This window comes from Hydra viridissima, unplaced genomic scaffold (assembly GCF_058129835.1).
Source record: "Hydra viridissima isolate aposymbiotic clone 2 unplaced genomic scaffold, HvirCarnegie_v1 scaffold_10, whole genome shotgun sequence".
In the NCBI taxonomy this organism is placed as follows: domain Eukaryota; kingdom Metazoa; phylum Cnidaria; class Hydrozoa; order Anthoathecata; family Hydridae; genus Hydra; species Hydra viridissima.
In genome coordinates this window covers 1,518,306-1,579,253 of record NW_028324309.1, presented here as the reverse complement: position 1 = coordinate 1,579,253, position 60,948 = coordinate 1,518,306, and the positions used below count along the sequence as shown (strand labels likewise).

The following is a 60,948-nucleotide window of genomic DNA, read 5'->3' as shown; positions in this document are numbered from 1 at the left end:
AATACAAACAAGAAACATTTTGCCCACAAACAAAAAAACAACAGCATAAAAAAGTAAATGAAACTGACACATTAAAAGATAATTTAAAAAATTTGATCAGTGCATCCAATTCTTTCTTCGTTAGTTCGAAGTTTATTTGTTTGCGTAAGAACTTTGTTATTGTAATTCGATTTCTTTTTTATTATTATTATTACCTTTAATTTTGATAAGATATCGAAATAAGCAGTTAAAAGAAATATTGTGAGTTAAAAAATTTGTTATTTTGCTTTTCCAGGGGGGGGGGGGAGCAACTGCCCCACCTTGCCCTTGCCTGCCGGCGCCCATGCTTATACACTTTTTAACTCGATTAAAGATAAAGCTTGTCGGACGTCCTTGAGCAACTCTATTATTTTTTGTATCGAAACCTTACTCTGATATTTTTTTTTTATCAAAAAAAAAATACTGCAAACTTTCTTCGCTAAAATCAAACAAAGAACCAGAAAAATTCAAAGTTATCTTGTCAGCATTTAACCAGTTTACCAATTCGAAAAAACCTTGTGCCCTGATAAAATCAACGTTTCGTGAGATTTTAGCTTCGTAAAACACAATAAACAAAGCAACAAATGAAGGAAATTGTATGTTTTAAAAATAACAACCAAATGTACACCGATAAACATAGGCATAGTTAATATACGAATTAAAAAATAAATTGAGAACATTTTTGAATTCAAAAATATCTTAACTTATATGGACCTTGTAATGACATTATTTGGCAAGTCTTTATTACACAAATGTCGCATTGGATAAACTATTATAATTCTCTATACATATCAAAGAGCTTTTTTTTTAAAAAAATTTTTTTTAAAACCCTAAATCTGAATATAACTCCATAAAATGTGGCCTTACTTCCTTTCAAAGATGGATATTCAACTTGTTTAAATAGGAACCTAGGAATGTAAATTGCATCAAACAAATTTTTTTTTACGATAAAAAAAAAAAACAACTGGAAATTCAACCCAGTGTATTTAGCACCTAAAGATGCAGGCTTATAGAGTTCGTTAATGTGAAGTTAAGATAGATTTATAGCCATCAAAACCTTTAAGGAATAAATAACTTTATTAATATATTATCAACAAATCCATTAAAATAATAAAACGAAAAAAAAATTTAATTTAAAAAAAGAATGCTTAAATACTTCATTTTAAATATTTTACTTTACTGATAAAAATTTAATCACTTGATGCGATAAAAAAAAAAAGGTTTCAGACTAAAAATAAGCCAATCTAATCATGATTCAAAACAAAAGACAAAAAATATTGCTAAAATAAATAAAAAACTATAACTTAACGCATTTAAATCTTAAAAAAAAAAATACAACAAATTTTCACCGCGATAAATTACTTATGAGTATTAGAGTAGGCTGGTTTGGGTGACCTTGAATATTTACCCAAACTTCCCGCATCTTCTGTTTTGTCGGCTGTAGTCAACGAGTCTTCTTTTAACTTTAGAAAATGTGTAAAGAGAAGTCCGTATTCGGGCTTTGCAGAACAAAATTCAGCGAAATTGTCTACAAATACAGAGAACATTATTTTTAAGCGAATAAAGAGAGCTCTTTTATTTAAAGATGCTAAAAAAAAAAAAGATTAGATTGGTGTGAAGAGATTGAGCTGACAGTAATCAAAGAGACATTTTCCTATACCAGCTGTAGCACAATCGAGATTTTTCAATTGAAGACCTCGATCGATAAAAATTTTAAGTTAAATAACCATTTAATAGCTTTTTTAAGAAGTTGAAGATTTTTTAAAAATACTTAAGCGATTTTTAGTTATTCAATATTTAAGTATAATTAGTACAATATTTAACCAATAGAAAAAAACTGGTAAAAGAACTTTGATGAAATGTGATTTGAAATTGAAGCTGGCAATCTTTAAAAAATCTCCCTAAAAAACTTTAAACTCAGTGTCCAACAATGCCTTAAACATTAAATAATTTAATTAAGTATTAAAACATTTTAAAATATGTAAAAACCCAAAACCTATCCTAGGATATTTCTTTGTCATTGAATCCAAAAATTCAGGTATCATGGATGACAAGACAAGACACAAGTGGTTACAAGACAAGATACAACTGGATTGTATTTCCAGAAAAATGGGAACACAAACCGCTTGTATATTGTCTAGTATCATTAGCCCTTAGAGAACATAATACCCATTAAATTAAGTCTCTTTTTATTATTATAGGTTTGTAAATACTTAAAAAATAATCAATAGCCAAAGAGTAATTCATGATTGAATTAAAAGATAGTACCTAGGGGAGGGAGAGGGTGGTGGTGGTAAAAAAACAAACTTTGTTTTTTTAAAAAAAATTCTTTTTTTCCTTTCTTGGACCTCAATAATTCATTTTCTAGATGTTAATTTTTTTACTTTAGAGGTCAGTACAGTTTGAAAAAAGATGTCATAAACTGAGTATATTTTTTCCCCCTTTTTCTATACCCCTTCTTTTAGGGTGTGTAATGCAGCTAATGAAACAAAATATTGAGTTTAAAAATATACAAAAACACTCACTGTAGTTAACGTAATCAGCATCAGAAGGATTCATATCTTTGAATATTTTGCTGATATATGAATCACCTAGTTGCAATGTATTTCTGAGAAACGCAGATAAACTACCATATGTTAAAAAACCCTCATCCTCACTGCCAATCATCTAAACAAAACGTTATGAGAATCTGTTGTAGAAAAATTGTTAACATAAAAAAAAGCCAATCGGTTTAATATACTTTATTCAAAACATTTACAAAATCTTTAGCAGAAATGGGAACTTTATGATATTCTTCAAGCTTGTTTTTTAAATGTCAATACAGTTTAATAACTCAAAAAAAGAGTATACTGTAAAATTATGAAAGTGGGGATATGTCATACACTAACTTGATAACTGTTAGAGGAAGGTCTTTGGAATGTTCTAGAACTCATTGAATTATTTGTTTTCTTAATATTCATAATAAATCTAATTTCCAATACACCATGGAAATCAGTCGCATTTTTAAAGTTTGTTAACAACACTTTTATCATTACTGTAATCTGTAGTGATTTGCTGCATTCTGTGGCATTAAAAGACCAAAAAACATTAAGTTTCAATACTAAGCATCTTAATGAGCAAATGTAATCATCATAAAATTAAGTTTTAATCTTTAAATTAACATTTACACTTTTTTTTTTTTTATAAGAAACCAAGCAAATGGACGAGTACTAGAAAGTTTCTTACTTTAAGGTCAAGTTTCTTAAGAGTCTCTTAAGTTTTAGATTATCAAAAGAGAAAAAGTGTGTAAAATGCAATTTGAAAACATGTTAAAATTATTTGAATTCCATCAACATCATTCAATGTAATACAATCCTCAGATTTGTCCCTGAACAGAACACAAATGAGGAAATGTTCCTCGAACTTTTACTAAAAAAAGTTTCTTTTTGAAAAGTAACTTTGTTACTATTAGTTTCTAATAATTTAAACGGATTCTTTTAGCACTTGGTAAGTAATACAGCAAAATAGTATTCAAAGCATGGGTATCAATACATACTTAAAACTTATTTCCTTGAGTTTAACGACAGATAATGCCAAAAAGCATTAGGGTAATTCAGACTGATTAGTTATGCAAAAACTAGCTTGTTTAAAAAGCCACCTCTCTTTACACAAAAAAGCACTTTGTAGACAAAAAACTTATGCCTGCAAGAAGTTTTTTTCTAATAAAAATTAAATTAATTCCTGTAAAATTCAAATACCATCAATTTCTGCAAAAGAGTAGAGCATTTACAAAAAGAAAAACAAACAAATTTTCTTGAATGGTATTGCAGCTCAAAAAGTTCTCAATGATGAAAATGTATTTTTCAATATTCAGAAACTTTCATGGCCAATTTAGAATGTTTTTAACTTTTGCTTTATTTTAAAAAAGTTACTAAATCTAATTCAGGTATATGAACAGTAGGGTGGTCACAAAAGATCAATGTTTTGAAATCTTAATGGGAGAACCTCCTAAATTGTGCCAGTTAACTAAAAGATGACATTTGTGAAGTTTTAGCTCAATTGAATAATGCTAACCCATCCTCATTGAGGTTGAAATCTTGAAAATTTGGGAAACACCATTTTTTGTTTATTTACCAAAAACTTAGTTTTTAAGATACTTACATTTTTACATGTATACATTAGAAAATGGTTGAATTCTCCTATTACACAAAAATGCATAACTTAAATACTTTTGAAGAGGTACCTTCAAAATAAAAGCAGTTGCAATCTTTGTAATTTATTGTTGACAAAGTAATTAATTAGTTAAACTTAAGCAATCTGATTGCTTAAAATTAATTAATTCAATTGAATAACTAAATTAATTAATTAATCTGTTTGAACTGTTTGTAATTATTGACTTGTTTAATCTATATTTATAAGACATTCAACCAATAAAGAATAATGAGAATAATTAATTAAATAATTTTTTTAAACTCTTTTTGTATTGTGACGTAGTTGGGGAAAAAATAATAAAACAATATACAATATTATTATTATTTATGAATGAACAGATTTTTTTAATCACACTATGCTACATAGTTTTTTTTATACATAAAACAATTGTCATAAAATTAATTTACACTTCATTGTTGAGAAGGCAGAGGCTTGGATAAAGAGGCTTTAGAGCAACCAGGAAAATTTTCCTAACATTCATTAACTTCTTGTAAAAGATACTGTTCCTGTTCTTCATCATTTGTTATGCATGAGTTGTAATCAGTTATTAATGTAGCACCTCTTTCAGTTGCATCATTTACAACTCTTGATCCATTCACAACTTTTTTATTACCTTTTAAATAGTCTTTGTTATTACTCCATAATTCTAGATTAATACACAAAAATTCCATACTAATTTTGAATCTCTTTAAAAAGAAAATTAATTGATTATGGTGAAATAAAATGGTCCACATTTTTTTCTAGTATTTTAGGTTGTTTAATTTGATCGATGGTTTTATATCACATTACTCATCAAGCTCTCCATCTTCGCCTTCTAAGATATTAATTTCATCACCATTCTCCTTTTTTTGATAATTTTTTTTGAAAGTGAAATATCTGAGATATGTTTATTGATTCTCTTGTATTACTAAAGATTTTATTTATTTTATTTATAAGTCCTGGTTTGGAGCAAGTGCTGGTTTCAGGGCATCCAACCACACTTTCACATAAATATTTACTATAAATAAACAAATATCTTGATTCCCTTTTTTCTCTAAATCTCTCAATTTAAATTGTTCCTTAAAAAAGCATATTTTCATTTAATGCATCATCTTTGCCATCCACGTTATGTGATGAAAAACATCAGGAGTTGCAAACACAATGTTCTCCAAAGGGATGTTTTAAAAAATACCAAACAAATTCTTTGTACTCATCCCTTGGATACTGAACTGTTAGTTGCTCCATACGATAATTAGAAAATTGATCCAGATTAATTAATTTTCTAACTGCAGCCTTATCTTCAATTCCTGGCTAAAACTTTTTATTAATATTGGGCCATTCAGTTTGTAACTTTTTGAAAATATCCAGTTGATAGCCTGTAGTCTTTACCATTACACCATTGAAAACTGATCCCAACACTACCTTTAAAATGTGGTGGCAACATGGAAGGTAAAATAACTTTTTTCTCCATCAATTTTGCCAACAAAACACAAGTACCCTAAATGTGGCCAGTGTTAACAGCAGATTTGTATTAAAAGCATATTGCTTGAATCTTATTCAATTTGCCCTACTGTTTAAGTATTGAATACACAGATTTCGCCAGAGTACTCCATGTACAATTTTCTAATTGGAGAACTCCAATTAACTGCTCTTGTTCTCCACAGCTAATTTAAACTTCTCTCTTGATAATTTCTTTATTTAAAATGTCTGGAAGTAATTTCCCATCCCAGTGTAAAACATCTCTCTCTAAATCTGAATTTATAAATCTTTGTTGAATGAGTTTTGCTATTTCTTTTCGAAATTCTTGCTGGTATAAGCAAATGATACTCTTACTCTAAACTCTTGCTTCATAAGTGAATGATACTTTTACAATAAATTGTTGAGAGTCATGTCCTAGAGATTCTATTGTAGCTGGTATTACTCGAGCTACGCCTCTGTCTGAGATAGCATACCTATCCAATAATAAGGATAACTTTTCATTACTAATTTCTTCAGTTCCTCAAGTGTATTTTTTCCTTCTTTTTATCAGGCTCAGTATCCAGTGTCACCATATCTACAATTGATTTTATCTTAAAGGTACTTCTTCAATAGTATTTAAGTTATAATGCATTTTTGCATAGTAGGAGAATTCAACCTTTTTCTAATGTATACATGTAAAAATATAAATATCTCAGAAACTATAGTTTGTAGATAAATAATAGAGGAAATAAAATTTGAAGAGAATGACCTAGTGAACAAAATGAGAAGCAAATAATCTATCATGAAAAAAATAACTTACCAAGAAGGCACGCTTCATTTTTTCTTCTGTATTTAAAGGTTTTATTATCATCAACAAGCCAATTAAATATTCACGAAAGCTAATCACCTCATTTTTATCCTTAAAAAAAAAAAAAAAAAAAATGAAAATTAATGAAATCTTATAGTTCTAATAGGTACACATATAAAAATATACATACTTGTTTTAATGACTTTTGTAAATAAATATGAATATGTAAGTTATGTAAGTATATAAGTAGAAAAAGTATACTCGTTTCTAAAAGATTTTTTTGTAACAAGCAAAAAAAACTACTTGTTTAAAAAACCCTAAATCACATAAGCATAGAAAAAACTTTGCACTAAACGTATTACAAGAATATATCAAACAAGAGCATATGGTTAAATTTTCATTTCTAAAAGATAAAATAAACATACAGCATTAAAAATTCGAAATATTGTTTTGACTTCATCATTGATTGGTAGATGTAGGTAACTAGAAAACTCTACTAAGTCTATGAAGCCATCACGGTTCTTGTCAATGGATGCAAATTTGTGCAAATATTCAATCATGCATTCACAGTTGATGCTAAAAAAAAAAATCTTTGAAATTTTAAAGAAAGAACAACTTTATGTTAACTAATTAAGATAATGACTATTATGATGACTACTGTGATCAATCAAGAAGCTCATTTTATTGTAACACTTTACAGCAACAATCACAATGAAAATTGAACTACACGAAAAAATATATGTAACAGCAGTCAAGCTAACTCCGAAAAATCACTTTAGTAATGACTTGATAAAATTGAAAACCAATCATGATTTACTTTAACATATTCTTTAAAAAAGAAAAAGGGAATCAAACATAGAATTAGACAAATAAAAAATGACAGTTGTTTTGATGTTGTTTAGAGTCCTGAAATTAATGCGCATTTGTATAAAGATTGAAGAAATTGCTTAAAACACTGCTCAATGATTGCACCATAGGTTTTCCATTCAAAAAGGTATTTTTGGATTATGACAAAAAAAGAGAACCATGGTCATTGCATTTAATTGCTCCATTAACAAGAGATTATATTGGTTTTAGTAAATTATTCATGTTTTAAAATAATATCAATTAAGTAGCCTTTATGATGTTAAAATCTTAAAGCATTTGTGTTTCAATAAACTAGGAAAATGAAAATTAATTTGAGATATTTCACTTAATGTTTTTCTTTTTTTTTTTTCAGTTAGGAATAAAAGTTTCTCTTTCCAGATATTCCTTCAAAACATGTTTTTTTATCACTATAGTTCAAAAAATCAAATATTTCCAATTTGCAGGAGTCATTAACAAAATCTCAAAAATAATAAGAATATTGGTTGTATCTTTGTTATTTGTGAAAATTTTTGTGTTGTTTTATAATATAAAATATAATATGTAACATGTAAGACAAAAACTACTCATTTTGCAATCCATATTGATATCACACTACTTATAAGCTTCTATTATGATACTTTAATAGAATTCTTATAGTTTAACTTGTCACCAAAAACAAATCCTATATATATCTATAATACACATATCCACCTATATTAAAAGCAGCTGTTACGTATGTTCAGACTAAAAGTAGGTTTTATTGTGTAATTCTCTAGAAGTGTTTTATAACGGTTGCATTCAGATCTTTAGCGCTACCCGTTGAAATATTCTCTATGCTGTAGATTTTTATTAACAATTTCTGTCAAGTATATACAAATAATTTCCTTTTCTATCGCCTTAGAACTTTTGCTATCATCTGATAGATTTGAGTAATTCCAAGCATTACAACAAAATAAACCTCTTTCAGAATGAATAATTTACAGCTGCTAAAATTTGGGCATTAAATATAATTTCAAGTGTTTTTATTTTGTAATAAAGCTTTTACAACAACAGAATCTTAAATTGACAAAAATAATATTTAGGAATAAATAATCTTTTAAATTTTCTTAATTTGTTGTTATAAGTTTCATTTTCAAATTCAAACATACAGCGACTTAAAGATGCATTTTTCCCCAGCCAGGCTTAATTTTATTTAACATAATTACTGCACTTATAGGAACGTTATAACTTTACTTTGCGTATGAACTCTGAAATCTAAAACTAGTCATGTAATAAAAATACAAGTTATCAACTACCAAAGAAATCTGCACTCAAAAAGGCTGTTTTGAACAAACCGTTTGTGCCAAAAAATTATTAAAAACATTTTGAAATTTTAATAACACCAAAAGTGTGCAACCAACAACCAGGATAAACTTTTCATTAACTATATGCTTTAAATGACTAACTTTATGACTTAATTTAATGACTTAATGATAGCTTAATGACTAAATAATAACTTAATTAATGACATAATATCAACTTAATAACTTAACTTAAAAACTAAAATTAGTTTCTAAATAAACATGCTCACCCAACTAATGGACTAATTTTGTAATACTCAACAAGTGCAGCATCCATCGGTATTCCAAGCTTTTTTGCTTCCATCATCAACCGACAATCTTCAAAAGAATGATCAGAAACTGGAAGGTTAGCCATTCTAAAAATAGAGCTGAAATTTAAGTAAAAGAGAACTATAATCAGAATATTCCGTCTTGTGGGAAGTGAAATAGATCTTGTTCCAAAGCACTTTAGTTTAAGATCTTTGAATTTGAAAATGAGTTTCTTTGAAAGTGAGGTTTTTTAATGAGTAATTGTTACTTACTTTGCCATGTATTCCCTGACATTTCTTGCATATAAAAATGAATCATTTTTTTCCTAAAATTTAAAACATACTGCTACAAGTATCAGTGCTGTTTCCTTTTAGGCATAGAATATATTTGCATAAATTTTCATTTGCGTAACTTTTTTTTTTTTTTTTTTTTTTTTTTACAAAGAAACATTTAATATGTATATTATATCTTTAATTGCAGAACTTTAATAAAGATTTTTTTAACAGACTTTTTATCTTTATGAATATATAACAAAAAATCTAAATAATGTCTGTTATGAGTAATTTACATCTAAATACTTTCTGTTTTTAGTTTTTCTTTTTTTTTCTCCAACTTATCAAAGTAATGTTGAATATTGCAATAGTTTCACAAAACAAACAACATTTTAATGGAAATCTTCAAAACAGAAAATTGAATTTAAAAACTGACCTTTTCAGAAGGTGTGTATACTGGGAGAATCTAAAAAAATTAAAATAATGATTGTAATAGCTCATTACCATTGTAATAAAAATGCTCTAACTATAATTAACTAAATAATCTAATTATTTTAAGGGTTTTCTATTTAATTGTATCTTCTTTGAGCCAGCTGAGAACTGTTTAGAAAAACTTATTTGATATTTATTAAAGTAAAAAATCAATTTAAAAGTCAGGTGTTTTTGTGTTTTTTTGTTTTTTTGTCTTTGAAGGTTTGAATTGTTAAATAAGTTATAAAACTTTAAATATTCTTATTTTAGTGAGAAACAGTTGTTTTTTTTTGTTTTTTTAGTAACTTCACTCTGATATAAACTAATGTCAAGTATTTTGTAAATTTTCAGAGTGAAATTTGAAATCTTGATACCTTATCTCAAGTTGAAAAATTAACCAAAAAAATAAAACTGTAAGAATTTTAAATTTTTCATAATTGTAAAAGTTTATTATCAATAACAGAAAATACTAATTATTTAATAAATAAATCTCACTTCTATCCATTGACGATTGTGCAAGCGAGACATCATGATGCAAAGAAGAGAAATTCTACAGTAGAAAAAAAAAAGTTATTTTGTAATTGTCATAAAGAGCATACATATTGGTGGAGTATAAAAAAATTTTTAATAGCCAAAATTATCTAATACTTTCTTTTTTCAACAATTGGAAAAAGAAAAATAAGCAAAGACAAAAGATATCTCACACTCCTGGTCCCATCCAAGTCCATGATAAATAATCCTTTAAAAAGAAAATACCATAAATGTAAAAAAAAAGCAGTTTTTTTAAAAAAACTGGACTTTAAAAGTTCAAAGAAAAAATAAAAAGAGGAAGACATGTGTAAATGAACAGAACTTGTTGATCCGGAAAATGAAGTAAAACAGGTTGTACGGGTAATCCAGGATAAAATGCACCTATAAAGATTATTTTAAAAAAATACTAAAATGGAACATCATCTATTCTTACTATTACTTTTAATAATTAAAATTTTTATAACTTAAATTTCATACTAGATTCATTACAGATTTCAGAAATAACCAAAGGAAACATAAAAAAAACTTTTCTTCTAACAGAAACTACAGTGTCTTTAAGAAGGTAAATTAAAAAGCATTTGATTCAAAAGTTTGGACTTTTGAATCAAATTAAAGGAAAATAAGAATAGTACCTGGCTTAAATGTAATGAGGCATTGATGGTTTGTTGTAGTACCTAAGTTTTATTAAAAAACAGATACTAAACTTTAGAACAGAAACTAATTTGAAATTGCATAGAAAAACAATTGAATGGTTTTTGAGGTTGTAGCTTTTTTTTCAAAGATAAAAACAACTTGCTTATTATCTTTAAAATTGTATATTTAAACAATTAGAGAATTAAATTTTCATAAACAAATGTTTGGTATACATTTGTAAAATACAAATATTTTGTGTATATTTGAACAAAAAGGTGACTCTTAGCCTTTTTGTTATTTTGCTTTTTGTCACAGACATCAATCTTTTACTACCAGTACTTCTCTGTTAGTACTTTTTGCCACTTCTTGCTATTTGACATTATTAAACACTATAATTATTTGCTTTTCATATTATTGACCACAAATATCTTCACCACCTTAGATTTTTTAAACTTAATACAGCATAAGTTATCAGTGGTAAATGCTATCAGTGACAAATACTAAAACCAGAAAAAACTTAACACACATTTTCTTTCCAAAAGAATATTTTAAGTAATATTTGAAAAATGGTTTTGTCTTGAGGAATGGATTTTTCAAATTTAATTTTTAAAATTTAAGCATTTAGTTTTGAAATCCAATCAAGCCAAATTATTTTAGTTAATGAAGTTTGTTAAAATAATATTTTTGAGCACTAAATTTATAGAAAAAACTTTACAAACAACATACCTTCAGGGAAAAGAACTATAGGAGGCCAAACACCAGCCGTTGAACGTCTTCTGATTTCATCAGCAACACGCTGCTTTGAATCTCTATCAGCCCGAGAAACAACAATAGGCTGAAGTATTCGAATATAGTCTAAACACAAACTAGGAGATTTAATAATCTGCATAAACATTTCAAATATTAAAAATGAACATCAAATAACTATAAAGAAATATGGAAAGACAGAATCTCTTAACTTGTCTAGTTCTCTTTCAAAGTACATAATGTTCCATTTTTACTTATACAGAGTGCATTCATCACAATATAAGAAAGATGGCAAATTAAAAATGTAGTTTTAACCAAGTGTCAATTGTTTCTTTCTATTGTTGCTTTTTTTCACTATTGTTACATATCTATTTTAACACCCATATAAAGTCTCAGTTTTTTTATTTCAAATATTCTTTTGGAAACAAATACAACTACTGCAAATTGTAAACAAACTTTCAGGAAAAACCAGGATAAAATATCTTAGAGCCTCAAATTTTTGTTTTTAAGTTCAGCCTAGTTGTTACTAAAAAAAAAATGTATTGTAACAGAATGGAAAAGCAGGTTTTTAACATAGACTATTTTGACACTAACAACATACCAAATGCTGGTACCTGGAAAATGATTTCTCTGTCATTTTCATCACCAGCAAAATGATGGCAGTGGTAGGGAAAATCTATCCCTGATTTTTAAAATGCAATCGAAAAAAAAGGAAGTTGTATTCTACAGATTCAGATAAGAATTAATTCATCATTTATACAAACACTTCAAATAAATATACTAATATACCATGGTAGTTCTAATATATACAAAAATATTGACTAGCCAAAAGTACTGAAAAATCTTCAATAGAAATGTTTTAAAAAAGTGGGCACAAAAATTTACAATTTAGAACTTTAGAAATAAAGCTCACAACTAATTTTTCGGCGAATTTATGCATTTTTTGTAAAATAAAAGATGTACAATTTATTAATCTTTTTATTAAATACAAACAAACTTGATGTCTAAAAAGGTTCAAGATGCCTCTCTAAAATTAATTTTTTTTTTTTTAAATGTTCCTGAATTTTTGGGTAAAAAAAAGAATGTTGAGGACAACTAAAACAAATGGAAGAAATCTTTTTTCAAACTGTAGAAGCCATTTGTTAATGTTTTCAAAATTTATATGAGCTTGAACCTTCTTTTTACTTTTGTGCCAACCAATAAAAACAACTGCTTGATAATGCGAAATGTGTTTAGGAGCAAATAATAATTGATTTTTTTTTCATCACACTTAATCACTAAGTCTGCAGAACACTTCCTGTAACAAGCCCTGATTTTTTATTATCATTCACTAAGCCCAACATTCACATAAAGCCCTATATTAGTTAAAGTTTAATCTAACATACATACATTGAAATCAAAAAATTTTCAACTTTATCAGAACACTATAAAATTACTGACGCTTTAATCATTCAAGTTGAGCTTTAATCAGATTTTAAGAGTCTGAGCTTAAAAGAGTCTGAGCTGAAAAGAGTCTGAGCTTAAAAGAGTCTGAGCTTAAAAGAGTCTGAGCTTAAAAGAGTCTGAGCTTAAAAGAGTCTGAGCTGAAAAGAGTCTGAGCTTAAAAAAGTCTGAGCTTAAAAGAGTCTGGGTTTAAAAAGTAGGCTTGAGCTAATAATGTTTTTTCAAAGTCAATCTATTAAGATTGACTTTGATTAAGGTTTATGTAATAGAAGTTCAAATAAGCTTGTGTTAAAAAAAACAATCAAGTTTTAGCAAGCTTTTTTTTGCTCAGCTTGGCTAGTTTCAAAACTCTAGTCTTTAGAAATTATATTTTAACAAATCAGCTCTATTGTTCTAGATCAAAAAAGATACAACAAAAAAAAGCTGCAGAATGTGCTTATGCAAAGTTACTTTATTTTGAAAAAAAATATATTTTATTGAAAAGTACAGATATTCTTTATGACTAAACACAAAAGCAGACATTTTCAACTTACTTCCCATTAATAGAACTTCCAAATTCTCACTTGCTGACACCACTGACAAATATCCAAGTGACCAAAAGCTTAAACCATCCACAAATGATGTGTGAGGTGCAACAACAACAATTGGAGCTTCATTTGCCCCAGCTAGCTTACCTTTTACAGGGACATAATGAAAACCACAGCAAATAGATGCCATACGGCCCAAAACCCAAACAATATGCTGACCAAACCTGAACAAAATATTTTTAAACTATTTGTGCTCATTGTTCCTCTTTTCTATACTAATCTTGTGTGTGTGTGTGCATGCGCGCTTGTGTGTGTGCACGCATAGGTTATAGCCAACACTTTTACACAGCTGTAGCATGCAAAAGGAAAAAAAAACTGTGGACAAATCCTGTTTTCTTACTTGAATATCTAAAACCTTACTTGAATGTCTAAAAAGGAGATTTTTTAAACAACACTACTTTACCTATGTGTTTTAAGAAGCTGATTTATTGCGTTGTTGAGTTCAAACTAGACATTAGTACTATTTTTCAAATCATGCTATCTTCATATATTTTCCTTCATTCATTTGAGTTATTTTCTCAATATATACAAGCTATACAACTATATAACAACTAAGTCAAAGAGCTCATAAAAGTCATATATTCAAAATATATGAGTTACATCAACTCTTTGACTTGAAAATAAATATGCTCCAGAAATGATTAGTAGAACTTTTAAATGAAACCTTTTTACACTTGCTTATATGAGTTCTATAAGCTATCTTGCATATATGTACTTACAAAGTTGTTAACATGATCGATAATGATTTTTTTAGGATTGACTTAACATTGTATTAATCTTCACCAAAAAATTTTCTTTTTTCTTATTGAACAAGTTTAAGTAAAACCTCAGCCAATTTATTAAGGTTGTATTTAAGAAAGCTAACAACTCAACTGATCTTACCATGAGCTTTGTAAGCTTCGTGATGTTGTTTGTTTGGAGGAGTGAACTTTTTGTTTAAATCCTGTACATCATTTTGATTTTAATTTTCAGTATGGCAAGTATTACAAAATATTGACAGAATGGTAATACCACAACTATTTGTGACAACAACAATTAAATCTTTCAGAAAAAAAAAATCTAATGGAACTTATGATGGAACTGTGATGCCTTGGGTAGTTTACAAATGATTTAATCAATAAAATGTTTGCTAAACTTTGCCAAGGGTCTGGAGTCACTTAATTCATAAACACGGAACAGGTTTTTCAAAAAATCACTATTAAAAAAAACCAAGCTTTGTTTGGGATTTGAACAGATAAAGTGCTGTTACCCAAGTAAAAAATGTGATTTTTAGATAAACAAAGATTAAGTATTTTTCAAAATTTCCCTACTAAAGAAAGCTACTTACTGATGATAAAGTAAAATTAGTTAAGATTCCTCATCATGTTGTCCAAAGAGACTCTTAGAACAGTTGAAGATACAAGACTCTATGTTGAACAGTATTAGTAAATACAATGAGAAATTATGTTAAGGAGGATTAAAATTAACTGGAGATGACATGTCAAAGGGTTTTTTTCTTTCTTATGCCCTGTTCCATCACAATATAGTTGATTGCAGAGCTAGTTTATGTAATGCCCTTATGAAGCAAAAGGATTTTGTTTAAATTAAGTTCAAATGAATTAAAATTCACAAAGTGCAACACATAATAGGGCATTTATTATTACTAATATTTTACACTTTGTATAGTACAACTTTAATGAGCTTACATAATTTCAAAGTCTGAATTTGTGTTCCATTCTGGTTCACTTTGACACCCCAGTCTTTGTTTTTATGGGGCTTCGTAGGAAAGAACTAATGCCATATTTTATCTATTTCAGCTACATATTTAAAACAACCAAAAATATATTCCTGAAGTATTTTATGATTAAACATTTTGCATTATATTAAATTAAAATTTCATAAAATAAATATTAATTTATTTACTTGCTGTAAATAAGTGCAATTATTCTTGACCTTTTTTTTAATGCATATAACCTTGAGGTTATTTACATTAAAAAAAAGGGTCAAACTTTAGCTAGCAAAAAATTGACTGAATAAAGCATAAAAGGAAAGAAGTGTTTTCAATAATATAAAAAAAAAAAAAAAAAACAATTGCTGGTTTTTTTTCTAAAATGAAAACTACAGGTTTTAATTAGCTAATTTAAATTTATTAGATAAGGTAACTTATAGTGAAAACTACTCAAATTATGTTTAATATTTATGTTATAGCATACAGTGTGTCCAGAAAGTTTATACAAGGGCAAATTTTTTATGATACTGGTCTAGATTTTTAATGTTAAAACTATCAAAGCAAAAGATTTTTTTTTTTAAATCTTTTTTTTTTTTAATTAGAGTAAAAAACTCCTCTATTTATGGGCACCTTTTTTTGTGCATGTGCAGCACTTTCCTCTCTTCTATTGATAATTAATCAATTAATTACCAATTTTTTACCCGGGAATTAATGCCCATTAAGTTTAAACGAATTGTGTTATTTGTAATTTATATAATCTATCCGACTTCCATTTCCTCTGAAAATGATATTTGTTATTTATCAATTATATAGTACCCTACCAAAAAAAATTTAATGAAGTGTTAAATAGCTTTTGAAGTAATCAATGCCAAATCTGATTTAATAAAATTTTGATCAAATGGGCAAGAAAAGTAACCCTGAGAGAATTAAATGGCAAATTGTTGGTTTATATAAACAAAGGAACTAATCTAATGTTGCTATAGCAAAATCAGTTGGTGTTTTAGAGGACTGCGTTCGAAATACATTACAAAAGTTTAAAGAAACTGAGACTGCCAAATATTTTCCAAAGTCTGTTAGGGCTTCAAAGTTAACTGAAAGAGACAAAAATGTCATTTTTCAAAGGGTTCAATCAAGTCCTAGGATAAGCATTTGTAATTCAACCAGAGTATTCAATGCTTTCTTAAAGAATGTTACAATTGGCAAAGAAAAACAACAGTTATCAGAGAGTTGGGCAGAATCGCCAAAGGATTATTGCATAAGATTGATTGAATCCATGCCTCATTACATCCAATTATGCATAAAAGCAAAAGGAGGCTAATATAAATATTATCTTATTGTTGTTTTAAAAAAATTTTTTGAGTATATTCAATTCGTTTAATTTTAATCGCCAGCTTTCATAAAACCAATTTAATAATTATATATTGTTCTTGTATTTATACAACCTTAATGATATATCTCATTAATTACATACCTCATTTATATAAATTTATCAAATTCCATTGCAAAATTTTTTTATTTTGTTAATTAAAGCTTGTTAAATAGTACTTAACAAAAAATTTTAAAAAATCTTTTGTTTTGACAAATTTTTTATCAAAAAACTAGACCAATATCATAAAAAATTTATCCTTGCATAAACTTTCCAGATCCACAGTACTTGTTTAAAGCAAATTAGTTATATTATAGTAAATTATTTATATCAATTAGTGAATTAGAATTTATTTTTTAACTTCACTTAAGATTTGACCTCTTTTGAAAATGAAATTTAAAGTTTTAAATCTTACTTAAAATTAAGAGCAAGAAATAAAAACACATTTTAAAAACAGAATTCTTGTAATCTTACCTACGAAATTTATGCATAGGCACAGCTGGATCTGACTCTTTAAAACCAAGTAAAAACAACTTTGCAACAATCCCTGCTGTTAAGAGAGTTACTCCTAGCAAAAAAAGACGTATTGGCACCAAGAAAAGCAAAAGTGCCATCTAAAAATAAAAGTAAATTAAATAATAAACTTGATTAAAAATTTTATGGAATCAATATTTATTAAAAAATTACAATATAAATCCAAGAGGTTTTAATTTAATTTTTATATTTTAAATTATAAAATAACTGTACATTAGAAAATTTTTTTTTAATTACTAATGAGCAGTGTATTAAGAGTTCATTTAAAAAAGCAACCTAATATTTAAGAGTGGAAGTTTATAACCATTTTTAGTTTACAACAAAAAATATATAAATATATAATCATTATACTTATTTGGTTTAGAAATATGGAATCTGAAAAATATAATCTGAGCTGATTTCAAGTGTAATGCATAATGATATTTTTAAAGATGCATAAGTGATTAATGGTGCTGGTGAACAAAATACAGCTACACATAAAACAACAATAAAAATGCATATAGCTTTTAACTACCTTAAACTTATCAAATGTAGATAGCTTGATATTTGAGATGAATGGATTTTGAACAGCAGGCTTCTCTTTTGCTTTCTTTAAATCTGGAAATAACTTTAATAATTTTTCTTCAAGCTCATAAAGAGTGAATGCACGATTCAGTTTGGAAGTTTTATTCTTCATCTTGGTACCTATTTATTCTTGCACTTCCTGTATATGTAATGCACTGTTCCAATAGAAGCACTGGTAAATTGGTCTTCAGTAACTTTTTTCCTGAACTAATATATATACACATACATATATATACATATATATATATATATATATATATATATATATATATATATATATATATATATATATATATATATATATATATATATATATATATATATATATATATATATATATATATATATATATATATATATATATATTGTGTGTGTGTGTGTGTAAATAGTAAACTGATACCAGGCTTTTTATAAACATAACGAACTAAGCCATGGATTACACACCTCCGCACCACTCAAATGTTCGCATTTTAATTATTGATTTATGTAATTTTTATATATATTTTAAAAGAGAAAAATTAAAAAGTTACAAGACTACATAAATCCCTATTTAGAAAAACATCACCTAAATTATATCAAAAGAGAGATCCATTTTTATTATGAACAATATTTGTGAGGTGAATAAACAAAAAGAAGCTCCAAGACTCTAACGGCTGTTGGCTTGACAACTTTAACGGGAACTGTCACAACATGAGCCGCAGTTTTATATCCCGTAAATACCGTGGCGTGACCTAATGAAGTCCTATGCTGTAAGAAAGTCCTAATTTAACAAATGATAATTTTTATATTGTAAAATAAATATTTAGTGAAAATATTTTTTTTCATTTTAATATGATATCTAGTTTTAATTTAAAAATTATAAAATATAAGTAAATATTCATTTTATAATATACAAAAATTATCAATTGTTACATTAAGACTTTCTTGCACCACAGTATGTATTAAAAATTTTTTCAGCTCATGTCAAGACTGTATCTCTTTCGTACATTGTTGTCATCTTGCGTTTAATAAATATACTTTTATTTTATTCTTTTATACATTTCTCCTTCTTCCATATTCAACAAGGATGACTCCATGAGTTAACTTCATCATACGCAATCACTTGTGTTTTTTCGAAATTGTCAATTTTGATAGAAGATATGGATATAGATAAAATAACCCAAAGCTAAAAAATGTAAGCATTTGTTTTGACCAGTAATTTATTTTTACGTAAAAAAGAAAAGTTTTAATTAAATAATTCTAAACTGGGTTTCTTCGACCAACACAAAGACATTTTCCATAAAAAGCCACAACTCAAAGGTTTTCCTTCACGAAAAACACCTTTATGGGATGGAGTCGCAGTTTAAGAAATTTGAAAAACTTCAATACCAGATCTCAGGTCAAATATACAAATGAAGACCCCCAAGGCAAAAAGTTGTTAACATTCTAGATCAGATTCACTCAGAGCAATAACTCGACCATCGCAGCGAAAATGTTAAATAAAAACAAAACTCGAGTTTGATTTTTTTTAGTAAAAGCCCAAATCAGAAGCAAAAATAAATCTAAAAAAACGTTTTCCAAATTGAAGCAAAGCCTGAATCTTTTTTTTTCTTTTTAAATATGAATTATATATTTTTAAATATACGTTTGTAAAAGAAACTTAACCCAAACATAACCATTTTATGTAAAAACCTAAATCAAAAAAACTAAAAAAAAAAATGCATTTTAGCTGACAGTTATCAGAATACTTTTTTCAAGTAAATTTCATCAGAGTATCACATTGAGGTATCGCATATGTCGTAGTGGTTAAGACAGTAATTTTAAGCTACATTTGAACAAAACATTTAGAACTTAATAAATCAATGGGAAAAATGAACTCCTGTGGTTTTTTAAAAAGTAAATCGCAAAAATATTTCTAAGGTTCTTACATATTGATAATTATTTTTCTATAATTTTAGCCTTCGTTTTTTGGAATTCATGCATATAGGGATTTAGAATTCATGCATACAGGTTTTAGTATCTATCGTCGGAAGCGTCTTAATTATGAAATACGAAATGAATGGGTCTTTTAAATTAAATAAAGTAGATTTCTGGAAATTAGATAAAGTGACTTTTATTGATACAAAATAGGGATGTTATAAGTTTTTATAATTTACTTTTTCGCACAAACATAAAAAAAAACATTTGTTAACTCCTAAGGTTGACGTTATAAAACAAATATGTTCATATTTACGCCAACTTTCTCATATTTATAATCACAATCGTTATTTACAATCACAGTGATATTTCTTGATTTTTCACATCGCGAAGATAATTTCGTATTACGAAAACTTTAACGTTTTCACGATATTCGTAGTGTTACAAAAACGTACCGTATATACTCGCGTATAAGTCGAGAAATTTTGGACGAAATATTTACTCTAAAACAGCAATTCGACTTATATGCGGGTCAGAAAAAAAAACAAATTTATTCCTAAAATTTTTTTTTTTCGTATTTCTTATTTTTTGATTAAAAAATGTTTCATTTAATATTGATTTTGTATTGATTTTCGGATCGACTTATACGCGAGTATATACGGTAATCTTTATAAAATTGACCTCTGATCTCTAAAGAAGCCCCCAAAGGTCATTTAAAAGATGATTATTCAGAGTTGCTACATTCAACCAGGTGGCAGTTAAAAATTCTTACCGCTCAACCACACGACTTATTCTAAATTAGCATCTATATTTTTTTCATTATATTATATTTTAATTATATTGTAATAAAAAAAAAAAAAAGGTTGCGAGTAATTTTATACATGCTTTAAAATCATGTTTTTTTGTTTTCCGTGAATTTACAATTTTGTACTTATGGACCCTATTGAACTAGGTGTGCGACATGATAATTTATAAGCGATAACTTGAATATAAAAATCTATGTGTAATAGTTAATGTTCAAAAAGGTTTTTTTTTTTCTTTCTTTTCATCTAATTTGGATATATTTAGGTTTTTATGAAATGTTACTCCATTTGTTTTATCCATTCAGCATTCGTCTTGCTATTTCTTATCTTCGACAGATTCTCGTAATTGCATTAGCTTATAATACAATTTTTCATTCAATTATTTATAATAATATAATTTAGGGCCTGTTTATATGGACAAGGGCTAGCCCGTTTGCTGAGCTAGCCCGGAAAACGAGCCAGTTTTAAAACTACGTTTATATGAATTTTTGACAAAAAAATAAAAAATGATATCGAGGTCAACCTGGCTTTTTCTAGCAGGGCTGGCCTCTTTATAGGTAAAATAATAACTTTAAAGATGGCGGCTAGTGACAAAAAAAAACATTGCGTTTTAACAATATGTTTAACTGGTATTATAACACAAATAATGCTTCTTAAAAGCCTAATTGTACTATATAAGCTTTACAAATTTAAATTTGATTATTTTTTAAATACTATTCTTTTACGAAAACGATCACAATCACTTCAAAAGATGAAACAAGCAAGAGAGAAAAAATCGTAGTTGCTGGTTTAAAACTGGCAGAACTGATTTATGGTGGCATAATATAATAACTGGTGTTGCTCCCATTGATGTATGGAAAACAAATTTTAGCTTTTCACGGTTTCTTTTCATGAATTTGGTTTCAGAGTTCAGCCCTTATTTATCTCCTGACCCTTTTTCGCCTAACTCTAGAGCTCTATCAGCAGATAAAAAAGTAGCTATTACTTTATATTACCTAAAAGATGCTAGATCTTTGGTAAATTATAAAAGCAAAACAACAAAAATTTTAAGTACACGGAAGTTGGCAGTTTTATTATTAAATTTATTATTTTATGCGGAAGCTTTCAAATTTAAAAAATGTAAGAGTTTATACGCATGCGTACAAATTTATATGAGATTAACCAGCCCGTTTGCCGAGATCTCGGCAAAAAACAGTGAGATCTCGCTATCCGGGCTAGCTCGTTTATTCATATAAACGCAAAATAAAATTAAGTTAAAATATTGATGACATCGATATCTCGGTAAACGGGCTGGCTCGGCAAACGAGTTAGCCCGCTTTCTATGTAAACAGGCCCTTAATTATGTAATGAAAAAAATTAAGGTTGCAAATAATTATTTACGAGCTTTAAAATGTTGCTCCTTTATTTTCTGTGATTTTACTTTTTTTTGCTCTTATGACCCTATTGAACTAGGTGTGCGATATGTAACATAGAACGTGACTAATTTCATTTTTTCTTTCCACCAAATGACGTCACTTTTCATTTCACATTTTAATCAGGGAAAAAAATAATAACGGTGAGTTGGCGTGCAAGGTTTAATTCAAAGGTGAAGATAACAGTAAGGGTTGCGTATCGTTATTATTTTGAAACAATACATAACGATATAACAATAAATATCGATAACTATAACGATACGATAATGATCTTTAGAAATGCAAACGATAGCATAAAGATAAAATATCGTTATAAACCGATAATAACGTATGATTTTCAACTTAAAAAAGCATATCGTTAATAACTTTCTCAAACGAGAGTAACCGATAAATACCGATATGAAACGATACATTTCATAATTTATTAAAATTAAGTAAATATAAATTCATAGGAGATTTTCTGAATTTTTGCTTGTCTAAAATTTTTTGACAAGATCTAGTTTCATTCGACTCCCAAGTCCTTCATTCACCAGTCTTAATTTTGTATTTTTTCCAACACGTCGCCATTTTTTGCCTCGACTACTCTATCATCTCTATAATATATATTCCACTCTGCATTCTTTTTAGTTGGTGTAATTTCTAATGGGCTTTTTTTAAATTCATTTGATAAAGCAAAACCTTTTAAAAAGTTATTCAAATTTATAATTATCTTGCAAAATACGGTCAGATATTTCATGTTTTCGTTTTTCGAATTTCATATATTATTTCATTTGTCATAAAAATCACATAATAACCCATTAGTTTTTGTCAAATAAAATTTATTTTATATATAGCTGGTAAATCATATTATGGTAATATTAAATACTTAGTCATTCTTGCGGTTTGCCATAAATTGACTTTTGCTTGCTTGCTAAATTCTTTAAAACTGTGACAAGTTATTTTTTTCTTTATTGTATTTACATTCATTTTAAGTATGTTATTTATCCTTAACTGTATATATTTCTGTTGTTAAACATAAAAATTGAAAGTTCTATAATACTTATAAACTGGAAGTCAACAACAATATAGTAGATGAAGTAGTTCCCATGACAGGAAATCATTGTGCTCTAGGAAGCCAAATAACCGATATTATTGTTTCAACCGACAAGTTTTCACCCAATTAACGTTTCAAACGATAAGTTTTCGTTTCATAGACAAACTCATTCGTTTGATATCGTTATCGTTTCAAAATATCTGTTCATACCGATAACGATAAGCAGACGCTTAGATGACAGCCATATTTTTTAAAATTTGCTTAAGAATTTAAACATTCTTTAAAATACAGTAACTGTCATAAACTCAATTTTCCAAAGAAAAGTTGTGAACAATATAATCCAATGAAAAATAAATATTAATTTTTATAATAAGTGCATTTTATTATTTCAAAAACATTAGAAAATTAGCCGACACGATTAGAATAACTTTGAAGAATTCATAATTCTAACTCTTATGACCATTATAGTCGTAAATGTGGCTTAATCGTGAAATTTGGAACAAAACCGTTCCCCTATACTTAAATAAAATAGTGCAAGCATGGCCATTCTTATTGGTGTTACAAGTGAAAATCATATCATTCACATATTCTCATTAAAGTCATTTTGTAATAATTGCTAACATTGGAATTAAAAAAATAACAAAAAAAAAAAAAAACACTTACTTTGCTTTTATGGAATTTTGGAAGCATTATGTAGATTAGTAAAACAATATTGTTGCCTTGTTAGTTTTCAGTAAAAAAAAAATGACTTTGAGAGCAATTTTTTGGGGAATTTAAGAATTGACCAATGAGAATATGTTGCTATTATCAAAAATAAGTAACCACTGTTTACTAGAATTAAAAGTTTTAAAGTTTTATGTCTCCTGAAAATTTTCAATAAACAGACATGGTTTGCAAGTAAACCAACGAAATATGCGAGCATTTTCAGTGCAAACACAAATAAGCATCCAATCTTTTCACTTTTACTTTTAAAAAAACATACAACAATGTTACCATTACAACATTCACTATAACAGTGAATAATTCGAAAAGAAAATGAGAGTTTACAACTTTAAAAAGTGCCTTTTTAAACTTTAACCGCAAAAAACTGTAAAAACTTTAACCACAAATAGTAACTCTGTTAATATACTCTATCTTTTTCAAAGTCTTCAATATTCCTCGTTTTCTTAATAGGCACATTGATTTTGTACTTTCGGAATTTATATTTATTATGTGCTGCGTGAGGACTTTCCAGTGGCGGAATATTATGCTCTTTAATGATATTGTTATAACTATTAATGTCAGCAGCCAAAAGTTTTTTTAAACGCTTCTTACGCTGATCAATTGCCCAAATTAAGAAAACCTTTCCAGCCTTATCTCGTGGGTTAGCCTTTAGTTTTTCTGTCATCATACGAATATGGTACGTATTGTTGACTATGGAGCTTTCCAGTTTAGTAGGATACTTTTTATTGTTAAACGTCCTGACACAATATCTTACAGCAGAATAACTGGCATATTCTAAGCTGAACAACTTTTGTACTACCTCTGGAGCAGAATTTAATTCTGGAATTTCATTAAAACCATCTCTATACTTTGGAAGCTCTATATTCTGTAACCAGGTTGATGTGAAGCATGCTCTAGGAACCAATCTTGCAACTGTCTGTTTTAAAATCTGTCTCTGATGATTAGCAGTTAATTTAAATAGATAACCCAACATTGTTTTTAAAGAAGTATTTAATTTTCATAAACTAAAAACAATTATCAACATAATTGTCTCTATCATACTAATGTATGTATGTATATATGTATGTATGTATGTATGTATGTATGTATGTATGTATGTATGTATGTATGTATGTATGTATGTATGTATGTATGTATGTATGTATGTGTGTATGTATGTATGTATGTATGTATGTGTGTGTATGTATGTATGTATGTATGTATGTATGTATGTATGTATGTATGTATGTATGTATGTATGTATGTATGTATGTATGTATGTATGTATGTATGTATGTATGTATGTATGTATGTATGTAGGTATGTATGTAGGTGTGTATGTATGTGTGTATGTATGTGTGTATGTATGTGTGTATGTATGTATGTATGTATGTATGTATGTATGTATGTATGTATGTATGTATGTATGTATGTATGTATGTATGTATGTATGTATGTATGTATGTATGTAGGTATGTATGTAGGTGTGTATGTATGTGTGTATGTATGTGTGTATGTATGTGTGTATGTATGTATGTATGTATGTATGTATGTATGTATGTATGTATGTATGTATGTATGTATGTATGTATGTATGTATGTATGTATGTATGTATGTGTGTATGTATGTATGTATGTATGTGTGTATGTATGTATGTATGTATGTATGTATGTATGTATGTATGTATGTATGTATGTATGTATGTATGTATGTATGTATGTATGTATGTATGTATGTATGTAAAAATTCAAAGGCTTTTGTTTTTTTGTGTTCCTTTCAACCAAAAAAAAAATTAAATTAAATAATTATGATAGTAGCTCTATGAATTAATGCTGTTGACTATTTTTAGGGAAATCCATATATTTTAAAAAGTTTTGTCATTCTCTAAAGAATTTCAAGTATTTTATTATAGTATTATTAGAGTATTCTATTATAGAAATCCCTCAATGACAATGTTTCAACTTTTTTTGAAATTAAATTTCAAATATTTGAGTTATTTAAAACTAAATACTGATGTAATTACTAGATAACATATACCAGAGGTTAGCATACTATTTAGCTAATATGCTAAGTGTTCTTTTCTTTTAAATTAGAGGTTCTTAAAACAATAATAAGTCTAACAAATGACCAAAAGTAGGTCTTACATGATGCTTTTACAATAATAGGATGCGTTGTTTTATTTGAATAAGGAAACTATCACTGATGTTGTAGGGGATCTACCATCCCCTACAACATCAGTGATAAGTTGAATGTAATGGGTAAAACCATCTTTGCTGCTGAAAGTTTAAGCTGCTACAGTCAGTATGAATGCCTCTTTCTGGTCACTGATATTGGGAATACACTACAGCAAGCTCTGTAGTCCATTTACAATATCAGTGACCATATTTTTATCAAGCTCATACTTTCATAAGTGATATAGAAAGGAACATAAGAAAGAAAAAGCACTTGATGAAAAAGGAATTTCATTTTTTGTGTGTGCGCTATATTAACATGTGTGTATACCAATGAAATAAAACTTTATTTGCATATACAGATATAAAATAGCATTTTTATTTGATTGGTATACACACCAATAAACAAAACAAACTTTTGTCATTGAGAAAACAAAACACTAATTAACATAAACTCATTAATAAAATTTTCAAAAGAATCTTAGTTTTGTTAAACATATATTTTGAAAATATATTTTACATATATTAAACATATATTTTAATGATTCATTAAAAACAAATTTAATCAAAGGGAGTGTTATATGGTAGATGAGAATTGAAAAAAATGTTGAACAAAAAAAAAAAAGATTTTTTACAGCTGTCTTTTAAAGTACCTTACTTTTACATAAAACTGTAATTTTTGACTTTTTCAGTAGAATGAAAAAAAAAAAAAAAAGCTGTTGTTCTACGCATTTAAGAGCCATTTTATTTCGTTTCTAATATCTTTTTTTACTTGTCAACAACCTCGACAACGTTACAAAAAAATTGTTCGCTATATATAGCATTTAAACATACAACTTGTGACTCTTGTCAACAATTAATAATCGTTATAAAAACCGTTATAATATTAAAATTATGCAACGTGTGAATCTTGTCAATAATTAGCAAAGCTAATTATTGGCACATTATTGACACATTAAAATCACAACATCTCCCCCAGCTCACTAAGAGCTCATACATAATCTTGATACTTTCGGTTAGGAAACACTCTTCTCCCATATCGAGTGAATCGAACAGGGTGTGTCTCTATCTCACAATTTGTTGGATAGTTTTGACCAGTGTGGTCCGCACTATTGTCAGCTTCACCATCGTCCAGGGGGTTTGTTTGGGAACTTGGATCTTCGATTATAACGCGTTCTAAGTTAGTTTTGGGAGGTTTAACCAGCGTCAGGTCGTAATCGTCATCAGTTGTTATGTCTCCTTTCTCGTCCCCACAACGATGCTGCAGATGAGAAAAGTGTCGTGGCAACGTATGTCCATTAACTTTAACTTCAGCTGTCAAACCATTACGCAGTGCCACGATACTTCCTTTTAACCATCGCCGTGTACACGGCGTCATATGCTTGGGCTTCACCCACACTTTGTCGCCAACTTTCCATCCTTGAAACTTAGTTAGGGGTTTTTGTGTTGATTCAACTTTATCGATTCCAGGAATTCGGACGCGTTTGTATTGTTGGCATAAGATTTCAAAAGGTGTGCCGTGTTTTGATGGAACGTTGTTGATTAAGAATACAGACATGGGTATACCACACTTTGCTCTCGCGTTTGTTCTTTTTACAGTTCGATGAACTCTTTCAACAATTCCATTTCCAGATGGTTTTTCAACAGCTCGATAAATAAGTCTTATTCCCCACTTCGACGCCATAGCTTGCATAGTCTGAGATCTAAACGACTTACAATTATCTAGGAGAACTTCGGAAGGAGGTCCAAGCAATGACCATATTGTTTCTAACGATTGAACAACCATTGCTGCACTTTCATCGCTTAATGGTGACCATAACGTGTATCTGCTTGGGCCACAATCGATACAGGTGAGATATAGCAATGAATCAACGTGAGCAATATCGCAGGCTACTCTTTCCCACACTTTACTGACAGCAAGATTTCCTTTATCCCATGAAACCACGTGAGGATCAATTGAATTGCATTCATCACATTCAGCGACAACTTGTCTCACTGTTTCTCTGTTAACGTGGATACCAGCACGCGAGCATAACTTCATACTCTTGGAAACTCCCATGTGTGCTATTGAATGAACTTTTTTAACCTGCTGATCATCGTGTTTATAAATGATATTACATTCTTGTGTTGCAACTCTGTGTTTTAACCATTTTGCTGGCACTCGTGTGAGTTCATCTGCGACATTTTTTGTTGTTGGTATCCATGTAACATTTACATTTATGGCATAATCTTCGACCAATTTTCCAAATATCTGAAGCCTTCGTCGGATTAGCATTTCACATTGTCCAGCACATTTTACAGGTTTGTCACGAGTCAATTCGGAATTCAACCAGCTGAATACACTATGAGAATCAGTTTTGATAGAGACATCACTTGGATTCCATTTCAATGCCATATTGAGACCTTCAATACATGCATCCAATTCAGCTACGTTGATATGCATTGCATCAGACTTTGATCGGAGCCATGTCGCATCTTCTATTTTTTTGTCACCTTGCATTATCACAACTCCTTTTGCCAGCGAACTTGCATCACACCATACATTAAGGGATGCATTTGGTTTGACATTCCATACGCCTTTGGCTGGATCGCATTTGATGACTTTCTCCACGACCTCCTTTATCATTTCATTAACGTGCTTATCCGTAATAGTTTCATCCCAACCTGCCTCGTTAGTACATCTTTTTATAAAGCTGCATGCGAGTCTCAACCATCCAGCAACTGGTAGATTAGCAACCAGATTACCACACAATGAGAATATCTCTCTCTTGGTGAGCACATTTTTTATAATGGGAATCTCGCGACCTCTCTTCCAAAACATTTCCTTTGTAGACGGATTGACTGTTACTTCCAATCCTAATGCACGAACTGGGTTTTTGCCAAAATATTCAGGTGTTTTTGCGTGAAGACCCCATTTCTTCAAATGTGCCACCAGCATTCTTCCGTTTCCATTGGTTGCCAGAGTGTCATCAATGTATCCTCTTGTTGACTTTGCGAGTGCAGAATTTTGTTGGAGCACATATCGTAATATTGAGCTCATCATCACAGGTGCTAGGTTCAGACCGAAGCCCAAACGTGTAAGCGCATACCGTTGATTTTTGTAAATGACAGTTTGGTAAGGCCAATGTCGGGTATGCACATGAATTTGTAAGTATGCTCTTTTTAGATCCACCACAGAATCGTTGCTATTTGTACTCATGAGTCTCCAATCTCTCATTGCATCGTTGATAACATCCGCATCCCTTGTAGAGGCTTTTACATAGGCGTTGAGTTCGCGATAGTCAAGCACCGGTCTTATCTTCTTTTTGTTATCTTGCATGACGCACATCAATGGTAGTAATCCTTTAGCTTTGCCCATACTTTTTTCGTCATATTTGACAAGTATACCTTCTTTGATCCATTCGTTAATTTCGTTGTCGAACGCTTCACGATGTTGATTAGATACGTTATACTGACTTGTTCTGTTCTTCATTTTAGGTTCGTTCTCCCACTCCCAACTAACAATCCATTTTTTGCCATCAAAATAAGCTTTGCTTGTTCCAATTTCAACAGTCGCAACGCGGGGTGTCGATGAAAACTTAATTAGAGAATTACAGAATTTTAATTTCCCAGTGCCAATTTTCAGCTCATCACACGACTTTATTAGATCCATGCCCATAATCATGTCGTATTTGTTTATTACTTCATCCACGCATAACACCAATGCATTAAGCAGGCACCCATTCGTTGGGTGGTGTATTTTAGCAACAACCTCCTCACATCGAATCATTCCGCCCATTGTTGCAACATCCACTACACGAATCACTTTGTAGTTAGATGGCATTAGCTTCTTGATGATGATTGATTGCGAGCAACCAGTATCTACAAGCGCTGTAGCTTTTCTTCCGTTTATCACCAAGTCGATAGTAGGTAGTACTGTTTCGGGACGAGTTCTTGTAGAAATACCTAATGCGAACTCGTCCCTTTTAAGTTTTCCTGGTTTTGTTGACGTTTGTAACAGTCCTTCGCAGCATGTTTATGCGAGCATTTCTTGCATAAAGAGGTACATTCACGTGCAAAGTGATTTAATGATTCGCAATTGAAACATCGCATTTCTTTCTTTCTCCGAATATGACTTGTCATTACTGTCCCAGTTGTTCGGTAACTTGCATTTACCTCTTCATTCACAGATAAACATGCCGCATCCAATCTGGTTTGTACAATTACGGATGCAGTCTTGACGCAATCGTCAAAGCTCAACGCATCCTCTCCCCGAAGAATGGCACGCAGAACAGCACCATCATTAACCCCAATGATGAATTGATCACGAAGTCGACCGTCTCTCTCTGAAGGCAAGAACTTGCATTCTTGAGCTGCTCGAATCACTCGATGCGCAAACGTCTGTATCGATTCTTCATTGCCACGATAAGTTTTCCCAAATTCATACCGTGAGATTAACGATGATTTTCTTATCTCCAACGTTTCAAGTTTCACCACCAACTCTTTGTACGAAACGTCCTCTGGCAGTTCAGGTGCTGTTAATTCTTCCATGGTATTGTAGATTTTCGACGGCAGAGCAGCAAGCAAATATGCTACGTGTCGATCTGCAGTAATGTTGTTTATCACGAAGAAAGAAGTCATCTGCCGAATAAATCGCTTTGGCTGTCCATCTTCATATTGCGGAGATAATAGACACGCCCGGTTAGCTTGTTGTTCTACGCATTTAAGAGCCATTTTATTTCGTTTCTAATATCTTTTTTTACTTGTCAACAACCTCGACAACGTTACAAAAAAATTGTTCGCTATATATAGCATTTAAACATACAACTTGTGACTCTTGTCAACAATTAATAATCGTTATAAAAACCGTTATAATATTAAAATTATGCAACGTGTGAATCTTGTCAATAATTAGCAAAGCTAATTATTGGCACATTATTGACACATTAAAATCACAACAAAAGCAATAACTAAAAACAAGCATACATAACCATGAACATAATATTATATATATATATATATATATATATATATATATATATATATATATATATATATATATATATATATATATATATATATATATATATATATATATATATATATATATATATATATATATATGGTAGTATGTGTGTGTACGTGTGTATGAAATATTAAGAAATCTTTGAATAAAAAAGAAAGGTGAGAATTAAATATAAAGAACCTGGTTTTGCGCTAATAAAAAATATTTCCAACTAGACCGAGGCTTCCTTTAAATGTTTTTCTTTTTAATGGTTAATGGTGGATAAACAATTACTCTCACATAAAGTTTGTTGAGTTACAAAACCAATGTTTTTTTGCACAAAGCTGGACCATATTAGTCACGCTAGAAATTTTAGATTTAATTTTTGTTGCAGTGTGGCAGGGTTCCGAACAAAATGTTATTAATGTGACCACTAAAAATCTACCAGTGCAGGACATGCGCCTCTTTTGGAAGCACCACACATAAAGTACTAGGCGGTTTCATTATGTTGAAATCAGTATGTTGCAAATAGTATGGGCTTATTAAGGGAAGGTTTGTAGGCCGATGAAGTTTTGGTCTTTATAGAACAACTGTTCAAAAATTATTTTCTTAACTAAATATGTTTACCGTAAATGACCTGAGTTAACCTCATTTGACAGTTTCAGTTTTTAAGTGAGAAGTAGGAGCTATTATAGAGGAAAGGAAGAAGGGGAGGGGGAAGGAGGGGGAGAGGACGGGAAGGAGTGGGAGGGTGTAAGAAAAGTGAAAGAAATCTCGATCAAAAAGAAAAATTTGGGAAGAAGAAGTATAGGAAATCTCATTTTACACGATTTACTCAAATAACAACCTTGTTTTGTCTTTTCTTTTTTTTTCAACATTATTCTGCGAAAGAGTTTCTACCAACATTCTGCTAAAAAGTTGCATTCCTAATATATTAATATATTAATTTGTTATATATTATATACCATGTTAATATTCATTTTAATATATAAACATGCACAGAAATGAATAAAAGAATCGTTGGAAATCAATAAAAATCAATGATTTGGTCAGTAACATTTAGTCATAAGATTTTAGATTCAGTGTGTATAATCATTAAATGCGTTATTTTTGTAAGAAAAGAAAAATTGATTTACTGACATCAAACATCTCTAACTACAAACGCAAATGACAAACCCAGTGGTGGATGGAGGGGCGACAAATTTTATGAACGGCACTCTGCAGCGAGGGTCCAGTAGGTGAACAAAATGAGAAAAATTTTAGTTGTCTAATCTTCACAACTTACTTAATTTTAGTTTCTGTATATATATTAACCAATATTTATTGTTTGTTAATTTATATTAAATGACAATACTATATACTGTATAGCGTGTATATATATATGTGTGTGTGTGTGTGTGTGTGTGTGTGTGTGTGTGTGTGTGTGTGTGTGTGTGTGTGTGTGTGTGTGTGTGTGTGTGTGTGTGTGTGTGTGTGTGTGTGTGTGTGTGTGTGTGTGTACATAGTATTACATAAAAGTTCTTTGTTAAAATCATGTAATGTACATATAATCTACTTTCATGTAGTTGTGTTTGTCCTCTTTAAAGTTTGATTTAGCATTGGATCTTATTTGGTTAAGAAATATTTTTTGTTTCCTAATTTTATTGATTTTTTTACCTTTTATTTTTCAAAGATTTTAATGTTTTCCTGAATTCTATAAGGAGGGATTCAACCAATGAAGATTCCTTTTCAGTTAAAACTATACTAGAAATATTCATCCATTTAGGCAATTAAATGCAGAGAAACATTAACAAGTTTTATTATATAATAAAAAATGTATATTTAGTGAAGAAAAACTTGAGCACAAAAAACCTTCATTATTCGATTGGATATGAGGAGAGAAACATCACTAAAACCACTTTGTTCAAGTCACCGACAAAACAGAAAAAACCAACAACAAAAAAAAACTATCTGTTTTATATTTTCGAAGAACATCATAAAGGACTTAATGAATATTTATGAAATATTTATGAAATATTTATGAAATATTTTACCCTTTTGTTATATAGTAAACCTTAAAACAAGGATCAAAAAGTAAACTTAAGCTAAATTTACACAAATAATAAATTTACGCACCAAACCATTTGGTAATATTTAAAACAAATACTGTTATTTTTGTTATGGTGTCTCATGGTGCCAGTAAAATAACCTGTTTTGGTAACCTGAGAAACAAGAAGCAATTCTCTCGTCCCTACTTATGATATATGACCTACTTTAGTTGTAACAAATAATGAAATAAAAAAACAGTTGGTTGAATATAGACTAATTCGACATCAATTTAATCAGACCATGTCACTATGTGTTTCAGAATTTCTTTATTATTAGAGTTAAGAGAAATTAGCACAGCAAAAAAATCAAAAAATCTGAACATCCATTTTTAAGTTTTTTTTAGAGATATTGCTTGCTAAAGCTTACCAAACTGAAGTCTCAAACCCCCACTTCCCCCCCCCCCCCCCACAAAAAAAAATTTTTTTACTTTTATCAATAGCTTCATGAATAATATCTCTAAAAGTTGATATCAAAGTGAATTTGAGCCTGAAGAATCTATTGGAATTGCTTAAATTGTAAAGAAAGAAATGAAAAACAGCTTCATTAAGCTTTTATTTTAAAGTTAGTTCTTACCCAATCCCTGCGTTGATGCTTTAAAAGTCAATCATGGCTTGATAACAGACAAAAAGTACTTTAAAATTATCATTACATATGAACTCATCAATAAAAAGCCTAAGATATGTTTATAACAGTTTTATAAAGAAGGATAGCCGAAACTCTTGATCTAAAAATTAAGAAGTGTGATTTTTCTTCACATAAAGGTTTCCCCTTTATTAAGTAAACTATGAGCATCTTAAGTAAATTAAAAAAAGGTATTCTTTAAGGAATTGTTTTTTACAATAAATTTTTTCTTTTTTTTTTTCACAACTAAATTTTTTAAATTCATATATGAAATTAACTAATCTATAATTATTAAAGCCACTTAAAGCATAAACTATTTCATTTACGGTAGTTGGCACTTCAATTCAAAATATTGCTTCATGTTCTCGCAATGTTCTAAAACATTATTTAATAAGCTTTGCATTGTTAATGTTTTTCAACAACTAGTTTATGTACTAACTTGATAAAAAAAAAAAGACACCAAATTTGATAAAAATAGCGTATTCTTTGACATAAAAGATGTATTTTCCCTGGTTCAGATGTTTTACAAAGTATTTCTTGTCACACTACGCCTAGTATGGTTACGTTTGACTTATCTAAGTTTGTAATTTTAGTAGATTGACAGTTTACTTTTAGTTTTCGTTTCTTATCTCAGATGTTTTACAAATTAATTCTTGTCATACTACGCATAATATCAAAACACAGAAGTAGATTTTGAAAAAAAAAAAACGCAATAGTAGAAATTGAAGACTGGAAAAAGAGCAGTAGGAGGGGGCTTGGGGAAACTTTTAAATATAAATTAGCTGTGTACTTATTGAAGTCAGAGTATAACACAGTGGTTCTTAACCGGTGCTCCGCGGAGCAATGGTGCTCCGCGAGGTAGTTGCAAGTGCTCCGTGAAATTATGAAACTCAAAATTAAATGTTCACCCACTTATTATGAAAAAATAATAATATTACAAATTATGAAAAAATAATAGTATTAAATAAATAATGAAATATTTATTTAAATTAATAATAAAAAATTAGTTTGAAAACGCTGTTAAACGTTACACGTTTTAACAGCTGTAATATAAACCGAGCTATGTAATTAAAATAAAAGATTTGCTACAAACATCTTAAAAATTTGATCGGACATTGTCCGATCAAATTTAAATTTAATCTGACATTTTGTCCGGGACTTAATAAAAAATTAAAATAAGCCCTGTATTAGTTCCCAAATCAGTTTTGGTTTTTACAATAATAGCCCATAATGGACAAATTTCTTATCAAACGAAATGCGAATGATTCGGAAGAACAAAATACTAAAAATGGACCGAGTACAAGTGGAAGCGGTAGTAATGCTCTTGCTGCACATAATGTGTCTGATACAAACGATAGGATTAAAAGAAAAAAAATTAATCGACAGTATTATGAAGAATATTTAAGCTTTGGATTTACGTACGAATATCACATTCCACATTGTATTGTATGTGGAGAAAAATTATCCAACAGCGCAATGGTTCCTAACAAGTTGAAACGTCACTTTTCAACAAATCACGCCTACCTAGCTACAAAAACTAAAGATTATTTCAAATGATTGTTAGATACACAAGCTAAACAAGTAAAATATTTTGAAAAAACTGTGAAAATTTCCGATAAGGTACAGTTGGCGTCATATAAGGTTGCTGAAATGATTGCTGTTCAGTTAAAACCACATACTATAGCAGAGTCTTTAATTATACCTGCATGTTGTGAAATGGTTAAAATTATGTTTGGCGATGAAGCAACAAAGGAAATAATGAAAATTCCTCGTTCAAATGATACAAAAAAAAAATGGAGTTAAAAATATGTCGGATGATATCGAGAAAACAGTTGCCGATAAGCTTTCCAAACGGCATTTTGCTCTGCAAATTGACGAGTCCACTGACATAAGCGGAAAAGCTCATATACTAGGGTTCGTTCGTTACCTTGATGAATATAGTGAATCAATTTCTATGCTGTCTTGAGCTTACCGAGCGTTCGACAGGACAAGATGCCTTTGATTCTATTTCTTCCTATTTTGAACAATTCAAAATATCATGGGACTGGTGTGTGGGAATTTGTATGGACGGTGCTCCATCAATGGTAGGCTCATTAAAAGGGTTTGTGACTCGCGCCAAGAAAAGAAACGCCAATATTATATCTACTCTTTGTTTTTTGCATAGAGAATCTCTGGTGTCCAAAACATTACCAGTAGCATTAAAACCTGTGCTAGACAAAGTTGTAAATATGGTAAACTTCATAAAATCGAGACCTTTGAAAATACGCGTCTTTAAAAATCTTTGCATCTCTATGGAAGCCAAGTACGAATCTTTGGTTTTGCATACTGAATTGAGATGGTTATCCATAGGAAAAGTGTTACGTCGTTTCTTAGAACTGAAGGATGAATTAATGACCTTTTTCCAAAAGGAAAATATGGATGATTTTGTGGAATATCTTCAAAATGACATGGTGTGCTAATTTGGCATATTTAGCTGATACTTTTGATTATTTAATTTGTGTTAATTCCAGCCTTCAAGGAAGAAAAGAAAATTTTATAACATCGACCGACAAATTGACAGCCTTTCGGAAAAAAGTTATTTTTTGTAAAAATTGTGTGTTGGAGAAGAAGAAAGTAGATATCTTTCCTTCTCTTAATGATAACACTGGCGACGAAATTATTTCAGCAGTTACGGAGCATTTAACTTTATTAGAAGAAAAGATTGAATTTTATTTTCCATCAATAAACGTAGAAACATATGACTGGATACGTAATCCCTTTGCCAAGGTTGATACATCAAGTAGTAAGTTGTCATACCAAGAAGAAGAAGAATTAACCAACCTATCATCGGATCGCACACTTAAAATGAAATTTTCCAAAATGGTTCTTGAGGAATTTTGAATCTTCGTGCAAGAAGAATACTCAGCTATATCCATGAAGGCACTTAAAATCTTGTTGCAATTTTCAACATCATATTTGTGTGAACTCGGTTTCTCGATAGTCACCAACATAAAAACTAAAAAACGAGCAACACTTACTAATTTAAATAAAGAATTGAGGGTAGCTATTTCTAAAATTAGGCCTAATATCACTGAAATTTGTAAAAACCGTCAAGCTCAGGTTTCACATTAAATCTTTTTATTTTTCTGAATTAAATTTTGCTCAATGTTATTTTTTTACTTAATAAATTTATGTCTATTAACAATTTGTTTGTCATGTTATCATTTTAAACTGTTATGTTATAATCTTTTATTTTGAATATAAGTTGTACGTATGTGTGTTTTTTTTTTTTTTTACTCCTTGATTTCAGTGCTCCCCAAATTTTTGTCATGATCAAAAGTGCTCCCCGATTTCAAAGAGGTTAAGAACCACTGGTATAACATGTGAATGTATAACATGTGAGCGCCTGTAAAACTCCTCGCTACTTGCTACTCGTTACAGCTGATTATATAAAATATCTACAAGAAAGACCCTAATCATTTAAGCGTCAAAGTTACATAAGTTAAGTATGAGCATGGCCGCCGAGAGGGGGGTGGGGTGGACGGGGAAGATTCCCGGGGCCCCGCGTGTGTAAAAACAATTTTTTAAAGGAATTTTTAAAATATTTAAATAGTTTTGACTTTTAAAAGATTTAATTAACTTTTATTTTTCATTTACAATGACCAGAGCAAACTTTTTTTGGTCCTGAGTATGTAATTGATCATAATGAGGGGCCCTTAAGAAAACTTCCCCGGGGCCCGAAATTTCTCTCGGCGGCCATGAGTATGAGTGAACTAGATGCTTTCCACTAATTAAGCATAGCTATTATAATAATTTTTTTTTTGATTTACAAAGGATTTAGAGCTAATCAATTATAAAATACATTTATGAAGCGATTTTTTGTATTTAAGTTCATTTTCTTAAACACACATTGCAGGGGCAGCTAAATATGGATTTATCCTTATAAGCAGGTTTTTTTTATTGTTCATGGAGAGCTGAAACTGACTCATAAACAATAAACATCGCCTTTCGTCATACTTAAGTAGTTAGTCCAGACAGTGTCCGGCAAGAACTTATGTGGCACCTATGTAAACTTCTAATTTATCTAAGCTATAATGAAGGAGGGGAACCAGAGCTGTGCACTGTTTGAACAGGAGAGAATACACTTTTATAAAATATACTTTTAAGTGTGTTTTTGAATTTTTTTGATTAAAAAACGGAACCTTTAAAATATTAACATAAACTCTACGTTATATAAAAATGACAAATTATAACTCAAATGTTTCAAAAATCAGAACCCCCTCTGTCTCTCTCAACGGTTTTATCAAACTATGCTTTTCCACAATCCAACAACCTTTCAATTTCTTGATGAATAAAAAAATTCTTTTACTAATATAAAATAAATTTACTAAAATTGTTTTTAGTTTCTCAAGGTTACTTCATAATGACAGACCTCATTAAACATGGCCTAGTGGAAAAGGAAGAAAGGAAAAAATAGGCCAAGAATTTAAAGTGAAAAGAAAAAAAAGGGAGTGAAAAATGAAAATGAAATCTAACAATTTAAAGTATTTAGAAATATGTTATCAGCTAATTCACATTCCATTACTTGTTCATTAAGGACGCTTAAATTTAAGAACTTATTATTTTAACCTTGAGATTTCAATATAAAATGATACTTTTTTTAACATAATTCATTTATATAAAAGGTAATATAGTTAATTTTGTCTGTGATTTAAAACTAAATTACATAAATAATCTTGGAAACGAGGCTGGACTTCACTACATAATTGTTGATAAAAATGTTAGACTTCCTTATTAATGTCTGGGAATGCAGTTTATTTTCAAATTTAACAGCGTTCACACTATCCGTTATGAATTCGCAAGTGTGAATATGTGTATCAACATGGTAAAAATGCAGAGGTTAAATTGCAAACTTAAATGAAATTATTTCAAAACTAATTAGTTCTTTTTTTTCAAATGTACTAAAGTGGGCGTTGATCGAAGTCAGACGTGTTGTCATTATTATTTCCACGTCATTTTATTAGTGTCTATCGTTATAAAACCTGAAGAATGAAATTTGTCTAATGTGGAAAAAATTTTTTTGCTAGTCTATTGTGAAGAGCTTGTTTCAAAAGAAGAATATACTGAAGTTGCACGCAGTAAAGATTTTTATATCTACGTATGTTAAAGAGCTAAAAAAGAGTTTCATTAAGGAAATAAGCTATTCAAATGAATTTTTTTATTCTAATTGCTATAGTTTGTTTTCCAATTACATACACAGCATATGTAATATATAAAATTTATATAATGTAAACTCTCATATGATATAATATTTGTATGTTAGTAAGATACAAAACATATTTTAAAAAATATATAAAATTTATTAATATTTATTTGAAGCGTCAAGAAAAAAAATTAAATTTTTATTTATTGAAGTAGCGGTAAAAAAATAGTTTCTTACAAAATGAAGTCGTCGAAGTTTATGCTTGCGATCTTCGCTGGTATTTCAATAGCCATCTTGTACGCAGGAATGACCGTGTTGTTCGTTCAGCAACGAAACCTAGGATTCCAAGTTGACGACTTAGAGGCAAATCGTTTCAAAAATGCTGACCTACTAAGTGGTTTGGTCCCTGTAACATCATCTGCTAAAACTGTGTCTTTAACAACCAGCACAACCACAACCAGAATTACAACCCCAACCACAACAACAACCACAACAAGATCAGTTCCAAAAACCTACGGTATATAATTTTTTTATATAAACGATTTTTAGCATTTGTCAAGTAACACCAAGTAAGCTGCGTCATGATCAATAGAGCTTCCAAAAAAAGAAAAAAAAGTTAACAAAGCAACATATTGACAGCTGTTCTTCTGCAATGAACCTTTTCTATATTCTTGACAATGTTAGTTTTTAATCTGATCTAACTTAATATCCGCTTTTAAATCTAAGCCGTAAGTAACAAGCTAGCTTGAGTATCATTTGCATTAAAAAAATGACATTTTACAAAAGAATTATACAAGACCAGTTTATTAGGAACTCTCTGAACGTTGCATATGTAATTTTTGCCTTACGGGACGAGCGTTATTGAAACTTGCAACCAATAAGTTTTAATAACACTTCCACATTTTCACAAGAGAGCTCCTCCCCCCCTCCCCCCCCCTTCCCCAATCCTGTATATAAAACTCTGCTAAGCGCTAGAATAACTAAGTTTCTTTGTATTACAAATGTGAATAAAAATTTAAGATTTAAAATTTTACAATCCTCAATATTTACATATCATGCGTGTTTTTATCACTGTTTCACACTTTTATTATTCCTTTTCTTTTTTGATCACTTTAATGAAAAAACAATAACCATGTTGGACAAATATAAAAACTTAAAGAGTTTTCGTGTTTTTAGTATTTACCATAAAACTGCAAATAATATAGCACAAACATTTCCATAAGTTTTTTTTTTTAATAGAAAATGATAATTAATTTTTGTTTAGCAAAAGCAAAATTGAAAATAAACTGGCGCTTCTTTTGCTTATACTATTTTTCTATCATAAAGTAATTTTTATATATACTGATTTATGTTAGTTGATCATTTATGCTAATAAAATATAAAAATGTGAATAAAGAATTATATATATATATATACATATATATAGTAAATAATTTAATTTAGTTAATGCTACAAATTGTGATTCTTCACTATGCATACCACCAACTTGTCGATGTGCTGGAGCCAACACCCCAGGATCCTTGCCAAGCAGCAACACTCCGCAAATGATTTTATTTGCAATGGATGGTGGCATAAATGTGAATAATTATCAAATTTATAAAAGTATTACTGATGGAGCAAAAACTGTTAATGGTTGTCCTATCAAAATGACATTTTTTGTATCTGGTGAATATACTGATTACACTATGGTGCAAGAGCGATCAAAAGTTGGTATGGTACTTGTATATTAATAGTAAATTTATAAATTGATAAAAGAACAAATTGTTTAATAAATAAGTTCATCTTGTTATAAACATTAATCCAGAATTAAGATAAATCACAGTTAATTAGTCATAAAGTACTGTATAGGACATCTTTGTTATTTTCTGTTTTGATATGTAATAAGCTTGGTGAATGAAATTTTTTTTACTGCTTTTAAATTTAGCTTTATTCTTTTCTTAGGCCATGAGATCGGTGATTATTCAGTAACACATCAAAGTCCAAATACCTGGTGGAGAAATGTAAGTGGGCTCTGATAAGAAGCTTTAAAACTTTAATTTTTATAGCTACTTACTTAACCTCAAAATTTCCCATAGGCTAATCGACAACAGTTAGAACAAGAAATTCTTGGTCAGCAAGTTAATCTTAATTCAAAAGCTGGTGCTCCGGTTTATGGATGGCGTTCCCCGTTTCTTGAAGCAACTGAAACAACATATCAAATTCTGTATGAAAACAACTTTCTTTATGATAGTTCATTAGTGACACGTTTGACAGAAAGATGGTGGCCATACACTCTTGATTACTTGCCAAGTGCACCTTGTTACCTGACTAATTGTCCAAAGAGTATGATTTTACATTAAAATTTGAATAAAAAATTTTAAGTTTTGATTTTCATTTCAAGTTATTTGATATCTTTTTAAAAAAATTTAAAATAATGTATATAACAAGTACTTCAGCATATATAATGTCTGAAATATAGAATATGGTCAAACTTATTTGCAATACAAAAACATTTTAAAGCATTTTTAAAAAAATTGATTAGAGTCTTATCCTGGTCTTTGGGAGGTTCCTCTGCATGTGTGGTCAGATGGTTCAACAGGACAGACTTGTATCACCTTTGATCAGTGTCTCAGCAGTCTTATTGATGGAGATGAAAATAGTGTTTATAATTTGCTAATGCAAAATTTTAATATGAGTTATTATGGTGGTAAGCAACCTTTTATCATGTTTGGATCATCATTATGGTTTGATGAGCCTAAGGAAGACTACCGAAAAAAAGGTCAGTGGTTCTATTTCTGTTAAATATAATGGTTCTATTTTTATTCAACAGTATTATTCTGTTAGTGATTCTAAAACAAATACTTTGTTAGGTTTAATGAAGTTCATCAATGATATGATGAAACTTCCTGATGTTTATTTTGTAACTGCAAGTGAAGCAATTGAGTGGACAAGGAATCCGATTGGATTGGATAAAGGGGCATTTCCCTGCTCAAGTGTTCAAATTCTTCCAAATGTGCCAACATCAACAGGTATTTAAGATGTTTGGTTTTTAAAAGTGTTATAAAAACTCTTTCAGTTTTCTTGATTTTTTTCTAATATTACTTGTCTAAAATTTGTAAACTATTTTTGTTACAGCAATTCCTAAAGTTCGTAAAGTGTACAGTAAGTTGCTGAAAATCAATCATATTTTATTTTAGTAGTAATTATTTACAATAAAAATAAAAATTGTATTTACAAAAACTTTTTGAAAAAATGATTGAGTGTAATAAAACAAATTTGATCTTTAAAAAATGAAATTAATTTTTATGGTTTGTTAATAGAACCTGCTGAGCCATGTAACCCATCTCTATGCACACCACCTAATTGTCGTTGTACAAGTTCTGATACTCCTGGTGGTTTGATTCCCAGTAATACACCACAAATGTTGCTGTTTACAATGGATGATGGAATCAATGCAAATAATCATCAAATTTATAAAGATCTTTTTGATGGAGTTAAAAACTCAAATGGATGTCCAGTTAAGACAAGTTATTTTGTATCAGGAGACAATACTGACTACACCAGAGTAAAAGAAATTAAGGATAGAGGTAATGTTTATGAATTATATTTGTTTGTCGCTGTCTTGCTTTATCCATTTCTTTTTAGTAGCAGTTTATTTTCTTTCTTTTTTGCACCTCTATATGTTTTATTCCTTAATAGGACATGAAATTGCTGATCATTCAGTTACTCACAAGTATCCAATTTCATGGTGGTCAGATGGAGTAAGTAAAATAGTTACAATAGTTTGTTAAAAATTAACAACTATTTAGTTTAATAATATATTGTTTGCTAATGAGTTATCTATGATATGATGATATCATTTTTTTAATTTGTTACATTTTTTTTTTTTTATTCCCAGCCATCATATGAAGATTTAGAATTCGAAATTCTTACTCAAAAATCATCTTTAGAAACAAAATCCAGTGCTCAAATCTTTGGATGGCGAAATCCATTTTTAGCATCTACTGAAAATACTTTTAGAGTATTAGCAGATAATAATTTTTTTTACGACAGTTCCATTGCAACCCCAATCGGTGTCAGGTGGTGGCCCTATACTTTTGATTATTTACCAACATTACCTTGTCAGCTTAAAAACTGTCCCAACAGTAAGTTTTTAATTTAAGTCTGCTGATAAAAATTCTGGATTGGTTCTTAATTATATTATAAAAGCAATCTTGAAATTTAGACTCATACCCTGGTCTTTGGGAGATGCCTTTAAACACTTGGTTGTGTAATGATGCTGGTGCTGCAGGAGCAATGTTTGATGATTGTAACCCTTATCTTGTAGACCAAGATTCTGAGAGTGTATACAATTTATTTAAGAAAAACTTTTTATTGCATTACAATGACAAAAAAACACCTTTCACCATGTTCGCTCATTCGTTTTGGTTTGATGAACCTATAGAAAATTACCGAAAACAAGGTGGATATTTTTTTGAATACTTTTATTATATATTAAAGTTCAATCTTTTGATTGCACACTATGGATTAAAAATGTTTGCATTGCTTATTGTTTAGGTTTTATAAAATTTATGAATGAAGTCCGCTTACTTCCAGATGTATTTTTTGTATCTGTTAAAGATGCCATTCAGTGGACAATAAATCCTGTCGGCTTGGATAAGAAACCGTTTTCATGTTAATGATAAAGAAAACCACTTTGTAATGATGATCAGATAAAAGTAGCTGGATTACGATGATCACCTAAAAGTCACTAATTAAGAGAAGCTTAGGCTCAGTTTACTTTATGGAACAATTAACTATGTTTTAAAATTTTTAGAGAAATGTATGGTTATCAATGTGTTGTCGTAACATACTTTAATTTTTCCTGTTGATTGATTTAGAAAAGGTGATTTTTAAAAAGCTTGTTTTTCCCACAAATATCATTTATGTTTTGTCAGGTATATAAAACTCCAGAAAGCCGACCCAAGTTTTGTTTTTCTAGACTTTGAATCATTGACAAAATAAATATACAATGACTGGGGAAGTTAAAAAAAAAAAAGACATGATAATGAAAAGTTCATCCGGTTGCACATAATTTCTATACCTCATGGAATCCTCATTTTTTACCAATATAAAATGCATTTAATTGTATGTTATTCATGTATTAATTTTTTTTTTTTTTAATCTTAATTTTTCGTATGATAATAACTTTTTGATGTAATAAATTAGAGATTTTACTGTACTGTAGAATATTATAAAAAAGGGGGCTCAATTAATCTTGGGTTTTTTCCCCCTTTTACTTCGAAATTCCTTCTCATTGATTCATTAAGGGATTTTTTGAAATTTGTTTCGTATTTAATGACGTTAAAACTATTTTTTACCGAGATCATTTTTTTTCATATAAAAAGTTCTATAAAGATTTGTTAGTTAGACTGTAATTAAGAGGATGAAAATGAAACTCAACAATTTTTGCGTTTTCAAATAAAAATCTATAATTTTAAATGATCTTATGCTGAAGTTAGTTTAATGATACTCTCCATTATAGGAATTCTTGCTCAGATTCTACACGCTTTCGACGAGAGAAAATAATCTGCAATATAATTTATAGCGTGTATTTAAAATCATTTCAACTTATCAAGATTCTAATATGTAACATTCCCTATTTTTATTGTAAAAATTCTACATAACTCACTTCTCCAAAAAGGAGAGTCCGCTCAAAGTAAAAAGCGTTGCCAACTAAGTAAGACATTAAAATGCTACTCCCAATGAGAAACCTGAGAACTAAAGAGATATGAGAAATTTATACTTACGGGACAAATCTTAGATGATGTTGAGTTTTGAGATGTCATAAATATTTGCTGCAGTCGTAAATTATCATAAGTTATCAATATGATAATCAACATGTGTTGAGTTAACTGCTCGTTGTCATTTACTGGTATTAGCCTTTATTATTTACAAAAGTTAATATAAATGTATAACGTTATGACGATACACAACTCCTTTGACACTTTTTTCGAAAAATAAATATTAACACCAGCAAAGATTTTTCAAAAACTATAGTTAATCGAATGAACTAACGTTGAACGTAGAAAAAGAACGCAGTTAACGATTTGCGCGCCGAACAGCTCAGTTAATCCCTACATAATAGTAATTTATGACCACTGAACGTTAAAGGTGTCGGAGTTGTTTGTTTGTTTTTTTGGTAAGGTACGATTCCAAGTTCTGACCATCATAATTTCATTGGTCTTAATCTTGACCAGTGAAATTTTTTACCGTGATGTTAAGTTTTATGGCAAGAATAACGTCATAAACATGCTAATGTCAATTACAACACGGCATTGATTTTATTGTCTATGTATATGTCTATTTCAATTACCATGGATGCTTAAATTGGTTTTGTCATATACTAATTACTATTGCAATTTTTTTAAAACATCAAAATTCGCGCACCAAAATAATAATAAAATTAAATTTTTTATTCTCACACAAATTTCATCACAAATTTTTATTTTCAAACAATTCATATTAAATTAGAATACAAATTACAAATTGTTCATCACAGTACAATATTTGATATACAAATTACATAACTGAACAATTCTACATACAAAAGTTAAAAATATATATTTAAATACTTTTTCTCTCATCTGATTTATTATTGTTGACTTTTACTAATGACTTTCCTATATACTTTAAAAGGACTTAACTGACGAAGACAAATGGATACAAGTAAAAAGTTCAAATAATTAAGTTTCAAAGTTCAAAGTTCAAATAATTAAGTTTCAAAGTTCAAAGTTCAAATAATTAAGTTTCATTGACCAACAACTTCGTAGTTTTCCAAAAGAAACATTGATTTTTTTTTTGTTGTTAAGCTGTTCGAAGACAAACGGATACAAAATCAAAATCATATTTTTTACAAATCAGACATTAAAAGTAAATATTTTTTTACCATCAAGTCTTTTGAAGTACTTCCAAACAGGTGATGGCATTTTGAGATTTTAAAAAAGTCTTTTTACTTCAAAGTTTTTCTTACAACTAGCTTTTAAAATTATAAAGTTATTAAATATGTATTAAATGTCATTTTCATGCTCATGCCGGCGTCAATTCAAACTTGCAATACTTAAAAATTGATATTTCATTACCAAATGAATTGACAGTTTTGTGCCAAATTTATTTACGTCAAAGGTGACATAAATAAAAACTAAATGCCATGATATACGATAGACATGATGTTTAAATTTGGGCATGTCTGAGTCCAATTGATATAAAAAGACATGATCTGTATTATATGAGCATGTCTATAAACAATTTTTTAATTTTGGCATTAGTATATACTCGGCACATAAAATAGAAATGCTTGTAAAAATGCTAGTTTTAAGTCAAAACGCAAAAACGAGCATAGTATTGCCTGATGTTTAATCATAAATGCTAAAGGACAGTATCGAAACGGTTTGCGGATCAATTGCACTGATTACATTAAATCCAGGTCTACGAAACACATGTCGGGTTTCATTTTCAAAAACATTGGTGTTTTTACCTCTCGAAACGCTTCACAACCAATCATTAAATAAATGGCAGTACCACTCAATTCACATAAATACCCAAGGAAGGTTAAAACAAAACAGCAGGTGTCACAAAAACCATGAAAGATCTTCCAACAATTATAACTAATAGTCCTGGCAACTGAAGTTTCATGTCATTCAACTTATAGTATAACAAAACGAAATACTGCAATAGTTATTACTAGTACAGAAAGAGCAGAAAAGTGTCAAAGTTCTGAAAGAGCAGGAAAAAAGGCTGAAAAAATCCAACAGATTGAAACAAATTGAAAGATAAGTTGCATTTCACTCTCATAACAACTTTTAACCAGTTTTACAAGTTTTTAAACCAGCTTTACAAGTTTTTAAACCAGCTTTAACAAGTTTAACAAGTCTTTTATACTGTAGAAAATTGTAACTTTAAGAAAAAGAAATTAGATACAAAGGCTTTGAACACATAATGGACACATGAATCAAGTAAAAGTGTTGATAAAGGCTTTTTCTTGAACCTATAACCTGTAATCATAATTGAAAGAAATAATTTTTTAGGCTCGAATTAATTTTATGTTATGCGACAACATCAATCATGCATAACAAATAGAAAATAGCCATCAAAAGAAAAAAGAAAAAAAAAAAAGAATGAAAAATTTGGTACACGTAAAGGCTGCATTGTTGGTTAATAATTTTTAAGAAAATTTACCCAGGGCAGTTGTTTTAATAAAAAATGATATAATACAGCTAATCAAAATTCTAAGTGTCAACTTTGAAAAATTGTGTGAATATGAACAAGCAAAACATAAAATATAACACATTAAAATGGAAAGCATTTGTGATACTAAAAACAAAATATTTCAGAAATTAAAACCTAAAAGCTTGTCATTTTATTTAAAAAAACAGAATACAATATATTTAGTTTATTACCTTAAGTATAATATTTATATTTACTTAAAAAATGATTGTTAATTCTCATCTGAAACTACTTAAAAGTATTACATCAATATCAAGTTTTTAATATCAAGATTATTGACATCAACTATTTGTGAGTTTGGTCATAGGTATTCATTTCTTTATATCCCCCGACATACCCAGCACTGGCCTTCTCATCAAACTCTCGCCGCCCATCCAAACCTTTACCTTTGCCAGATTCATCAAATCTTTCTTTGTGACTGCCAGTATATTTAGAAGAGTCTGTGAGACGATCAACTGCATCAGATTTTGCAGGTTTCTAAAGTTTAATTTATTTAACAAACTATTTTTCTATATACACACAAATAATCAGGTTATTTTTAGGTCTTATATTTGTATTAACACATATATAAATAAAGTACAATACAAATATGAAAGAAGTTACAAATTAAGCTTGACATTTTCTTACTGTAGTATGGGATGCAGCAGGTCCATTCCCAGAGTTAATAAGCTCTTTTAATTTGCTATAACCATCTGCATCACCAGGATATTTTTTATCTGCCATTAACTTCACTGCATCTTCAAACTGGTGATATGTTATTTTCCGCTCTGTTTTACTAAAAGTGTATGTGTATATGCATACATACATACATACATACATACATACATACATACATACATACATACATACATACATACATACATATATACATAAATATATATATATATATATATATATATATATATATATATATATATATATATATATATATATATATATATATATATATATATATACATATTACATACTGCAAGCTGTTACCTTTTGACTTTATTAAAAATGATATCAACATCGGTACTAGTAAGTTTCTTGTCTAAAAGTTTCAAATCTCTGGCAAGCTTTGAAAATTTTGCGTTATCCATCAATTCGACATTCTCATCTTTTCTGGATCCGAATGCACAAAACGATTTAAAAGCGTTTTCCATTTCCTTAGTTTTAAAAACATCCGTCTTCTAGTCGCAACTTAAATTTCGAACTCCTTATCTTCTTTAAAAAAAAAAAACGAAAGGCGTGGCGTTGCTAAGAAGATATTTGATTTAAATTTTTTATGTCTCCATATTGTTATGAGATGAAAGCATTCTTTTTCTGCCATGTTTTCTTTTAGCGTAACTTTCTACGGTAACGGATTATTAATCGATTTACAGCTCCATTACCAGTACTAGGAGGAAAAAATTTTTCAGCTCAAAACTCACGAGTATACTTCATGCCAACACCTGATGAGTAGTTTTCATAGATTAAAAATCTAATTTCCAAATTCATGTTTTATTCTTATATATTTTTATTCTTATATATTTTTATACTTATATATTTTTATTCCATATATATTTTTATTCCATATATATTTTATTCTTACTGTTTTATTTTTTTACTCAAAAAAAAAAAAAAAGAAAGAAAAGAAAAAAGCGGGTTTGTTGAGTGCTAAAGAAAGCTAAACCCAAATTAGAACCCTTCTTCTGCATACCTTTTGTTTTCTTTGTTTTCATTTTATTATTTTTTTCATAGTAATGTCTGGTTTATACGAATAATTCAATATGTGAAACAAATAAATGTCCCATAAATTAAATTTTTTTAGTCGTAAAAGTTGAAGATATAATAATCAGTGAAAGAAAAGTTTAAAAGGTTAAAAAAAATTTTTCAAAAAAATAAATTGCACTGTGATAAGTGAGTTTGGGAACAAATTACGATAGATTTTGAAGTAGCGAATAAAAGCAACTTGGTTCTTAGCTTAAGAATACCATATATTTCTATATTCCTATCGCGCTGAAGGTGAAAAGAATACGTTTATCCTTACGGCCCATGAAAACTAATCAAAGGGCTGAATGTTCAAATTTTCAGCAATCAAATTTACTTTTATAAATTATTGTAAGATATTGACATTTAAATAGTATATTGCAAACGTAAAAGAAAAAAAAAGTAGTTCAAAGTTGCAAAGTGTTTTAAAAAGGTTTTGAATGAAACTAACTATGGACTCTCTTGTAGTTTTAAAATGATCCGGAATTTAAACATTTTTCGGAATTTAAACATTTTCCGGATTTTTAACATTTTCCGAAATTTTACCATTTTCCGAAATTTTAACATTTTCCGAAATTTTAACAGTTTCCGAAATTTTAACATTTTCCGGAATTTGGACTTTATGAAAAAATTTACATTAAAATATCCCAAAAATTAAAACCGTTTTCTTAGATTTAAATTTACCATCCAGCTTCACTTTTTTCAAGTTTCCACTTTAGCGGTTACATTGAGATAGTTGTCTTCACTAAGCAGACACTTTTAAAAATATTTTAGATTGAGTTGCAAGCTTTCATGAAGTTGCTTCATTAAGTAATAGAAATCTTGATAAACGAGACCTTAACAAAATCTAAATAATAGTAAATAAAAAGTGTGTTCTAAAATTTACACTAAGAAAGCCCTGTAGTTGTGTCGTATTAACAAAAAGATCAACTCTTACACTAAGGTGAGTCTCACCTAAAGTAGAACCTTCATACAGACACCAGAAAAAAAAGCCTACAGTTAAAAACTATAGCCAAATAACCCCTGTCTCATTCCGAAAAGATTTTCAAGTGACATTTATGAAAAGGCTAGCATTATTAGCTTTCAGTTAAAAGCTAATAACATGAACCTTTTCATAAATATTTTTTCATAAATATTTTTTCATAAATATCTTTTCATAAATAATTTATTAATCTTCTCGAAAGTATGGGTTTCCTTCTTTCTTGCCCTTTTTAGTTTATTTTTTGTTTCTTTGCTCAGCTATTTTTTTCGAGTTGCAGTTGGCTCATGTGCACTAAATACATTATTATTGCCTGAAAATGAAATATGGCAGTATGCATCTAAATCTTTTGAGCAATTAGTTACTAACTTCTGTGATATATTGTGCTTAAAGATTTATTTACAAACCGTTGAAGTACTAAAAAGATTTCGGTTTAGTTTTTTTTCTATTTATTAGATAAATACATACAAAATACAAAATTTTAAAAAAATTTACAAAAAAAATACAATTAAAAAAATAAGACAAAAAAAAATTATTCATAAATTTAAACACACGATACATTAGGAGGCAAATTTATGAACAAATCAATATTTTGTGTATCCGCCTTTTGCTTTAATACAACTAAGAACTCTTCTAGGCATAGGCTCAACAAGATTTTTGCACATCGCTTCTGGAACCCTATACCAGGTCTCCTTAAGGATGTCCTTCAGCTGGCCAAGTGTGGAAATTTGAACCTTTGCCAATTCACGGTCAATCCAAGCCTAAATGTTTTCAATTGGGTTCAAAATCTATTTTTCAGGTGAGTATGGAGGCCACGTTATTGTCTTGATATTTTTATCGTTGAACCACTCCTTTGTATCGCATGCAGTATGTGCAGTAGCGCCATCTTGTTGAAGTTTCCATGGTTTATCGTTGAGCATAAGCAGGTCAATTGATGGAATTAGGTTGTTTTCCAGTACTTCTTCGTATATTCTGGAATAGATTCTTCCGGTGTATGTTTGGCACATACCAACACCTTTGTAATTGAAGCATGACCAGATTCCTATTGAGCCTCCTCCATTTTGTACAGTCGGTCTAAAGTACCTGGCGTAATACTTTTTGTGAGCCATTCTTTTGACTGTTATGTTAGATTTGCGATTGATAAGCTCAAAGTTACTCTCCTCACTCCACGTAATGTTTTTCCATTGTTTTATTGTCCAATACCTTCTTTCACGACACCATTTTAGTCTCCTTTGTTTATCATATGGACGCAGGAGCGGTTTCTTCAAAACAGAGTAGACTCCAATCTTGTATTTGATAAGTATTCGGCGGACTGTGCTTTGAGAAATAGATGTATTTCGCGTTGTATTGAATTCTGTGGTCAATTCTTTGTAACAAATTTTTGGATTAGCTCTGACAGCTCTAAAAAGGGCACTATCATCTTTTCTGGTGGTTGACAAGGGTCTACCTGGCCTCGTTTTCTCGCTGGCACCACTAGTGTGAAAAAAGTTTCGCTTTGTTGTCCGAACGCATTTCTCAGAAACTCCAATTAACCTGGCAATTTCTCTATTACTTTTGGTTCCTTCTTTGATGTGACCAATAATTTGCCATCTTTCAGCTTAAGAGATACGTCTTTTGCCCATTTTTCGCGTCTTTTTAGTGCAAAACTAACTCAACTTTTGTTTATTAATTAAATAATTATTAACTAATTCCAGGTAAGTCATATTTATATAAGGTTTTTTGACAAAATCAGTTAATTTAGGCCTATAAATAAGAGATATGGGAAAAAAACTATTAATTAACTATCAATTAACAAGATATAAGACGAGGTATCCAAAACACAAAGGATATTGCGAGGAGGGAAAGCAAAAAAAATCATAAACATAATCTTTAATATTTTGCCGACTCAAACGTATAACGTTTGAGTCGGCAAAATATTAAAGATCGATGAAAAGTGCGAGACAGCCGAAACACCAGGTGGGCACACGTGTACAGTTCCATGAAAAATACAATTGCGCAATTAAAATTTAAAAAGTGTTTTCGCAATAACGACTAGAAACTCCATTATATTTACGCTGATAAATTGACAATAGTTCAACGAGTAAGGTTGGCGACAAATCTGTCATTATTTTATGATTTCTATTAATGGCGAGTTTTTTTTTATTTGCAATATTTTTATTTTATTTTGAAGTCAAAAGTTTTCCTTTTAATCGTTCTCACATTTTATAAAAGTTTTTTTAAAAAATTTTATTCCCTTTGAAATCTATTAGAAGAAAAGTGTTAATAAAATACAGTAACTGATGCGATTGATTTTTTAACTTTTACTTATACAAAAAAAGATTTTAAATTTTATTTATAGCATATTGAAGATGAGGTTTTGCATTTATCAGAGTTTTCTCCACACAAAAGGAAAAAAAACAAAAAAAAAAAAGCCAAATTCTGTTTACAGAAATCGAATGCATTCAAACGTTAACCATGTAGATGTAAAAAATATTTGTACCACCTCAGTGGCTTTCCCAACCGACTCCAGTTGGTATTTGCAATAAGTACTTTGAAGAGGACCTCTGTTGTAAGTCAGAGCAGTTTTTAAAGATGACTGTAAGTAATAAACACCTTTTGCTTACCGGCCACAAACTGATATTCATGGCAAAACTCCTCTCTTACAAAACGAATGATGCCATTTTGTAAGACATTTAAAAACATATTCAGAGCTTAGCTGCTTAACGAGATCTAATATATATATATATATAATGTTTATTGTTAATAATGGTTAACTTCAAATCACCCACTTTAATAAATGCGATGTGCTTGTTGCTAGAAAACCTTTTACAGATACAAAACCCAAAACACAGATACGGGAAGAGCATAACAAGCTAATGCAAAGTTGCTGCAAAGAGAAAATGCAAAGTTGCTGCAAAGATAAAGTGCAAAGTTCTGTAAACAGAAAGTGCTTGATTGCAGCTTTGGATTTGTATTCGATTCTAATTTAGAAAATAAAAACCAAAAACTTTTAAATTCTCAATGTACATAAAGTGTGATTTTTTTCCAAAAAAAAAAAAAGAAAAAAAAAAGAAAAAATAAAACAACCGTGAAGAACCACCACCCTCACAATTGAACATCCTCACGATTGAGTTATATCAACTGTAGTAATAAAAAAAATAAATTTATCGCCAGGAAATCCTTGGAATTTTTTTATTATCTCTGAAATCAAAATGAGCTTTAATGAATAAAACAATTATGACGACCAGATGTATGAAATGTAGGTTTGAGCTTCATGTGAAATGGAGGTAAACTAAAACGAGTGAGTTTTTTTTTAAGAAAGACTCAATAAAGAATTTGATTATATAAAGAAAAACTCGATCATGTATTCGACAATTTTTGGACCTTAGCAAAAATCTTGTTGTGATCCATTTGTCAATCTTAAAAGAATGTTCCGATTGACTGGTTTTTGATTTTATTTATATTATTTTTTTTTTTAATTAAGGGAGCTGTTTTTAAAATAATCTAGATTTCGCTTATCCACTCCTGAGAACCGTTTTGCAGTTTATTAGGAAGAATCACAGATAAGGAAATAATCTGATTAATCAAATTTTGGAAGCTTTGCACTAATTAGATTTGTAAAATTAAATAAAACAACATTCAAGTCAATAGCTTACAAAAAACCAACTTTGAAGGTTTTTTTTTTTACTTTAAATAAAACTGAATGTTCTATAGAAAAAAAAGAAAGAAGTGTTATATGCTTGAATAATGCTTAAACAATATCAAGAAGAGTTCTGGAAGTGATCCTCTTGTTAATCGTTTGATCCTCTTATTAATCGTATTAATCTTGTGTATCGTATTAATCTTGTTAATCGTAAATACGATAATCATAGTTTCTCTCATAACTCATCAAACTAAATTCAAAGCAAAAAGAATCTTTTATTGAAATCATATGAAAACTCAAAACAACCTGTAATTGCCAAAAAAAATCTTATTCCCTTTTTTTAGCCTAAAAAATAAAGTTAAACTTTAACTAAATTATAATAACTATATAAGTATAAGTTTTAATCATAAAAATGTAAAAATACATTTACATAAAAATATAAAAAAACAGATAACTTAGTTATAATGAGATTGGTGGCATCAACCATAAAACATTCAAAATGGTTCCACGATCGTCTCCTTTTAATAATGCAATCCAAAAGTTCATAATTCAATTTCACAATCAGACTTATAAATAGAATGTATGTAAAATTTTCATGAAAAAAAAATAATAATAATGGTAAAAACGCAAAAAAACATTAAAATGCAAAAAGCAGACTTTTTAACATTCAATATTAGAAATTAATCACATAATTCTTTTTTTAAAAATCAACTACATTTTACCATAACCATCATTACATCATCATTATATCATTCTTTACCCCATCATTACATCATCATTATATCATTCTTTACGCCATCTATAATGCTAATATAATCAGTCAAGCTTGTATAAATTTGAACCACAGATTTAATAAACTTATAAAATGTTGGTCAGTACTGAACTTATAGGAGGGGGAGGGGGGAAAGGGGGGGGGAGCGAGGTGGTGCTCCGTACAAGGGAAGCAAGTAAATTGTAAAAGGCAAATTTTGAAACCTTTCAAATGTTAACTTTTTATTTCTTATGTTTAAATTCTTTACATTGTAGTTATAATATTTTTATAATTATAAAATTGTAATTTTTTTTTGTACAAATATAAGGGTTTGAACCCAGAAAATTACTTAAAATTTTAAAAGTTAAGTAACAAATATTCTCCTCATAACAATCTTCAACTTACCTGTGATGTAACAGAAACTTTTTTTTTGTTTTGAACGAAACCAATAACTGCGTAACTGCGTAATATAAATCTTATGTAAACTATCTTACCATTAACAAATAATCATAACGTCTGATGAGAAAACGAAAGGCGAGAGCAGGCCTGTTTTTTGATCTTTTATTCCTAACTCTTTCGCTTTTAAGTTCTTCTTTGTTTCTCTATGGGTTGCTAAAACCATATACGAAAAACATTTTTTTAAAATTTTTTTAAAAGCTTATATAAATTGAATATTTTTACAATGTTTTATTTTAGGTGACATTCCTTAGGCTAACATGCGCCATATTTAAGGTAAGATAGCCCATGGGTTATCTTACCTTAAGTAAGATTTTGCTGCACGTGTAAAAAATAATTTTAATCAAAGTTTTAGAATTTTCAAGCCAATACACAACATCTTGGTACATTATTCAACTTGATATTTGCATAAAAGTGGTTTTTAAAAGACGTTGATACATAAAATTAATTTTTTTGTTCAGACTTGTTATATTTATTTCATTATTTATCTTACAATCACTTTAATAAGTCATTTGGTAATGGTTTTCCTAGATAATTTTTATGCTTTTCTAAAATTTTTTATTTATTTATTCCAACTCATCAATACATCCCCAGAACATACCAGAATTGGCAAAATTAGTTTACGTAATATGGAAGTACTATGCAGTAGCGGTTTGTGTACAATAGGAGGCATAACATATCAGCCATACAAACTCTCTATAAACTTAGCTGTTTCAGTGGCAGTATAAATCCAACTCATCGTTATTAATGAGATATCCACAAGGTATGGTATCAATATAAGAGATATCAAGTGCAGTTTTTTAGAATTCAACATTTCGATATTTTATACAAAATTACAAATAGTTTAAAGAAGCAAAATTGAGGAATTTTGTTGCTTGTCCGAAAAAATAATGCTATTACATCAATTTATTTATTTATTTTTATTGCACAGGCAAAAAATGTCAAAGAAAGTTGATGATTTTGTCTGCTGCATCCTTCGACTAATAGTTATTACTTAATAATATCTATTCCGTTCTGTTGAATTTCGTTTGTTTTCTATTTCACTGATTTTGAGCTGCAATGAGTTTATTGTTCGTTCAAAATTAATGATACTCTCTTTCATTGAACTTATTTCTTTTTCGTTGTCATTTACTTTGTTCTCAAGAGTGGACAACTTTGTCATTGCCAAAGAAAGATGATCACTTGTTGAAGAATTGTTGTGAGCAACTTGCTCTTTTCGCATTGCCTAAAAGTCATCCAAAGGGAAAAGAAACGTTAATTATAAATTTATTTGAAGAGCTGAAAAATCCAAATTATATTTTTAAGGAATCGCAAAAAATTGTCTTTCAAACTAATTAAAAAAACAACAAAAAAAACAAAGCAAAAAAACTAGGTTGATGTAAATCAATAAATTTGCGTCTGAGGCTTCATCCGAGAGGTGCGATGAAGTTATTCTGATTTTCAGATCGCATACAGCTACATATTTGCAGATAGATTTTGAAAAATATGTATAAACCACATTAAAAAAAAAAAAAGCTCAAATAATAGAGATACAACATATATATTATTTCTAACAGAGCAATGAAACCACGTGGACCAAAATTTAGTTTTTTAAAATATTTAGTACAAAGCCTTACTCTAATCCAGCTTTTTTCTCTAACAAATATTGTTTATCAATGCAATAATAACAATTATTCCATTTTGATAAAAATGATTAGTTTGCTCTTCACCAAGGGAGCAATTTAAATGAAATGTGTTGTCCCTTTAGACAAGTATTTTTTTTTTACATACGTCACTGCTTTAGGGTTGTAATTACACTTGTTATCAGGTGATTCTTTTTTAATTGTTTTGTTTTAAGTTACAAATAAATCCTTCAACTAAATATCTCTTTTAAAGCTTATTATTATCCAGTAAAAATAACTTTTGTGAGTTAATAAATATGCAGTAATAGACAAAGTATTGTTCCAGCAGGAATTAAATTTTGAATTAGATTTTCCATTTAACGAAATTTAATTTCAGTAAATTAAATCTCTGAACTTCAGCTGTTTTACGATAAAACTAACTTTTTCAGATTGTAATTTATAAAAAAATATTTCCAAATAATTTTTGGTTTTATTAAGTAGCTCACTACAAATTAAACTTCTGCATTACGAACAGCTTTCTTCATAAAACCTTTTTTTATTGGTTTTCTTTTGAAGAATATTCACTAAAACAATTCCGACAAACAACGATTCTTTAGGGATGTTATTCTAATATTATTAGGGATACCCAAGTAAATAGGAGTATCTCTAGGGTTGAAACGTCGGTTTCATCTCTTTTACATATGATACAGGTATTCCGCATATATAATTTTCTAATACATGTAATCCGCGAGTTTTCCCAATAAGCAGTGATTTATTGTTTTTATTATGACAAGTATTTTTCGACGCCCTCTTTGCAGTTTACCGAAATTAGATGCGAACAAAACACACACACACACACACACACACACACACACACACACACACACACACACACACGCACGCACGCACACACACACAGAGTCTGAAAAACATTGGACTATCTGCATCACTTCAACATCCAACTTTGTGTTACGATGATTTTATGTACGCAACTTTGTATGTAAACTTTAAAAAATTGATAATGATTTTTGTGCATTTTAACATTCTCACCTTGAAAGAGCATCCAGCGTTCAAGTAATCGCAAGGAACAACAGTATGTGCACAATCATCAGCAAGATGCATGGTCATCTTTGTTAAAATTTAATAAAATCGTTGTATACAGATCAATGTTAAAATTTTTAAAAATAACAATTGTTTATCAAATTATCTTTTTTTTTTCTTGATCAAATTTTAATCTAAAATTCTTTTTTTAAATATATTCTTCTAGTTACAAAGCTACCTTTTTTCGTAATATCCTTTTCGAGCCACATTTGTTCAAACATTCGAGTGGGAAATATTTGCAATTTTCTAAGTGAACCTAAATTAAAAATTCCAATCACTGAATTCAGAATTTGTGTAGTGAACGATATTCGATAAAAGAGACGTCATTTAACATCAGCTCAACTTGCAAGAATTAAGTTATAAGATGTAATTTAAAAAAATTGATTTTAAACAATTTGTTCTTACTTCTAGATCTTTATAAATAAGCTTCTGAATGCAATATTGACAAGTAATTTTGCGATACCAGCAATTTATTTCTAAGTGCTCAGGTAGATCTCTGCGCATGATTAAAGTCAGACACAATTCATTTGGGCATTCAACATTTTCATACGCGCAATTTTCGACATGGTCCTAATTCAATAAAAAAATCTATTGATCTAAAAACCAAAGGTGAGTTTTTAACAAGGTACGGAACAGAAAATGCGTATTTCGTTTATTTACCCTACCTGACTCAAAGCATTTTATTCCATTTCGTTTCAACCAATAAATAGGCATTGTTTAAATATTTTTCTGTTCCGTTTATTTTCTATAAAGTAGAAAGCCACTTCAATCTTGAAAAAGAATATCCAAACTATTTGTAATAAGTAAAAAAACAGGAATTAGTATCGTTGGGCTTAATACTTTCCAGTCGGATATAATTAGCAGTAACTCGAGAAATACTTAACGAATTGATTTCCAAATTTTTTTTATACTGAAGTTTATTGTAACATTTAAAGTTTTTAATCAGTTTGTACGGATTTCAAAAGACGCTCAGAAGGTAATCGAATTTTTTTGAGAGTAGACACCATCATGGCCTGGATCTTACTTTTAGTGACCTTTTTAGATGCTGCTATCCATTTTTGCTTATATTCTTCGTCATCTTTTGCTGATTTGTTGCTTTTCAAGATTCTTTTTACAAGTGCCCAGTAACTCCCGAATACGCGCTGCTCAGGGCAGTTCGGAGGATTCGCATCTTTCAGGATGATTTCAATGCTATTTTGATTGTACCAATAATTTGTCTTCTTAGAATATTGGATCATTGCCAAATACGGCCAAAATACAACTGCTTTGCTTTGTTTGTTAATAAATGGCAAAAGACGTTTCTGAAGATATTTGGTGATATAAAAATCGGAAGTCAAAGTCTTTGGAATGACGAATAGAGAACTCTTAAGGCCACAAGATTAAATTACTTGCCAAACGAGGATCTTCGAAGCAAATTTTTCTGTCTGAATATATTTAAATTTGTTGCTGACATAGACACCATTTGAGTGATAACAATATTGATGGCAGGGCAACTGTGAGAGATCTTTTTTGCAGTTTTGTCATCCTCAATAATGCATGAATTCTCTCGGTTGAAAAGTTTGACAAACTTCTTTGCGCAGCCAAATGCTTTTAAATCTCCATCAATTAATTGCTTCGGAATTTCTTTCTCGGTGTAAGCCTTCAAACCCTTGTTCTTGCGTGCTTTTGTGACAAGGAAACGACTGGACTCGAATTTTTGGACAATCAAAAAATAAATTAGCAGGATAGAAAGCATAGAAAAAAAAAAACTTAGAATTTTTTTTCCAACTTAAGTCTTGAATTTTGAAAAAAAATTGCGGAGATCGCTGATATGTATTTACAGATCAAAGAGGACAGAGTACAACGGAATAAGGGTCTAGAAACTAATATAATTATTTAACTACTCTTTAGTGAAACAATATGATATACGTCAAGACGAGACCCCCCCCCCCCCGAGACAATATGTGACGGAACCAGGGCTGTGGAATCGGAGTTTGAGTTGTGGAGTCGGAGTCGGAAAAATTGTACCAACCCCGATTCCAGCTTAAAAAAAATCTTTAAAAGTTTCATAATTTTTGTATGGATTTTATAGATGTTACTCATTAAAATATTTTATGTTCTGTCAGTCTAAAGCACAAGTATCAAACTCTAGCCCTCCAGTTGTTACAAAACTACAAGTCCCAGGATGCTCTGATAGCTGTAGGATATCCAGACATAATAGGAATTGTAGTTTGCATTAACTGGAGGGTAAGGAGTTTGACATGTTAGTTTAAGGCCTTTAAAACAGTGATAAGCAATAGGGTATTTTGCTGCTTATCACTGAGAATCATAAATCACCTTCCCTGAGCTCTCCTCTACCATCCCTTAAAATAGATAACTTCATGATACCCCAACCCCCAACTTAAACTGTCTAACACTGTGCTGTATATTCTTAGTAGAAAGCTAGGCGTGCCACCACCAAGCACAAAAGAGCTGCTTCACAAAACAGAAAGACTGTAAGTATTCAATTAACTTTGCATTAGAAAAACTGTAAGTATTCAATTAACTTTGTTTCGAGAGAGAGAGAGAGAGAGAGAGAGAGAATTAGTGATTGAAGAACTGTTAAACAAAAAGAAAAACTTAAATAATATCTTAAGGGACGCTTTGTGTTTCTTAACAGAGTGAACTATTTTGCAATCAATGTCCAATTTGTTTTTAAAAAAACTGAAGTAGTTACCTTGACCTTGGCAGTAAAAGACAACAAAGCTAATCACACCAGCAAATTTCTCCAGGTCTTGGTGCAAAAGATTCTTCAAGAATACGAAGTTAAAGAAGAACAAATTCTTTCTGTCCAACTGACAATGCTTCAAGTATGATTTTGAAAAACTCATAATTTTATTAGTGACTGCATAAGAGTTTATTGCATAACAAGAGTTCAGAAAAGTTGTTTTTTTCAGAAATTGTTTTCTAAAAAATATTGTTTAAAGCACTAAATTGTTAGATTATTTGTATCATAACGATGAAATAGCCAATTATTTATGAAAGAGTCGGAGTCAGGAGTCAGTTCATGACAAAATCAAGGAGTCGGAGTTGGAACAGTGACTTACTGGCTCCATAGCCCTAGGCGGAACTGGTCTCCACTTGTACTGTTTAATTGCAAATGAGACTAAACTCATAAAATTACAATTTCTATATGAAATAACGAGACTTATCTTGGAATGCTTTAAGATGAGAGTAACCTCGTTTGGTGAATGATATTTAAAGATTACTATTGCTATCATAGATATTTGTTGTTGTATTAAGAAATTTAGATAAAAAAACTTTTGTCTGTTTTAATTTTAAAATTTATCATTTTTATTTTCTTCATTTTATTTTAAAGTGAAACTACGAAAATTATTTGAATAAGATCCATTTGAATATCTCTTACTTTGTTGAAAAATAAAGTTTTATAGCTTGCCATCACTTAAGATATACTCGAATTCAATTCAACCCCCTCCTATCCCGCAAAACATACACTTTCTATTTTCCCCACAATTTTGAAGAAATTTGGCATTTGGATTGCAAAAAGGAATTTGGCATTTGGATTGCAAAAAGGAATAGTGCTGATTTACCTGTTGTACCGATTAAAATTAATTCATTAACTTGATTAAAAATTTTATTTTATGAACATTTTAAGCAAGTTTCTAAACAAACGTCTATTAAACAGAAGACACTAAATAAAAACAACAACAAACGTTTAGTATTAGTTTATAATCCTTACTTTTACTGCTCTAAGTTGTCCGGTCCATTGGCAATTTCGTGAGAAGTTGTGGCATTTTATCGTAAAATTCAGTATAACTCTTTCCACAGCTTTGTCGGGAAATATCT

General features: G+C 29.4%; 8 protein-coding genes across 12 annotated transcripts in view; 3 read left to right on the top strand and 5 right to left on the bottom strand.

The window, feature by feature from the left end:
* Positions 1-603: 603 nt before the first annotated feature.
* On the bottom strand, positions 604-18,435 carry LOC145193116 (lysophosphatidylcholine acyltransferase 2-like). 3 transcript variants are annotated; one of them, XM_090100511.1, is made up of 16 exons: positions 18,311-18,435; positions 17,696-17,952; positions 17,122-17,261; positions 13,520-13,737; positions 11,523-11,651; positions 10,796-10,837; positions 10,486-10,544; positions 10,337-10,371; positions 10,128-10,182; positions 9,598-9,627; positions 9,162-9,214; positions 8,871-8,996; positions 6,880-7,030; positions 6,467-6,565; positions 2,544-2,685; positions 604-1,546 (listed from the first exon to the last, which is right to left on the bottom strand). In XM_090100511.1, the coding sequence occupies exons 2-16, from the start codon at positions 17,855-17,857 to the stop codon at positions 1,377-1,379; spliced, it is 1,611 nt and encodes a 536-aa protein (XP_089956637.1). In that variant the 5' UTR covers positions 17,858-17,952; positions 18,311-18,435; the 3' UTR covers positions 604-1,376. The 3 variants fall into 3 exon arrangements, with proteins under 3 accessions (XP_089956637.1, XP_089956639.1, XP_089956638.1); XM_090100513.1 differs by lacking the exon at positions 18,311-18,435 and adding an exon at positions 18,190-18,290; XM_090100512.1 differs by lacking the exon at positions 18,311-18,435 and adding an exon at positions 18,146-18,272.
* A 5,375-nt stretch (positions 18,436-23,810) lies between these two features.
* LOC145193460 (small ribosomal subunit protein uS15m-like) lies at positions 23,811-24,653 on the bottom strand. Its single transcript, XM_080070923.2, has one exon. It carries the CDS (start codon positions 24,583-24,585, stop codon positions 24,010-24,012), a length of 576 nt encoding a protein of 191 aa, XP_079927049.2. The 5' UTR covers positions 24,586-24,653; the 3' UTR covers positions 23,811-24,009.
* Positions 24,654-26,754: 2,101 nt separating this feature from the next.
* LOC145185965 (uncharacterized) lies at positions 26,755-29,586 on the bottom strand. The gene has a single exon (XM_080062007.2). The coding sequence runs from the start codon at positions 29,584-29,586 to the stop codon at positions 26,755-26,757; it is 2,832 nt and encodes a 943-aa protein (XP_079918133.2).
* Positions 29,587-34,686: 5,100 nt separating this feature from the next.
* On the top strand, positions 34,687-35,259 carry LOC149882556 (uncharacterized). Its single transcript, XM_090100045.1, has 2 exons — positions 34,687-34,897; positions 35,021-35,259. Exons 1-2 carry the CDS (start codon positions 34,687-34,689, stop codon positions 35,257-35,259), a joined length of 450 nt encoding a protein of 149 aa, XP_089956171.1.
* A 128-nt stretch (positions 35,260-35,387) lies between these two features.
* Positions 35,388-35,915, top strand: LOC149882555 (zinc finger BED domain-containing protein 5-like). The gene has a single exon (XM_090100044.1). It carries the CDS (start codon positions 35,388-35,390, stop codon positions 35,913-35,915), a length of 528 nt encoding a protein of 175 aa, XP_089956170.1.
* Positions 35,916-38,853: 2,938 nt separating this feature from the next.
* Positions 38,854-43,937, top strand: LOC145193459 (uncharacterized). The gene is made up of 12 exons (XM_090101301.1): positions 38,854-39,155; positions 40,082-40,348; positions 40,580-40,638; positions 40,714-40,960; positions 41,160-41,396; positions 41,488-41,646; positions 41,753-41,779; positions 41,938-42,204; positions 42,317-42,378; positions 42,516-42,762; positions 42,843-43,079; positions 43,175-43,937. The coding sequence occupies exons 1-12, from the start codon at positions 38,879-38,881 to the stop codon at positions 43,294-43,296; spliced, it is 2,208 nt and encodes a 735-aa protein (XP_089957427.1). The 5' UTR covers positions 38,854-38,878; the 3' UTR covers positions 43,297-43,937.
* Positions 43,938-46,829: 2,892 nt separating this feature from the next.
* Positions 46,830-48,180, bottom strand: LOC149882554 (tubulin polymerization-promoting protein family member 2-like). The gene is made up of 3 exons (XM_090065499.1): positions 47,864-48,180; positions 47,510-47,657; positions 46,830-47,359 (listed from the first exon to the last, which is right to left on the bottom strand). Exons 1-3 carry the CDS (start codon positions 48,025-48,027, stop codon positions 47,168-47,170), a joined length of 504 nt encoding a protein of 167 aa, XP_089921625.1. The 5' UTR covers positions 48,028-48,180; the 3' UTR covers positions 46,830-47,167.
* A 7,102-nt stretch (positions 48,181-55,282) lies between these two features.
* LOC149882553 (TNF receptor-associated factor 5-like) overlaps positions 55,283-60,948 on the bottom strand; it is an 11,261-nt gene continuing 5,595 nt past the window's right edge. For 2 of the 3 annotated variants that reach the window (XM_090100165.1, XM_090100164.1), the window contains exons 4-8: positions 60,842-60,946; positions 57,529-57,693; positions 57,302-57,379; positions 57,073-57,150; positions 55,283-55,646 (exon numbers count right to left, since the gene is read on the bottom strand). In XM_090100165.1, coding sequence (XP_089956291.1) covers positions 55,416-55,646; positions 57,073-57,150; positions 57,302-57,379; positions 57,529-57,693; positions 60,842-60,946 — 657 coding nt within the window. In that variant the 3' untranslated portion in view covers positions 55,283-55,415. The remainder of the gene's footprint in view (positions 55,647-57,072; positions 57,151-57,301; positions 57,380-57,528; positions 57,694-60,841; positions 60,947-60,948) is intronic. The other variant, XM_090100167.1, reaches the window with a different exon arrangement.

Coding starts and splice junctions, on each gene's coding strand:
- LOC145193460 (XM_080070923.2), bottom strand. CDS start 24,585: ATGTTGGGTTATCTATTTAAATTAACTGCTAATCATCAGAGACAGATT.
- LOC149882556 (XM_090100045.1), top strand. CDS start 34,687: ATGGACAAATTTCTTATCAAACGAAATGCGAATGATTCGGAAGAACAA. Junction 34,898..35,020: donor CGAATATCACATTCCACATT/GTATTGTATGTG, acceptor AATGATTGTTAG/ATACACAAGCTAAACAAGTA.
- LOC145193459 (XM_090101301.1), top strand. CDS start 38,879: ATGAAGTCGTCGAAGTTTATGCTTGCGATCTTCGCTGGTATTTCAATA. Junction 40,961..41,159: donor CCTGACTAATTGTCCAAAGA/GTATGATTTTAC, acceptor AAAATTGATTAG/AGTCTTATCCTGGTCTTTGG. Junction 41,647..41,752: donor AAATGTGCCAACATCAACAG/GTATTTAAGATG, acceptor TTTTTGTTACAG/CAATTCCTAAAGTTCGTAAA.
- LOC145185965 (XM_080062007.2), bottom strand. CDS start 29,586: ATGCCATCTAACTACAAAGTGATTCGTGTAGTGGATGTTGCAACAATG.
- LOC149882555 (XM_090100044.1), top strand. CDS start 35,388: ATGAATATAGTGAATCAATTTCTATGCTGTCTTGAGCTTACCGAGCGT.
- LOC145193116 (XM_090100511.1), bottom strand. CDS start 17,857: ATGAAGAATAAAACTTCCAAACTGAATCGTGCATTCACTCTTTATGAG. Junction 17,262..17,695: donor CTACATTTGATAAGTTTAAG/GTAGTTAAAAGC, acceptor TTTTATTTTTAG/ATGGCACTTTTGCTTTTCTT. Junction 10,838..11,522: donor TATAGTTCTTTTCCCTGAAG/GTATGTTGTTTG, acceptor AATAAAACTTAG/GTACTACAACAAACCATCAA.
- LOC149882554 (XM_090065499.1), bottom strand. CDS start 48,027: ATGGAAAACGCTTTTAAATCGTTTTGTGCATTCGGATCCAGAAAAGAT. Junction 47,658..47,863: donor ATTTTTAATAAAGTCAAAAG/GTAACAGCTTGC, acceptor ATACACTTTTAG/TAAAACAGAGCGGAAAATAA. Junction 47,360..47,509: donor CTGCTGCATCCCATACTACA/GTAAGAAAATGT, acceptor ATTAAACTTTAG/AAACCTGCAAAATCTGATGC.